Raw genomic sequence first — 68,322 nt, forward strand, 5'->3', positions numbered from 1 at the left:
TCACCACCCCTCTTGTCCCCTGAGGCTGCTGCCTCTCCTTTGCCCTATCTCGGTCTCAGGTCTGCTTTACTGTGAACGTCCTGGGCCTCTGGAGCCAGGCCTCCCAGGTGAGGCGATCCAGGTGGCCAAAGGTCACAGTGCTCAGCAGTCACATGCCCTGAAGGAGACGGCTCTCCCTCCCGCAAGACCACAGCCCTGCACCTGGCCAGGGAACGCTCCTGGCGGTCCCGCTTCTGCGGGCTTCACCTGCAACCAGCAAGTCAAGTCCCAGCCCCAGAAAGCCAGAAGCAGCTCTACAGTAACCCAGGGCCACGGAAAATGACGAAAGCATTCAGGAGTGACCTTCCCCGTCCACCCCAGGCGTCTCTGCCCACCTGCCTTGGGGCACCTGTCCATTGGCCCTCCTACCCCGTACTCAAGATCTGCTTCTTCAAACCCACCTGCCAATACAAAGTCATTTGCCCCAAATGACCTGAAATCGAAGGTCACACATTAGGCCCTAATCAGGGAGCTAGAACTCAATGCTCTGTTTTGTTTTATAATTTCACAAGAACATTTCATTTATTAAAATAATTCCTGTAAACTCTTTTGGAATAATAAAATCATTTTCCTTGCTTGAGGAGCATGGCAAGTGGAAGTACTTTTATTTCAAGGCACCATAAAATGAGTCTCTCTAAGAACACCTCGGCCTCCACATGTGAAAATCCTAAAAAAAAAAAAAGAAAAGGAGAGAGAAAGAAAGAAAAATGCCTTACAGTGATCGTGACCATCCACAAACTTTTGTTAATGTGACTGTCAACAGGATGTGGGTTACAGGGGACCTGCCACCACGATTCTCACTGATGACCCTTGGAACAGATCCCCCAGCTCCGCCTCCGCCCTGGAAGGGCAGAGGGATGAACTGAACCCAAGTGGGGTTGGGGGAGCCTTCAAAACCCCAAATCCCTGTAAACACAGCAGCTCTGGCTGCCTCCTCCTCCTCACTTCTCCTCCTCCTCGCTCAGGTTGGCATTCCCTGGGCGCATGGACATCAGCTTGGTTTGCAAAAGAGCCGCTAGTTTTTTGGACGTCTTTTTGAGAAAGGCGCTGCCTGGGTGGGCACTGTTCACGTGCAGGTACAGGTCCTCCTGGGTGGGGCCCGTGTAGCCACAATCCTCGCAGACGTAGAGCTTGTCCCGGCGTTGCTTGTAGGCATACTGCTGCTGCACCCCGTGGATCTTCTTCAGGTGGGACTCCAAGGAGCAGCGCTGGGTGAAGGCTTTGTTGCAGATGTCACATTTGTAGGGGCGAATGCCTGCAAGGTCGATGGGCAGACATATTACCAGTGGGTCACAGTCAAGCCAGAGCCTCCCAACCATGAAGCCATTTACAAACATGATGCACAGCCCAATAGCAGAAAACCAAACCTCCTGATTCAAAACCGGGCAGAGGAACCGAACAGATCTTTTTTCCAAAGAAGGCAAGCAAAGAGCCAACAGGTACGTGACAAAGTGCTCCACACAGCTGGTCGTCAGGAGAACATGAATCACGGCTGCAATGAAATATCACCTCCTACCTGTTAGGATGATTATCATCAAAGACAAGAGATAGCAAGGGTCCTTGAAGATGTGGAGAAAAGGGAGCCCTTGTGCACTGCTGGTGCAAATGTAAACTGATGCGGCCATTATGGAAACCAGTATGGAGGTTTCCCCAAAAAACAAAAATTAGCACTACCATGTGACCCAGAAATCTCTCATCTAGGATCTGTTTCCAAAGGAAATGAAAAGAGGATCTCAAAGACACATCGGGACATCCACGTTCACTGCAGCATTATTAATAACAGCCAAGACATCCAAATAACCTTAAGTGTCCATCAGCGAATGCATGAATAAAAAAGATGTGGTATATTTATACAAGAGAGTATTATTCAGCCACGAGAAAGAAGGAACTCCTGCTATGTGCAATATTGTGGATGAACTGTGAGGGCATTATGTGAAATAAACCAGAGAAAGGCAAATACTGCGTGGTACCACTTGTGTGTGTATAAAAGTCAAACCCATAGGAACAGAGTGCATAAATGGTTGCCAGGAGCTGAGGGCTGGGAACAAAAAATCAGCCTGACCAGGGACTCAACATGAGGAAAACGATTCCCAAGGGTTCCCAACATCCACATGAGCAAAGATAAAAAGAGATGCCAACTTAGCAAAGAAACACCACCTGGCTTTGGGAGTAAAGGTTTTTGGTTTTCCCACTTGTACGCCTCAATGTTTTGATTTTATAGTGGGCAAAGTAAACCTTGTTTTGTTTTTGTTTGTTTGTTTGCTTTTTAAAGATTTTATTTATTCATTTGACAGAGAGATCACAAGTAGACAGAGAGGCAGGCAGAGAGAGAGGAGGAAGCAGGCTCCCTGCTGAGCAGAGAGCCTGATGTGGGGCTCGATCCCAGGACCCCAAGATCACGACCTGAGCCGAAAGCAGCGGCTTAACCCACTAAACCACCCAGGCGCCCCAAACTTTGTTTTTATTTTACGTGGTTTTCCTGGAAATAGACCCTGTAAAAAGGATTCCAGTCCGGAGTGAAGAAAGAAGTGCGGCAGCGAGAGGAAGGAGCCCTACAAGGTGGGGACAGCAAGGCAGTCACTGCTGTGAGCGACCAGAGTCCAGTTCCACTGGACAAGGTGAAGGGACAAGGTAGAGCACTCAACTCTGAGTCATCTCGCCCCACACAGCTATGGTCTCCACCCCCCCACCCCCATTCCCACCCCCTCCAACAGCCTGTCAGGGGCTGTCCCTGGGGGGTGCCGATTCTCCCTCCCTGTCTGGTGCCAGCAAGAACGCTCTCAGACAGAGTAGCAGGTGTGGGCAGTTGCAACAGGGATGGGTGTGCCCAGAAATGGCAGGAGCCAGGGGCGTGGGCTGGACACGGGTAGCATCTGCCACAGTTATGAAAGCATTTCCAAACCAGATCTCTCACTGGCCTTCAAATTGGGCTAATATCGGTGGGGCTTGCCTTCTAGATGGAGAGTTCCCATGTGCCATCTCCACTGGGGATCATCTTAGAGCCCAGAGGCCAGCAGAGCCATCCCCTACAGGAATCCCCAAAGCCTCCGATGCAGAATTTAAGGGCCTGCCAAAAACTCATCAATCCAGTGAGATAATATTTCAAAAATTGAAACACATTAAAAAAAAATCCGTAGGAACGAGTTATCAAAAATCTTAAACAAGGACAAGACCCAACAACACCATCCTCCAGCTTGAGGCGAAAGGAAAAACACGCACTCTATGTAGATGTTTTCATGTATTTCTAAAATGGTTATTATTTTCCCCCATAAAGTTCTAGCTGTTGAAAAAACACACTGCACAATTGAAAAGTAGCTGAATTAAAACTCACACTTAAAAATGTTTCAATATATATATTTTTAAACACGAAAATGGAATTTATGATGATTTTACTATCCTGGCTTTAATGGAAGCAAACTTATCCAAAGATATTTTCAAAATCTACTTTTTTAGCTTCACAATGCTCTGAAGGATTTCTCCATGTTGGTGCCTACAGCTCAGTTTCATTCCTTTTCAACAGAACCGTGGTGTTTTGTCATCTCTCACAAGCCAGAGATAGGCTGACTGCCTTGTAACAACCGGGTCCTCGCCTTTGCTCCTGGGGCCAACAGTCACACTGCACCCGCTGGGAGCTTCTGGCCATGCAGAGTCGCAGCCCCCCACCCCCCAGACTGAATGGAATGTGGAGCCATGGTCCTCAAACCCAAGGGGCTCACCAGAACAGACTCCTCGCCCCAGCCCTGGTGTTTCTCTTTCTGGGGTAGGGCTGAGACTCCCGTGTTTCTAGCGAGTTCCCAGGGGATGGGAAGGCTGCGTGTCCGGGGATCTTTGGGAGTCACATGTCTAACTCCACGCCAAATGAGGCATGACCAAAACTGAAGCAGGAAGAAACGAACATTCGAAGAGACCCATGACCAGCAAGGAGATTGAATCAGTAACCAAAAAACTGCCAACGAACAAAGTCTAGGACCAGGTGGCTTCGTGGACAAATTCTACCCAACGAGGCATGAGGATGGTACTTCGGGGTCTGAAAGCAGCCCTGGCCTCAGTATTTTCTCTCCCAGGTCACATGCCCCCATTTTCTTAAAGGCAGATGATAAGGGAAGTTGAAATGGAAAAAAACTACTTCCCCCCAGCTCCATCCAACCACCCGAAGGGTTTGGAAACCAAACCCTTCCACTTTTCATGCAGTCCATGTCCAGAAGCACACATGGGAAGCATATCCTGTAACATGCATGTGAAAAAGGTGTATTGGGTCAATGCAATTCAATTCAGGCAGAGTGCAGGTCAATCTTACATTCCGCACACTCTAGAACAACTGCCAGAAGTTAAGAAACTCCTTTCTAAGCCTTGGCACCGGGAAGGCACATAATAGGTGCTCAGTAAATAATTTTTCAATGAAGGAATTAATGAACCCCTACGGGCCCAGAGAAAGACATTTAAGAAACAAAGAGATTGAAGAAACTGGCAAATGTAAGTGGGGTGCCTGGGTGGCTCAGTCAGTTAAGCATCTGCCTTTGCCTCAGGTCATGATCCCAGGGTCCTGGGACGGAGTCCCACATCAGGATCCCTGCTCAGTGGGGAGCCTGCTTCTTCCTCTCCCTGCTGCTCCCCCCGCTTATACTCTCTGTCAAATAAATGAATAAAGTCTTTTTTTTTTTTTTTAAGATTTTATTTATTGGAGAGAGCGAGACAGAGATAGTGAGAGAGGGCGGGAGCAGGGAGGAGAGGGAGAAGCAGGCTACCTGCTGCGCCCGGAGTCCTGTGTGGGTGGGACTGGACCCCTGGACTCCGGGATCATGACCGGAACCGAAGGCAGACACTTAACCAACTGAGCCACCCAGGTGCCCCAATAAAATCTTTTTTTTTTTTTTTTTTTTTAAAGAAATTCACCCAGAGGCCAGTTACTCCTTTCAATAGTTATTGGAAATAACCCACTACTGTTTTAAAACATCCAAACTAAACACGTGGAGAGGACAGTACACTTACCCCCCGGCGAGCTCCTAGGCCCCCCAGGAAAGGATGTTTCCAATCCTGCTCTAGGAAGCCCCACCCCATCGGTGACCCAGAAAGGTGATCTGAAGTGGCTGCTGACCAGGGCTTTGCCAGATCCCTATCCCCTGGCAGAGGTAAGCGTGCTGGGAGCACATTTCCTTCTGCAGCCAGCAGATCGGCCGAGCCCCTTCCACAGAAAGAACCCCCAACAAGGCCCAGGGCAGCAAAGGCTAGAGATTCCAGAGCCCTGCATCATCCAGACGATAGAGAGAATAGGGATGACTGCTGCGGGTGGGCTTTTCCCAGGGACGGTGCATTATGGGATGTGAGCCGGGCTCAGAGGACCAGGGACTCACAGACACCAAGATGGATGTTAGACTGCCAGCACCAAAAACTGCAGTTAGGGCAATTCTGACTTTTGCACACCTGCTTCAACTCCCCTCTCTGGAAATACCACATTCATCCATCACTCACTGATGCAAGCAGACACGGTCATGCAGCAGCCCCCAGGTGACCCTTCTTCCCGGAATCCCCAGCCCGCCATGAACTCAGGGGTGGATGGGAGATGAAGGTGAGCAGAGAGGACACCTGGGCAAAGAGGACTGATGCCAAGGCCTCCCCAACTCTGGGGACTCACCCACCTTAGTGCTCTGGAGCCAAGGCCAACCTTGCCCCTGTCTGGAGTGGGATACTGGAACTCGAAACCACAGCTGCACCAGACATCATTAGCCTACTGACACCACCCAGCGAGAGTCCCAGGCCTCTGAAAACCCACGCATCACACATCTGTCACTCGTCACGTGAGCCCATGATGGATGGCTGAGCCCCTCCAGACCTCAGTTTCTTCACCCACAAAATGGGGATAACATTCATACCCCCTTGTCAGGCCGGTCAGAGGATTAATGGCGACGTCACCTGCAAAGGGCCCAGCACATATTACGTACTCAGTGGGATACAGCCCTGAGAGTTTACGGTCCAGCTCAACAGTATGCTCTCCTCCTAAACTGGCTGGCGGGTACATATGTAGTATGTCTTTCCATTGGCTCAATATAGACACTTCACACGCACTTTGGGATGTGTTGTTTATTTCCCGGTGCAGAGAGAAAAAGGGTAATTGTTTTCAATATGGTCATGAGGGTCTGGTGGAGAGAAGAGTGGAGAGCCCTCTATTTTGTTGGTGACCCTCTGGAATGTTGTGCCAAACGGCCTCTCTGACCTTATTCAAAAAAACACTGCATTGGGTCATCCAAAAGGGTTTCTTCTCTTCAAATTTTATATTCCTATTACCAAAATCAAGCTTTGTATCACACATCTCCAAAGAAAATTCTTGGCTACGGGTACTTTCTGCTTGCTCTCCTTGCCACAGCCTGGTGGTCCCTTGCTGAACTTGTACAATCATGAACTTCGGCAAGAAGCTTTTTACAGTCCTCCTTGTGGGAGTGGGTCTTCAGGGCAGCCTCCCTGGTGGCCGTGGCCACCAAAGGCTGCTATGTGTATTGGTGGCCGTGCCTACCAAAGACTGCCATGTGTTGACCTCAGGCCCATCTTAAGGAAATTATCTACAGAAAGATGGACACAGGTAGACAAAGGAGGTGTAAGAATATTCACGGCAGTCTTACATTTAAGGAAAGAAGGAAGGAAGAAAAGAAGGGAGGGGAAGACAACTCTGAGAATGGAAACAAGTTCATCATTTGGGACAAGGGGAAATCATGGTGCCTCCACACTGGAACTGTCATAATCTCATATTAAGAAATGCCCTGACAACTATTAAAAAGAGGCGTGTCTGCCTGTATAGATATGAAAGAGGATCCAAGGCACATATGACATGAAAAAAGCAATGTGTATTAACAACTTTGGGGGATAAATATTAATTGGTGGTTTGCTTTCGGGCATGGAACTTTAAGGACTTGGGAGGGGAAGAAGGCTTTACTTTTCTTCCTTATCATTTCCACCCCCCCACCCCCGCTTTCCTATTATTTCTTTAGCTGAAAAGTAAGTCAAAATGAAATAGAGCAGGGACAGCCTGATGAGCCCAGGAGGCGATCCCACCGGACATCCTTGAACTCCCTAGCCCTGGAGTTTCCTTTCTTCTTTTTCTGCCATCTGCCCCACTCCAAACTTCTCCCAATCTGCATTTTTCCTGGAGGAGTCAATCCTTCCCTGTAGGTTCCAAACAAAGACACTATTGTTTCCTCTTCTTCAATCAAGATGGGATTTGTTTGCCTTCCAGTCCCTCTCAATGTGGCCCGATGGAAGATAAGGCCAGAGGGCGTCCCAAGGGGTGGGGCAGATACTGCGGTGGGCCCATGCCCCCTCCTCACCTCCCCGGCCTCCTCGAGTCTACATTCCTCAGCTTCTCTCTCTGGAACTCCAGAAACTTCCTCAGGAATGGCCGGCAATGGGAATGGCCTCCTTTATTCCAGAGTCAGAAAGTTATCACCAAGGTGGGTTATTCCTCACAGCACGAGACCCCTGAAGTCTGCGCTGGGGACCCCGCAGTTGCGTGTGGCCTTCTTGGCTGTTTATAGAGTGGCTTACAAGTTCTCGTCTTCACTGGCTGGAGTCTCTTACAGACTCAGTAGCCCTTTTCCAAACCAGAAGAAAATAAAAGACTTTCAGTAAATGCTGAACTTGTCTGAGAGACCTTGGCACATCTGGCCATACCAGTCAACAATGCCCAGGCCACACTGTGGCCCTGGATGAACGTAGTTCTGCCTGACAGGCGCCCACATGCCGCTGGTGGTGTTGGGTCCTGAGCAGTGAAGTGGGGTACTCAGTGCTGAGTGCGACACATGCAAATGCTGAAAAACAGGCCCGTGATATGATGTTTTTCACAGGAGGAGAACGGAATATACATTAGTTTCTTTCTTCTTCTTCTTTTCTTTTTTTTTTTTTAGGATTTTATTTATTTGAGGGAGAGTACTTGAGCAGAGGGGGAGGGGCAGAGGGAGATGCAGACACCCCGCTGAGCAGGGAGCCCAATGCAGGACTCAGTCCCAGGACCCAGAGATCATGACCTGAGTTGAAGGCGTATCTGGAACCGACTGAGCCACCCAGTCATTCCACATTCACTTCTTTCAAGCTCATGGCCCCTTCTCTCTATTTTGACCAGAATCTCCCACACTGGCCTCAGTGGTCCCGTCAACTCCAAAATAGAGCAGTTTCCTCTACTATGTGTGTCAGGGAAGCTGCTGGTCCATCTGCAGACCCCCCTTGGCTAGCTAGTGCTTCATGCTGCATATATCCTGTGTGGCCCACTAATGGCTCCCGACTGCCCCCTTCTCCAAGGAATGGGCACTGGGCAACTGACCTCCCAGCCCAGGGGAGAGGCGGCTGTCTGACTGACATCCAAGTGTCCCCCACTTGTCTATAGTGTTTTCACACCCCAGAGCCCCCGTGGGACCAGGCTGAGGCCACATCTCTGCTCACCCCCTAACCCTGCCCTGTTCCACTACCCTCCCCGCTCCCTCCAGGTTTCCTCTGACCCCTCCCTCAAGAAATCATTTTACAAGAAGCACATCTCAGAATCTGCTCCTAGGGAACCTGACCCAAGACAGTCTGGATTGAAAACAGCCCTTGTTTGCTGATCTGTTTTCACAAAATGTTAGTTTTTGTGCATCAGTTTCTGTCTTCCAACCTTGAATCAGATGCCATTTGACTAACATCCCCTCTCCCCATCACACACACACACCCTCTGAGTTACTTTTTTCTTGGTGAAGTCAACCAAAACAAACCAAACCAAACCAAACAAAACAAAACACCCTTAATCTTTTCTTTCACCCACTTGGATATTAAGGTCAGACATTTACAGGCTCTGGTTTCCCTGGGACTCTTTCAAGATGTCTCTTTGTGTTCTGAGTCTTCCCTTAGAGGCCCTGTCCCTCCCAGCACAGGACAGGAAGAAACCTGGGGGAAGGAGAGATTAATCGTGGCTCTCTCCACCACTCTCTTTGCCCACCTCATTGATGCTGTAGCCACAGTTCTCAATAGAAGGGTCCTGGGATCCCAGCTAAGTCTTTAAATGAGTCATGACTGGTCCAGTCAGAATCTAAGCAAATACAGACTTAACTCAACTACTGTCTCCCATATCTGCATTCACACATCTTTGCTTCTGGTCAAAATACATTTACTTGTAACCGTCAATAGCAAAATCTGACCTTCACATCTTCATCAAACCCAGCATTCTGGTAAGGTCTTTTGGAACCAGGGAGGTTATGTACACGAACTTTGAAAATGATGATGATGAGATGAGAATCCTAGATTTTTGCTCTTTTTACTGACTAACCCTTTTATGTACAGCTCGAGGGAAGGCAGGGCAGGCCCTCCCACCAGGATGCTATGGCTGCTCCTTCCGCTGGCGTGGCTGCATCCCCAAGCCAGAAATCCTTTTTTTCGTAAGCCCTTTGCTCCCCATTCTGGTCCCTTATTACCTGGAGGCACATCTCCAGCAGCAAATAAACCAGGGCAGGAAAAACAGGTTCAAGACATTTCTGTAATTCTATTTGTTGATCACTTAAGGAAGCAAAATTATGTTTGAAAAAATTTTAAATTACCTGTAGATTTGATCTTATAGTCAATGCTGTCCAGCAGACATTAAAGTGCAAGCCACTCTGTAATCTTAAGATGTCCAGTAGCCTTATTAAAATAAGTAAAAAGAGGGGCATCTGGGTGGCTCAGCCAGTTGAGCATCCAACTCTTGATCTCGGCTCAGGTCATGATCTCAGGGTCATGAGATCGAGCCCCACACAGGCCCCATGCTGGGTGTGGAGCCTGCTTAAGGTTCTCTCTCCCCTCTTCCTTTGCCCCCTCCCCCACAAACGTACTTTCTCTAACAAACAAACAAATAAATAAATAAGTAAAAAGAAAACAGGTGAAATTAATTTCAATGATATATTTTAACCCAATGTATTCAAAATATTACCATTCCAACATGGAATCAACATCAAAAACTGAGATGGTTTACATTCTCATTTTGCATTAAGTCTTCCAAATCTAGTGTTTTCCACTTAACACCACATCTCAGTCGGACCAGCCACACACTGGGGGCTCGGTGGCTACCCGTGGCCAGGACGGCTGCAGCTCTTCCCCTCCTAGATGCCTTCCCTTCATGGAGTAAACTGTGAAGCTCTTCAGGAAAAGCATGAGGTGGAAGGCATTATGATTCACCAACTTTAGTAATTTTCAGCCCCTCTGAGTCACTAAAAATGTCACCTTCGAGGAGCAAGAGAGGGAGGAGCTCAGGAGTCTGAGATGCCGGCCATCTTCCTCCTTGCTCACTCTGCCGGTATCCTGGTGCCGCAGAACATGCACGCTCAGACTCCCATGCTGAGGAAGGCACTGGGAGGCAAAGGGAACAGAGAAGGAACTGACAAAATGGAAGCCCATGAACTCCAGCATGAGCTGGTCTGGTTCCCTGCTCCACCGCTTCTGGTTGTCTGACCTTGGTGAGCCCCATCTGATCATCCGTTAAGTGGGGCTCGCTGACTCCTTGGGGATGAGACAGCAGCGTTAAGTGCTGAGGGCCTGGCATGGAGGAAAGTGACTACTGGGGGCTTGCTGCTGTCTGAAGAAGATGTGGGACCTTCTACAGGGATTCCCAGCCTCTGCCAAGCCACCCCCCTCGCTTGCTAACCCTTCTTGTCCTGAGAGGACACTGTCAACACCCCCCACCCCCGAGCCTTCCACTGGGTCACCTCAGTTCCAGGAAAGTCAGTTGCCTTTCTGCATCTCTCTCCCCAGAGACCTGCAACAGGCTGGGGGGGAGGAGCTGCCTAGGAAATGAGGGTCCCAGGTCCCTCCCCATCAGGGAGGAATGGGAGTTACTGGATAAATAGCCCAGCTTCCTCACCCCTGGAGCAATTCTATGGAGCATTCTACATGGTTCCTCAAAGGGTCCCCAGTGGGGTTGAGCCCCAGCTGTCCACAGTGATAACCTGCTCATTAGCTGGTTCTTATCGGTTGTCTTCCCCTCCCCATCTCCCCTCATAGCCCCTCATTATGCTTCCTGAGATCACCTCCCCAACCCAGCTTACCCAAATCCACAGGACCCCTGCCAGCCCACTGATCCCTCAGCAGTCTCCTTGCTCCAGCCTAAGGGGCCTGCCTGGCCACACAGAGATCAAACTTTTGCTGATTCACTGGTTGCTAGGGACTAAAAAAGAAGCCTTACTGCCAGACCCAGGAGAGGACACACTACATGATTCCATCTCTACTATGCTCAAAACCAGGCACCGTAATTCATGCTGTTACAAGTCACACAAGTGGTGCCTCTTGGAGGGAAGGGGATAGTGACACAGAGAGGAGTGGGGCCTTCTGTGGGCTAGACAAATGTTAGGCCCCTTGTCTGTGGGTTTGCTTTCAGTGATTTCAGTTACCCATGGTCAACCGCAGTCCAGAAACAGATGACCTTCCTCCTGACCCATCAGCAGAAGGTCAACAGAAGCCTAACACTATGTCACAGTGCCAATGTCATTCGCCTCGCTTCCTCTCATGGCATACTCATTTTATCATCTCACATCATCACAAGAAGGGTAGGTCTAGTACGACAAGGTACTTCCAGATACAGAGATAACATTCACTTAACATCTATTACAGTATATCACTCTAATTGTTCTATTTTATTAGCAGTTATTGTTATTAATCTCTTACTGTGCCCAGTACATAAATTAAACTTTATCATAGGTTATGTACATATAGGATATATAGTGTTTGGAGCAACCTGTGGTTTCAGACGTCCACTGAGGTCTTGGAATGAATCCCCGTGAATAAGGGGGACTCCTGGAGTCTGTTTCGAGGTCTCAGTGCTAGTTATCTGGGTGTGTTCACTTTGTAAAAATTCCTCAACTCGTCAAACTACACACTTATGATTTGCTAGCACTTCTCCAGCGTGCTCCATTTAAATGAAAAATCCACTTCAGAAAAGGTTTTTTTAAAAGGAAAAAAAGGGGGGCGCCTGGGTGGCTCAGTGGGTTAAGCCTCTGCCTTCGGCTCAGGTCATGATCCCAGGGTCTTGGGATTGAGCCCCGCATAGGGCTCTCTGCTCAGCGGGGAGCCTGCTTCCTCCTCTCTCTCTGCCTACCTCTGCCTACTTGTGATCTCTCTCTGTCAAATAAACAAATAAATCTTTAAAAAAAATTTAAAAATAAAAAAATAAAAGGAAAAAAGGAAGTTTTGAGTAGGCTAGCCTACTCTCTCAGACGGAGGACACTCTTCCCAGGCCGGGGAAAGAGCTCCTGGCCAGCACTCTCAGAACCAAACAGTGTGATGAAGGTTATAAAAGAAATCTGAATAGACAGGATCAGAGAAGGGCGCTGGGTGAGGACGGAAGTGCTGGGATCTCCCTCTGGAGGGAGCAATAGACATCTTCCTATCCCACCAAGATGCCAGAGGGAACCCCGAACTCTGAAAGGGCTGGAGGATCGGGAGACTATCTACAGTAAATTCTATGAGGCTGTAGGGAGAACAGGTCATAACCAGGACGGGTCTGAATGGTCAGGACAGGATGGGTTTACATGAGATGAAATGGGGCAGGATGAGACGGGGTGGGGATCTGAAGGTGGGACCCAGAGTGTAAGGAGCTTACATGAAGTCCACCAAGATGAGAAGTCTGGATTTCATCTCATCTAGAGTTGGAGAATTTTCAGAAGGGAAATGTCATCCTCAGAATTATCCTCAAAAGATCCCTCTTTGGAGGTGTGGAACTGTGGGCCTCAAGGGGAATTATAGGGGCCAGATGTTTCTAAATTAAAACTAATGAGGCCTTAACCAGAAGGGCTCAGAAGGGCTGGGAAAGAGGCCAATGGGCACCCCCAGGATTCTCTGTGAACTGAGCTGGTAAGGACCCAGGTCCACGCTTCATTGGTCAGGAAACTGAGGAAGGACCAAGGGGAGGAAGACACTTGGCAGCCTCACACAGGAGACCAACATCTCCTTCTCTTCCGGAGCTCCATCTGAGACAGGCTTACATCCCCACAAAGAAGCAAAGGACACCACCCGTGAGACCACAAGAATCCATTCTAACAGTCAGCCCAGTGACAGCTGAACTCTGCCCCTGGGGAGTCTTGTGTCGGCGATCACAACTCCGAAAACACTTCCAGCCCGTGACCCATCTTTAGGCCCTAGAATGGCCCTAGAACTTGGGCCATTACCACACCAGACAGAGGCGAAAACAGCGTCTGAAAAGAGGCTTTGCTGGGCTCAAGGTGACTCAGCTGCCTGGTGTCACAGCCAAGAGCTGAGCCTAGATGCCCCAGAAATGCCACCCTGCTCCACACTCCCAATGTGGTCTTCTGGTGGCCGAGGAGCAGGAGCTCCGCCAACAAAAGCAACCGCGAGGGGCACGCCCCCGTCCTCACCTGTGTGCGTGCGGACGTGCCTCTTCAGGTCAAAGGTGTCATTGAAGCCCTTGCCACAGAAGGTGCACAGGTGCCTCTTCACTTGGTTGTGGCACTTGAGGTGCCGGTTGAGCATGCGCTGCAGGCGGAAGGCCTTGCCGCACAGCTCGCAGCTGTGGGCCGCGGGGTCGCTGCACGTGCCTGTGGTGAACTGGGGAGAGAGAGAAGGAGGGGGTGAGGGCTTCAGTGCAGACGGGCACATGAGCTCAGCCTGGGAGCACACCTCCCCCGTGTTTCGCCAGGCTGGGGCTCCTGACCCCTAACCCTAAAACTTCCAAAGGGGTTTGGGGAAAAAAGAACCAAAAGCCCTGTCCCACATTCATTCACCCCAGCTGCCTCAGAACAGACTTGTGATTTCTGGGCACAATGGCTCCCCCCGAACGTCTACGCTTGCGGGCCTGACAGCAAGTCAGTGGAAGCTGGACGAGGGGACTGATGATGGGTACTCCTGCTGTGGGAGAAGGTGGTGCCCTCCTCCTCCTTTGCTCCTTCCCGCTGGCCGGAGCTCCAGCAGCCACTCTGGACCATCGAGGGGGAAGCCTGTGCTGGAAGGGCAGAAAGGAAGGAGTCCAGGGGCGCCTGGGTGGCTCAGTCATTAAGTGTCTGCCTTCGGCTCAGATCATGATCCCAGGGTCCTGGGTTCAAGTCCTGCTATGGGATCCCTGCTCAGAGGGAAGCCTGTTTCTCCCTCTCTCACTCACCTTGCTAGTGTTCCCTCTCTGGCTGTGTCTCTCTGTCAAATAAATAAATAAAATCTTTTAAAAAACATTAAAAAAGGACTCCAGGTCCTGATGAGGGCATGGAGCCTGTTGTACAGAGTCCCCCAAGACAGACATGGTCAATTCCTTCTTCCCTGTGCCTACTGCTCCCATCAGCAGATGGAGACTCTTTCCTCTCCCCGGGGAGCTGGGCAGGGCCTAGGTAATTTCTAGGTCTTAAGACACTCTGCAGCTGGGGGCACCTGGGTGGCTCAGTCAGTTGAGCGTCTGACTCTTATTTTGTCTCTGGTCATGATCTAAGGTTGTGATATCGAGACCCACTCATTGGGGCTCCATGCTGAGCGAGGATGGAGCCTCCTTGGGATTCTACTCCTCTCCCTCTGACCCTGGCCACCCCCCCCCCACCACCGTGGGCCCTTTCTCTCTCTTAAAAAAAAGAGAAAGACTACGCAGCTTCCACATGTTCCCTCTTGGAAGCCAGCTGCCTTGTAAGACTATTATGCTACAAGGAAGCTCAAGCATCCATGGGGAGGACAAGACCACTGGCAGAGCCACTGAGATGCCAGATAAAGCCTCACTGGGCCTCCCAGCCCAGCCCATGTCTGCCATCAACTAAGGGACTCTGGCCGATGCCACCCAGGGTAGAGCTGCCTTGCCGGGCCACACCCCAGCTCCTGACCCACAAAAGTAGGAACACCTAACATGATCACTTTGGGAAGTGACTTGGTCAGGACCCCACAGCTTCATTCTCACAAAATAAACAAAAAACCCAGGCCCTGGGCTTCTAGTCCCACATGCCCTCAACGATGCTGGCCACTTCAAAGGCAGAAACTTAAATCTATAATTAAGTGGTGAAATACACCAGAGCCAATATATTCATCAAAGGTTTCCTAGTTACCAAATGAAATCCTTTAGAAGCTTGAGCCGACTGCTCCACTATTTACAAAGGGGGCTCATAACCTGATTTTCATACAAACATCATTAAAAGGAAGAGTCGGTCCTTGCTGGCTGAACACCTCCATAACCTCCAATACCTTTCAGCTTCCCTCCACTCTTGGTATCACCCTCCTCGAAGACCCAACTCAGCTGCTCCCCGCTCCCTGATGCAGCTTCTCCAATTACTGCAGCTTCCTCTGCCCCAGCAGTTTTCTGTGCCAGTGAGACCAGGGCCATCAAACCCCAATGTGCACACAAACCCCCTGGGGCTCTTGTCAAAATTTAGGTTCTGATTTAGCAGGTGTGGCAGAGTCTAGACTCTCCTGGGAGATGCCACTATGGCATAGACTGTACTGGGGACATGAGCCCTTTATCCCACTCGTTCCAGAGGGTTCCGAACTGCACAGATGTTTCCTCAGCATTCATCTCATCTCCTCAAGTAAAGGCCTTTGCAGAAGTCAGCAAGGGTTTGTGCGGCTTGCTGCCCCCCCATCCTCTAAGCTCTGACTCGGGGCACAGGGCAGTGGCTCACAAGTGGCAAAATACAAAGGGACTTGGGGAAGGCACAAGACCCCGGAACACAGTTTTTCGGTCGGCCTCCTCGTCTGCATGGGGTTTCATTTGTCTCATTGAACATTGAACATATGGAGTGCCGGGTCAGCAGCAGGCCCTGTGGTCAGAGCTGCAGGCAGCGCAGTCACCAGGACAGCTTGTCCACAAGAAGCTGCCAGTCTAGTGGGGAAGCAGACCCAACAGAAGGCCACTGATATCGGGGATGCTCCAGGCGCAACGCACACCTCGGAGAGGCACCTACGCCAGGAGTAGTGAGCTCACTCCTCAGCCAGGCAAAGATGACTAGGAAAAGAAGGGCAACAGCAAAGAATATTCCAGAAGAGGGCACTAGGCAACAGGGAGACTGTGTGTGGTTCTGCACGACAAGCCTGAACCCAAGAGAGCAGTTAATGAAAGAGAGCTGGGGTAGCAGGGAATGGTAGCTAGCGTCCTCCTTGGGGCTCTACCCTGGGGCCCCCCAAAAATTCAGCTCTATTCAAAAGACAGAGGGGCCACTGGAGGGCACAGAGGAGGATGGCCTCAGGGGTGGGGTTGTTGACCCAATGGGTAGCCACCCTGGGCCTTCCAGCTGCTCACAGCCTAGCTCTGCCCTGTATCCCCCAAAAGGGTACAGCCTGGCCCTCATCCTGAGGGAGACCCAGTTGAGCCCAAGACTTTATTTCTGTCACTAGGATGGGGCAGGTCTTCTTGCTTGGAAGTCCCCATTCTGGGCATTGCAGCCCTTGAAGGGCTGTGAAAGACTAAATATGACCCAGAGTGCCTGGGTGGTCCTGGGATCAAGTCCCCAGGGAAGCTGCTGCTTCTTCTCCCTCTGCTCCTCCCCACTGTTGGTGCTCTCTCTCTCATATAGATAAATAAAATCAAAACAAACAAACAAACAAAAAACAAACAACAACAACAAAAAAGACAAAGATGACCCGAGTCTTGGCAAACTGAGTATCTGGAGCTTCTGAAGGCCGAGTCTACACAGGAGAAAGGTCACTGAGAGCTGGTGACAGAACACAGACAACTGACCCAGGCAGTTTGATTAAGAACGTGCAGAAAGCTAGAACTGTTCCTGCAGAATGTTCTTAAAGCCTTGCCAACTTACACTCCAAACCCGAACTCCCGTTTACTTTCAGCCTTTTGGTAAATTCCTATTTTTAAAATGCTCTGCATGTAATATGGATACCTTCTATTAGAGTCCAGGATGAAAACTTTAAATCACTGGCATTATTTTGCTTGAACAGAATAAAATCTTGAAGGATAGAGAGAAAAGAGGTTAGTGACAGTTTAAGGGAGTGCAGGCCCAGGGGATCATCTGACCAAGCTACAGGAAGCCTTTGAACACAGGGGAGAACTTGAGAAGGGGGGAGGAGACTGGGGACTAAGCTCCCCCACCCCCCAACTGCAGTCACAGGAAGAGTTTTCCTCTGGTTTTCAAAACCAGAAAAACAAAAAACAAAAAAAAAATAAATAGAAATTCTTCAGGTGTGCCTCCACAAAGGCAAATTTTCCATTTCTCTGTCTTCCTATACATCCCCATTCCACAGGACGGCAAACTGAGCCCGCACCAAGGGGCTCATTTAGGGAATCCATGAAGCACTGTTTGCCACCTCTCTATGACCAATCCAGCACCTGGACATTAACAAATTATATCTGAAGCCTTAAAGGGGCCTTGTTGAAAGAAGTGTAGTTAATTAAATGGCAAAAGACCATGGCTGATGAAGCCAGCTTCTGCCAGACTATTTCAATTCTCAGAAAGGAAGGACTATTTGTAGGATAAATTCCTAAATGTGAAATTTATCCCAGAGTATATTTCACATATCAGGTGCCCTGAAATTCTGTCTGTAATGGCAAAAGACCAGGAACTACCTATATGTCCATCCATAAAGGCTTTGAAAAGACGGTAGAACCATGTAACTAAAGCAGCTAGAAAAAGGAAACAGTGTCAGCTGTCAGATACCTGATCCAGCCAGTCAAGCCCCCAGAAGATTCTAGTTCACCACCATCTGATCATAAACATGAGAGAAACCTCAGGCAAGAATGGCCCAACTAAGCCCAGTCATTCTGCAGAACTAGAATACAGAATAAGTTAGGCAGCTAGGGGTGCCTGGGTGGCTCAGTTGGTTGGGCGTCTGCCTTTGGCTCAGGTCATGATCCCAGGGTTCTGGGATAGAGCCCAGCTTCGGGCTCCCTGCTCAGCTGGGATCCTGCTTCTCCCTCTTTTCCTCTGTCTCTCCCCTCCCCCTGACTCTGTGCTCAGGTGTGTACTCTCTCTCTCTCTCTCAAATAAATAAAGTCTTTGGAAAAAATACACTTAGGCTGCTGAATGTGGGGTTATTCGTGAAAGCGCAACAGGGAACTGTAATAGTAAGAAATGGGTCACATTCTCTCCAGGGTACCAGATCTGCCACATTTCCTAATGTTCTCCCCCAGAACGGGCTGCAGGATACAGACAACATATCCGATTCCCAGAATGACATCCCAGGGGCCTGAGTACCAGCAATCCCTCCCCAGGTCACTGGTCCATCTTTACAATGTTTACAGAGGTTTACACCTAATACCTGACCTCCTAAGGGTTCAAAATAAGGTTAACCAAATCTGACCTCATTACCCTACTTTGCAGGGTAGACCCGAACTAGTTATGTTTTGGCCATCTTGGTTACAGAATGAGAGGGGAACAAACAGACAAGGAGTGTTAGGGATCAAATGAAAACCTACTCCTGCCATCACCCACTTGTGGGATGTCATTTAATATCCCTGAGCTACAACTTCCCCTGTGTAAGGATGACAAAATGGCAGGGTGCCTGGTGGGCTTGGTCGGTGGAGCATGTGACTCTCGATCTCAGGGTTGTGAGGTCAAGCCTCACGTTGGATGTAGAGATGACTTAAAAAAAAAAAAAAAAGATAAAATGGTATTAGATGAGCCATCTTCAGCAGCACGAGGATCTAAGAGCAGAGTCTGTTTTCCTTTTCCTTAAGTTCAAGCCCTGCTCTGCCACTTACAGTCTGTGGGGTACAGTCTGAGAGAGATTACTCCCTCTCTCTAAGCCTGTAATACGTGCACAGTAACTGTTATCTGCCTCTCAGAATTGTTAAGGAATTAAATAAGGAAAGCTATGTAAAAAGGACCTGGAGGGGGCGCCTGAGTGGCACAGTAAGTCAAGCAATGAACTCAGTTTTGGCTTTAAGCTCCACTCAGGATCTCAGGGTCCTGAGGTCACCCTGAGTGGAGCTCCACCCTAAGTGTGGAGTCTGCTTAAGACTCTCTCTGCCCCTCCTGACTGTGCTCTCTCTCTCAAATAAAATAAATAAATCTTAAAAACAAAAACAAAGGACCTGGAGGTCAGTAACACGTAACTCATAAGACAGGTTCCAAAGTTCTGTGACTCTGAATAAAAGGTAATTGGTCCAAATCTCTCGTTTCTCTGTTGCCCATTTGAATTTTCTCTCTGATGGAAAAAAAATAAAAAAGGGAACTAACCTTCAGTATGAGCAGGCAAGGCCCAGTCCTTCATCCACAACTCTGAAAACCAACGTTCTTACCTATCTCCCTTCTGCCATAAAAGTGGGCCCAAGCTACAAGGCAGACTTCATCCCCTTTGGTGTCAATATTCCTGTGGTTTTTTTTTTTTTTTTTTTAAGATTTTATTTATTTATTTGACAGAGAGAGATCACAAGCAGGCAAGAGGCAGGCAGAGAGGAAGGGAAGCAGGCTCCCTGCTGAGCAGAGATCCAGATGAGGGACTTGACCCTAGGACCCTGAGATCATGACCCGAGCAGAAGGCAGTGGCTTAACCCACTGAGCCACCCAGGCGCCCCAATATTCCTGTGTTTTGATATGGAACCCACTAAGGTGTTTAATTATATAGGGCACTGCTCCAGACCTGCCGTGGGGGGGGGGGGCAAGGGGGTGGGACGCGGGGTATATACACCATGCTACCTTCTGGAAAAGCTCAACAGTCTCACCCTTTATCCAAAATTAATCCTTCGCAAAAGGCTTCTTAAGGAAATGTGGGAGCTACCATGGACGGTGGGAGGTGACATCGGTCTGGAGATTGATTTAGGGCAAGAAAGACGTCTTGAGAGACTGAGTGATTCTCCAGCCCCATGGTTGGGGGGCGCTTTCTTGCTTGCTGTCCTGTTTCCTGCAGGATCTCTACTTTCATTTTAAAAAACACACAGGTTTCCCTCTAGGTCTTCTAAAAGAACAGGTCTTTGCAGCAAAAACAAACCAATCATTGTATCAGGGCTGCTGAAAACTGCAGGAGTGTCTGGGAGGTAGGGACTTTGGCTGGCTCTCTGACCAACTTCAAAGCTGGCTAAGGTCACTTACCTGTCAAACTTCTAAAGCAAAAAAAAATCCTTTACTTTCTGTTGATGCTTCCAACAGAAAAGTTTATTAAATTATTAATGGTCCTATTTCCTGTGGGAGAGTACTGTGAAGGTGGTGGCCATCTGGATAAGATTTTCACACTAAGCAAGGGGCACCTGGTTGGCTCAGTTGGCAGAGCATGGGACTCCTGATCTTAGGGTCGTGAGCTGGAGTCGCATGTTGGGCAAAGAGATTACTTTAAAAACAACAACAACAACAACAAAACAAACAGGGCCACCTGGGTGGCTCAGTCAGTTAAGTTTCTGCCTTTGGCTCAGGTCATGATCTTAGAGTCCTGGGATCGAGCCCCACATAGGCTCCCTGCTCAGAAGGAAGTCTGCTTCTCCCTCTGCCTCTGCCCCACACCCTGCTCGTGCTCTCTCTCTCAAATAAATAAATAAATAACATTAAAAAAATTAAACAAACAAAAAAACATGCTAAGCATATTACCCAATTCCCTTGGGATAAAAAATTCCCTCCTGGTCCCTGTATCACTTCTTTAGGGTTCACAACTCCACTATATGGTAGAATAGAGAACCTTTTCAAACGCAGGGATAATGAAGAGCATACATCCTTATAATCCAGGAAAAAACTGTGGCTCCAAGAGAACTAACCTGCCCTTGGTCGCATAACTTGTAGGTGCCCATATTGAGATTTTAGGTGTGCTCTGTTACCTACAAAACTTGTACCTATACTTCCCCTGGACATGCCCAAGGATCTGGGCATGGTGTGGGGGAGACAGAGAGGATGAATCCTATTGTTTGTCTCATATCATGGTGAGAAATAGCTTCATGTCAGACTGTCAACCCTAATGGCTACAGTGTCAAAGATACCTCCCACAATGCAACACAACAACCGTAAAAGAACAAGGATCCTTGGGTTGGACTTGGCTACTAAAAACTGTGTCAAATTCAAGGAAACCCCTTTGGGCTTTTCCCTTCTTTCCTTGAAAATAAGGGGATTGGACCACACAAACTGTAAGGGTCTCTGTAGTGGTTCCTATGGATGGATACTCTTCTCAGCATCTATTCCTACTTTTCCTGGTGGGCCGTCCCATACTGTGGAGGCTAAAAAGCTATAAACCACATTTCCCAGGCTCCCTTGCAGTTTTAGATGTGACTTGGGTTCCACCAGTTTACATACACTACTAGGAGATTTGAATTTGGGCCTGAGTTCGTTGGGCAGAGGCATCACGATGCAGGAGCAGGCAGCCATAGAGGCCACTGGGTGTAGCTCCCTTAGTGGCCAGTTCTGCAGTGTGTCTCTGGGATTATATCCTGGTCTTTCTTTTGGTCCATTTATTATTCTATCATTAACCATGCTCAGCTGAAGCTAACGACAATGGATTCTGTTGTCTGCAACTAAACCCACTTCACCCATGTTCAAATGAAAACCCAGTGCAATGAACACTTACATGGTTCTCTTATTCCTTTTCCCCCTCTTCATTAATTTAGCCTTTTTTTGAGCATGTCTTCCAGATATTTTCCCAGATCTGTGTTTCTTCTTGCTCCCTATCTCCTTCCAAATGTTGTCATTTACATCCTGCCTGTACTTCTATTCTATGTTGACTTCTGTCCTCCTATGAGTCAGGCATTACTGTACCAGGTGCTGGGGATATGAGCCTCGTAGGAATGTTCCCTGCAGTCGGTAGGTCTAGAGTCAAGAAGAGGAGTCTGGTCAGCCAAATATCAGACACATGGTCAGTGAGTTACAATGGGGGTGGGGGCAAGGGGAAGCCAATTCTCCCTCAGGAGATAAAAGACAATAGGCAAGGAGTTAGGGACAGAACTTATGCTCTCTTACAAAAATCAAATGGATGGGTTTTTAAAAACCGCTTAAATCCATGATTCACAACAATATTTTAAAAATAAACAAGTTGGCCATCGCTGTAGAATTCTGGTGAACCAGCAGATTAGCTGGAAAACTGTTACACGAAGGGAATCTTTTTTGGCCTTTCCTAAAGGAACTGTCTCACTGGGATCCAAACAGCAGGGGAGGGGAAATAAATCTCTATACAAGAATATCGGCTAAGAAATGAAGGACTATCACAACCATTGATAACCTAAATCCCTTAGACTCTGAGTATTGACAGCTGCTAACATCACAGAGAGGCAACCAAATACCGTGTGCTTCTTGATGTTAATAGATGACCCTCTCCCCTGACATATTTTTTTAGCTAAAATAAATACACTTGAGCAAGCATCTAAAGCAAGTGTTGTCCAACAGAACTTTCTACAATGACAGAAATGTTCTAGTCTATATTGTCCACTACAGTAACCACTGGTCTCACGTGGTTACTGAGCACCTGAAATGTGGCTCATGCAACTGAGGGACTTAATTTTTAATTTTACTTAGTTTAAATTTAAACAGTCACGTGTGACTTTGGCTACCAGGGTGGGCAGTGCAGCTACAGAACCAACTACCCATTTAGAGAAAACACAGAAGACCAAGGAGTGTTAGACTCCGTGGTGATGCATTCCTCAAAATCCAGATTGTTAGCAACACTCCAAGCAAATTACTCATCTCTTTAATAATTAACTTATAAGGACATGAAAAAGAGATGGAGGGAACGTGAACAAATTATAGAAGAAATGAAAAACACAGTGTAGACATTGTGTGGTCCTGATTCAGCAAACTGAAAAAAATACAAATTTATAAGACAATCAGCAATGTGGGGCACCTTGGTGGCTCAGTGGGTTAATCCTCTGCCTTCGGCTCAGGTCATGATCCCAGGGTCCTGGGATGGAGCCCCACATCGGGCTCTCTGCTCAGCGGGGACCCTGCTTCCCCCTCTCTCTCTCTCTGCCTGCCTCTCTGCCTACTTGTGACCTCTCTCTCTCTGTGTCCAATAAACAGATAAAATCTTAAAAAAAAAAAAAAAGACAATCAGCAATGTGAATACTGCTGTTAATGTGGGTGTGATCATGTATTTTGGCCTTTATCTATCAGAGGCACATTCTGAGGTATTACAGTTGAAATAATATGATAAATGAGATTTGCTTCAAAATCATGGGTCAGGAATGGGTGGGGGGTTGGATGGGCAGGAATGGCCATAGATTACTGGTTGTTGGGGCTGGGTGACAAATGATGGGAAGAAAGGAAAAAGACAACCACACGTTCCCACCTCTGGCACAACTTGAAGACTTGGACTATAGAGCCAGGTAAAAGACCAAAAATACTTTAGAAGGAATTCTACACTCAATTCCTTTTAAAGTACCCTTGGGAGAGGCCAAAGGAAGAGAACCAGAAGGGGAAAATGGGAGAAGACAGATTCACTTGCTACTCTACACTTGCACCTGGGTCCCACCAGCTACTGAGTCAGGAAGAAAAAATGTCTGTCAACTAACTGATTTAAATTCAGAGTTACTTAGCTCCTGATAAACCTTCAAAGAAAGGGCAATGGTGGTCTCTGCCCTGCAGCTGAAGTCCTGCGAATGGCACCAACACAGAAGAGACTTAAAGCCACCTGGACCTGTCACTACCTCCTTCTTGGATACACATGATCTCTCCACCTCAATCTGTTTGGAAAATTACTGAATCCTTGGTAGTAAAGAGACAATTTTGCAAACTGCCCCGAGGCACACAGTCATAAGGCAGATAGGCTGGAAAATGCCAGTTTCCTAACCAGCACCTGCAACTCCTTTCTAGATCCACTTACCAGCACAGCCGGATTGGCAAATCCCTTGTTCCCACTGTAGGCAACAAAACGTTGCACCTTATGGAAACCTGCCATACATCACTGTTTGCTAACTCCCTCGAGTTAGAGAATATGCTTGAAAGTGCTAGACACTCTGCACCCTCATTTCATCTAACCAACCCTTGTGAGAGGCCGATTCTATTGCTTTTCCATTTTACAGGTCAGGAAAATGAAGACTCAGGCCAGATAATGTGTTCCTAACACAGCTAGTGAGATGGACCCAACTGATGTCTTCCTCCTCAGGACCCTTCCAGAACCCCTCCTGTGCAGGAACATCTACCCCTCTCAGCTTGGCCCCTTCAGCATCTCGCCCTGGCCCAGCTCCTCACCTTCTCCCACTCTTCTCTCTGACCCTACCAGGTCCATTTTCCATCTTCAGGGACCAGAACTTTGAGTACTTTACCTACTCAAGCTTCAGGCTCAGACCATGACCCTGCTCTATCTAAAGCCTGCCTCTCCCTTCCCCGCTGCCCTCAAATCCACACCAAGAAACCTTCCCTGGCTCAGAATTTATTACCTCTTTGCTTGTGCTTTAGCATTCCTTTTGCTGGAACAGAATTATTAATTAATTGTGTCTTCCCACCAACTCAGAGAATTCTAGCTGGAGCTAATGGGCACCTACCATGTTCCCCTCTTCACTCACTTATTATGTTTACCACTCTTTATGGTAGGTATCATTATTATTCCCATTTCACAGACAAGGAAACTGAGGCCAAGAGGGATTAGCCACTTAGCCAAGGTCAGGCAGCTAAAAAGTGACAAAGCCAGAGCCTAGGTGCTTAACCATTACTGTTCGATGATTCTAGAATACGAGGCAGGGAACATTTTTATCTCCTGGCTGCCCGGCACAGAGCAGGCACCCCATAATGTTAAATGGGACTTTGCCTCTCTGCGGGGCACTGGCTCAAACCTGCCCCTCCCCTAGTCCTGTGAGCGAGCCAACTGCTAGGTGAGTGCCTTTAAGTCATACAAACTCAGTCATTATGCATCACCTATGGGCCTCATCCTGGAGAAGCATTCCTTTTCTTCGGGTTAAGAAACTAATTTTTAAGAGAGCAGCGGGGTTTGTGTGGAACTCTAGAATTATGCAATATGCTAAGTCACAAGTAATTTGGACAATCCTCTGGACAATCCTCTGAAACCGGCCAATACTACAGAGGATAATTCTGGAGGCTTGGAGCATCTTAATACCAACATGTCTCCTATTTTCAGATGGAGGCTGAGAGGGGAAAGGAATCTAAACATCCTTAGTAAACAAATGGAACTTCTCCGGAAGTTGTGCGAAGGTTGCGGAGCTAACACTCTACCCCAGCCCTCAACCCCCAGCCCTGGGGGCAGCATGTAGGCAAGATCATAGAAATAATATTGTGGTTTATTTATTCCTTTAATCCAGGGCTCCATTGGCGATGTATGCCTGGGACAAAAGAGAGCTCCTAAAATACTGGTTAAGGGACTGGATCTTTCCCCCCCTGCCACTTTCTCCCCAGGGTAATCTGGGAAATTGGGGGACCGAGGGGCAAACAGACTACAAGCAATCCCAAAACAACGTTGCAATTGTCCTTCCAGGCCGGTGATAAATATGCAAGTGGGACACTTTGTAGAATTTCCTGGAGGGCAGAGTTACCAGCCTCAGGCAAACTGTCCCCTCCCACTTAACCCCATCGTGCCTACAAAGCCTCAGGCCGGCTGACTTTGAACCTCAGCAGCCCACTTAACACCAAGCAGCTTGAGCCGTAGCAACCTTTAAAGACGTCTTTCCAGAGGATTTTGGCTCCAGCCACTAGCCTCAATTCATAACCAAATGCACCCTAGGCAGCCCCCAAGCCAAACCCCAGGAACCAGTAATATTCATAGGGAGGGATGGCCTCGCCCAGGAAAAGTAACCTAGTCTTACCCAATCCACAGCAAACACTAGAGTACCTCCTCCCCATTCCCCCATCCCCCTCCTGGGCAGCAGGGCTGCAGGACCCCTCTGGCGTGCGCAGGAATTATCGCCCACCACCCAGGGCCTGGAGCCCGCAGAGTCCCACTAGGCTAGGAAATGGGGTCATGTGATTCCTAAAACACCACTGAGGCTCCAGCTAACTAAATCAGTGGAATGGGATTCCTTAATCTTGAGGGTAGCGGATACATTTGAGTAGGGGATCATGTAAGTTCTACCCAGAAAAGCCAGATGAATGTCTCGATAAGATGTCGCCTACCATTCTAGAAGACTTGAGGTGGGAGGGAATGAAGAATGATAATGCGGGGTAACGAAAACTCCAAACCACTGGGGGCGGGGCACTGAGGCAATTTGCAGTTGAACCTCTTTATCCATCAATTTAATTCAGGAAGATTTGAGAGAGATGACAAATTTAAAGTGCCCAGCACAGACCTCCGGTCTAACCGGCACTCCATAATTGTCGATGGGAATAGCTGTTACCGTGAGAGGTTCGCTGTGTGCCAAACAGCCGCCACTGCCTCCAGAACGCAAGGAAGTGTGTGAAACTCAGAATTATAGCGCTAGGAATGCGCCGCAGAGAATGGAATTCCTGAGAGCCTGGATCCTTCCTTTCCGAACCCGGGAACCCCGACGGCCTGGTGATTCTTCAGGCTCTGCACACAGAATGGGGTACTAGAGGGCCGAAACTGGGCCTGGTTCTTTTAGGCAGTTCCAGAGGCCACCCCCGCGGACCCTGCCGGCTCAGGAGCCAGCCTCCAGGGCTTAGCGGCGCGGGCCGTTGGCTACCCAGCAGACAGGAGGACGCGCAGAGCCGCCCTGGCCGAGACCCAGAGGCAGGTGCAGGATCCGCGCAGAGGGCGCGCTCGGTGCCCGGGTGCACCGGTGCCCGGGTGCGCGGGCGGGCGCGGCAGGGAGGGGCGCCGGCTCCGGGAGCCCGACGCCAGGGCGTGGTGCAGGTGGCGGCGGGGACAGAGTCGACACCGTACCTTGATTTTCGACCTGGCGACCGGGCGCTGCATCGCCGCCAGGTGTCCGCCCGGGCCCTCGGCGTCGCCGGGCTCGGAGATTTCGCGTTCGGGGGCGCGCGGGGACGAGCTGCTCTCGGCGCCTCCAGGCTCCCCCGCGCTGCTGCTGCCGCCGCTGCTGCTGCTGCTGCCGCCGTCGCTGCGGCAGTCCTCGGGGGGGTCGTGGAGCAGACGGCCCAGGCCCACTGCGGAGGGAGGGGCGGTGCCCCGACACACAGACACGCGGCGTCAGGCCCGGGCGTCCGCGGCAGTTTGACCTGCGGGCGGTGCCGCCGCCGCCGCCCCGCCCTGGACCTGGGCACCTGGCCAAGTGGGCAACACGCGGGGGTGGACGAGCGAGTCCCCTGCTGGGCCTCCGGAGCGAGCACGGAATTTGGGGGGCGGCTCCTCGGTCCCAATCTCCGCGCCTACAAGGAACCGAGGGCCTTGGGTGGCTGCGGACCCCGCGCGCCAACTTCCCTGTCTCTGGGATAGGGGGGTTAGGGGTCTGACCTCAACCCACCCAGCCCGAGGGGCTGACGGATCCTGGTGCAATCCCATGAGGACGTGGGACTAAGAGTAGCCCCTACTGGCCTTCGGTCTCCCCTCCTTCGGTTCACCTCGGCCCGCGCGGCAGCCAACGGTCCCGCCGCCGGGCAATTACTGGCGCCCACTAGGGGGAAGGGGGCGCAGGGCGTCCCGGGTTCCCAGCCTCTCTCCGTCTTCCCGCTCCTCAAGAAGCACCCCTCCCTCCCCGCCGCCCCGAAAGAGGCGGCAAGGGGTGGGGAGTCCAGGCCCGGCGGAGGAGCCGAGGGGACCCGACCACCCCTGCCCCCACTCCGGGAGTCCCGCGCCCAGGCCCGGCCCCCGCGCGGCGCTCACCTGGGATGTAGGTGTCTGCCCTTTCCTCATCCGGGAGCTCATCCCAGCTGCGGACGGAGACCCCCGGGCTCCTCCTCTTCACCAGGAAGACTTTGGGCATGGCGTGGCCCCCTCCCCGGCCGGCGGCCCCCTCCTCCCGGCTGCTCCCCGCTAGAAACTGCGGCAGGGACTCGATCCCCAGCTCCCGGCGGCCAGAGCCCACCTTCCCGCCTAGCCTGCCCTCTCCCTCCGCCCCCCGCCGCGGCGCGGCCCAGGCCTCTCCCCCGCACGCCCGGCGACTCCCAGCCTCCAGGCTCCGCGACACCTATGCCTTAAATCGCGGGTGAGACCACGCCGAGGGAAAAGTTTCATAAGGTGGAATAGAAAAGGCACCAGGAAACTTGGGAGTGAGCATGCGCCCTGCAACATAACGGTGTCAACAAGCTCGCTACCTGTCCGACCGGTTCCGGCGGCCGGGGCTGCCTGTTCCAGCCCTTCCTTAGGCATGAATGTTTGCAAAAGAATTTAACGTCTGATTCTTCCCCCCTCCCCTTTTTAAAAAGGGAAGAACATTTTTTAATCAACCTCTCGCCCCAGTCCCCATCACATGCATCTCAGGGCAAACTCTTAGAGGTAAGCCCCCAGGTCCGCTTCCCCGGGCATCCATCCTAAGAGTTGGAGCTTCCTGCGAGTTGCACCCCCTTTCCCCGCCCCCAGGTGAATTGTCTCCGACAGGCAAGCAAGAAAATGGCTCAGTTCCTCCGGTCTTGGTGGATGGTTGCCGCGGCTCGTTGAAATCTCGGCGGGCGGAAGGTGGAGGCGGCGGGGAGATTGCAGGGCTCATCTCGTAAGGGGGGGGGCGACTTGGGGACTTAGGCTCCCCGTCATTTACAACAGCCCCCCAAATAAACACGGTAATAATATGATTTAAAGTTCGGTAGCTTTAGAACACGTCATTATTGATTTGTGCCGTACAATCTAGGAAAAACAAGTCGGCTAGCTCTGCTAAAGCAGCTTCCACCCCAAGACCTACCGCTCCAAGAGCCCCATCAACCCAGATAAACACACAATGGAAACAAAAGCCAAGCGCATGTTATGCAAACGCGGCTTCGTAGCAAATTTCTTATCCTTGCCCACTCCCATTATGGTCTCCCCCCAACCGCCCGCTCCCCAAATTCTGAGGTTGGGAAACACGTTTCCCAGCAAAGTGAAGTCGGCTGCTACTGGGGAGTTGGCTGGAGAGCTTTATATTTATTTTTGGTTTTGGCTTTTTCTCTCTGCCTTTATACCTGGAGGGGGAGTTGGGAGAGAAGGAAGAGGAGTTGGTAAGAGAAAGATGCCAAGTTTCTAAGAGCAGCAGTGCCGGCATTTGCGGAGCGCGCGCTGTCCCTCTCACGGCCGCTGCTCGGGTGCCCCCGGGGACGCGCAGCAGTGCCTCCACGGCTGCCGTGCGAGCACTCCTGTGGGCGATCAGACTTGCGCAGGCTCCCGGGGCTGTGCAGGGGCGCGTCTAGCCAGAAGCTCCCTGGCGCCCGCAGCTCGCCCATCCGCCAGACTCACCTGTCTGTAACCTGACCCGCTGCGCGCCCAGCCCACAGGGCTGAGGAATCAACACAGCGGTTTTTCCCGTCCTCTTCCGCCCTGGAATGGCCCTTGGGGACACAGCAGCCTGGTAACGGATTTCTCGGCTCGGTTGGAGTACTCTCCCCGCGCACGGAGAGGGGGCGCAGCTCTCCTGGGTCTGAGAAGCGAGGAGACGCGCCATGCCTCGGGGTCTGCCCTCAAGAGGTCACCCTCTCCTGGCTCAAGCCTGTCTGGACTCCAGATTTTCTGAGAACAATCAACTAAGGACGAAAGAGACTTTGATCCGGCTAAGCCCGGAGTGGAGTAGGAAGACATTTCTATAGCGGCACGAGGAAACGAGGCTTCTTTTTAGTCCGTGAAGCTGATGGCGCCGCTGCTGGGAGAATCTGAGAATGTATTTTTATCTACCAACAAACGGAAGATTTTCTAGAAAGGAGCTTGGTTGAATGAAAGTAAAATAAAGTAAAACTATGAAATCACAGAATGACCTCTATCTCATAAAAATCTTTAAAACTTCCCTTAGTTCAAAATTCCTTCTATTGCGAAAAAGGCGGCCAACCCCATTAACAGATTTTTTTCTTTTATTGAATTTCAAATCAATAAGTGCCTGAACCACTTTGTCCTTTATCTGAAAAGAATATAAAATGACAGATTATAAGACTAAAAACCTCAAGAAGCATTGCATCGTTCAGCAGATTCGGGATGAAAATTAACAGGAATAACTACACTTTTTTTCAAGGATTGCTGGATGCACACTTACTATGATATTTGAGGACTGTTTCTTCCGGGGGAAAGGAATTCTAATGTGCTATCTTCCTCTCTCTTTTCTTGATCGGACTTGAGAGGGATTTATCAATATTATTAACATTTTCAATGTTTTGCTTTTGTTGACTCTATTTTATGATTAGTTTTCTAAGTATTATGAGGAGCTGATAGAGCATCCCCTAAAAGTAGGATAAGAAATAAGCTCAATTTTTAAAAAAATCTCAAAGCTGGTATTTGAGAGAGGCAGAAGTCTTGATCTGACCCACACCCTGCCCCCCACCTCTCCCCTGGGAGGACAGGGTGACCCTCCATAGAGTCCTTAGTAGGTGTGTGTGTCCTGCCCTGCTTGAATGCCTAAGTGCTGGGAGCTCGCTTTTTCAAAAAGCAGTCTATTCTGGTTAGGTGACAATACTGTTAGAAAGCTTTTCCTTCTGCTTAATGGAAGTCTGTTTCCCTGCAATTCCATGTCTCCTCTGCATTCTGCCCTCTCCGGCAGCTGAGACAATGCCTGTGCCTCCCCTCCACCCCCAATCCCCCTCCCTAGTTCTTCAAATGCATGGAAACAGGCATGGGGGTTCTCACTTAAGACCTCTTTTCTCCAGTAATATGTAGTCAGGTTGAAAATAGACAGGTACGAACCTGCTCAGTGGGATCCTTAGAGGATAAAGAGAGGTTAGGATGATGGGGAAATGGATGATGGGGGGAAATTTTTTTTTTTTTTTTACTTTTTACCAAAGTATAACATAGCGTTTTTTAAAAAATGCACAAATCATAAGTTACATGGCTTGATCCATTTTTACAAAAAAAAATTCTAGCAGACAGCACCCTAGAATGAGACCAAGCTGCCTACTCTCACCACTCCACTTCACGTGAGATCAGCTTTTTGTGGGTACAGTAAGGCAGAGAAGAAGAAATAAAGGTATAAGGATCATAAAGAAAAAAAGCAAAACTATCATTATTTGTAATCAGTATGATTAGCTATGTGGAGAAGAATCTACAGATAAATGGCTAGAATTAATAAAAGTTTAGTAAAGTTTTATAGAAAAATCTCGATGTGTGTCAACTGCAATTCTAAACATCAATAACATTTAGAAATCTATCCAGAGTCATCTATGGATTTAATACTTGAAGAAAAGATCTTTTTGTGAGAATAACAAACTTGTTCTAAGCTTGGAACCAAAACATTCCTGAAGAACAAGGCATATAGATTCATTCTATCAGATATTAGTGCAGAGCAGAGAGCCCATGTGGACTTTTGATTTATGAGAGAGGGCATTTCAGAAAGATGGGAAATGGGACTGACTGGTAATGCATTTGGAGAAAAAAAATAAAGGAAATTGAATAATGCACACACATATGGTCAATTTCCAGTGGATTAAACATTTAAATGTGTATGTGCATACATATGCATAGATGAATAGATAATGGAGAATATCTTTATGACCATAAGATAGAGTAGAATCTTATTTATTTATTTATTTTTCTTATTGAAGTATAGTTGACACACAACGGAGCAGAATTTCTTTTTTCTTTTTTTAAAATTTATTTTATTTTATTTAAATTCAATTGCTGTTAGCTTCAGAGTTAGAGTTCTGTGATTCATCAGTTGTATATAGCACCCAGTGCTCATTACATCACATGCCCTCCTTAATGCCCATCACCGAGTTACCCCATCCCCCCAACCCTGGAGCAGAATTTCTTAAGACACAAAGAACAAACCATTAAAGAAAATATCTGATAAATACGACTACAGAAAATTTAAGAATGACTATTAATTAATCAAAAGACACAGTAAAGAGAATGAGAAACTAAATCAAAAGTTGAGAGAAATTTTGCAATACATTTACCTTATAAATCATCAGAATTCTGATGACAAAGAATTCAAATGTTAGAAAAAGAAACATAATTTTAGGGGCGGGTGGCTCAGCAGGTTAAGCCTTGGCCTTCTGCTCAGGACATGATCTCCAAATCCTGGGACTGAATTGGGCTCTTTGCTCAGCAGGGAACTTGCTTCCCCCTCCCTCTCAGCTTACTTGTGATCTCTCTCTCAGTGTCAAATAAATAAAGAAAATCTTTTTTTAAAATACGTAATTTTTTAAAATGGCAAAAGACATGAACAGGCGGGACGCCTGGGTGGCTCAGTTGGTTAAGCAGCTGCCTTCCGCCCAGGGTCCTGGAATCGAGTCCCACATCAGGATCCTTGCTCGGCAGGGAGCCTGCTTCTCCCTCTGCCTCTGCCTGCCTCTCTGTCTGCTGGTGCTCGCTCACTCTCTCTCCCTCTGTCTCAGACAAATAAATAAATAAAATCTTAAAAAAAAAAAAAAAAGACATGAACAGGCATTTTCCAGAAGAGAAAACATGAATGACCCATCAACATATAAAAAGATACTCAATCTCATTAGTAAACAGGAAAATGCAAATTAAAATGACAATGAAATACTATTTCATGTTTGCCAGACTGGCAAAATTAAAACGTTTGACAATACTGCTAAGTGTTGCTTTGGATGTAAGAACAATAAGTTCATGCATTGCTAATAGGTATATAGACTGATTCAACCATTTTGGGCAAGAGTTGGATTTTATCTGGTAAAATTAAACATGCACATATTGAATGAGCCAGAAATTCCACTCCAAGTTTTTAAATTTAGAAAAAGTCTTGCACTTTTGCACCTAGAATTACAGGCAAGAATATTCACAGTAACATTATTCATCCTATTCAAAAACATAAAAACCTGAACACAACTGGAATGCCCATCATTAACTAATTGGATTATATTGTGATAAATGCATCTAGTGGAAATGAATGGCCCACAACCACACCCATTAACTAAAGTAAATCTCAAATACATCTTATTGAATAAAAAAAAGCAAGTGACAGAAGAATTGTACTGTAAGATTCAAATAATTATTTAAAATGAATCAAAATAAATTAGGAATTCAACGGCTTAAGAATTCAAACCCACATGTTAAAACCATTAAGCACCAACCAACCATCTAGAAGAATCTGGAGAGCTATGCTGAATAAAAAAAGCAATCCCAAGGTTATGTATTATCTGATTCCATTTATATAATATTCTCAAAATGAAAAAAAAAACATAAAAATGGAAAAAAGATTAATGTTTGATTGTCAGGAGTTAAGCATTTAGAAAAGGGCAACATGAAGGAAACTTGTGGTAATGGAAGTGTTCAGGGTCTCTGGTAGTTGATACCCAAGCTTACCCATGTGATAAAGTTGTATAGAACGACACATACACACGCACAAATGAGTACAAGTCAAACTATATCAATCTGAGTAAGACCTGCAGATTGTCCCTGTCAATATCCTGTAGGTGATACTGTCCTCTAATTCTATAAAATTTACCACTGGGGGAAATTGAATGAAAGGTACACAGTTGCATGTAAGTAAATCTACATGATCTTCAAATAAAAAGTTTAATTTTTAAAAATGTCAAAAGTTGCTGATACAGTAGATCTTAAAAACCATCATAAGAAAAAAAATATATAATTAGGTGTGCTGATAACTAAATTTATCATGGTGATCATTTTGTAATATATATATGTATCAAATCATTACATTATACATCTAAAACTAATAAACTGCCATATGTCAATTATATCTGAATTTCAAAAATACTAGGCAAAACAAGAAAATGATACAAAAGTCAGTATAATGGTGATGATCACTGGAGAGAGAAACAAGTATAAAATTAGGGAAGGACAAATAAGGGCAGGCATTCCAAAGTACTAGTAATGCTGTATTTTTTAACCTGGAGGATAAGAATAATTATTCATATTATTTAACCATGTATGCATATTATAATCAAGCTTGTCTGTGTGATATATTTCACAATAATTGCTTAAAGATTTTATTTATTTATTTGAAAGGGAGAGAGAGAGAGCACAAGAGCAGGAAGAGGGGCAGAAGCAGACTACCTGCTGAACAGGGAGCCCCAAAATAGGGTAGGAGGGGGGCTCAATCCTAGGTCCCTGGGATCATGACCTCTTAGCCCAATATGGGGTAGAGGGGGGCTCAATCCTAGGACCCTGGGATCATGACCTGAGCTGAAGGCAGACACTTAACCAACTGAGTCACCCAGGCATACCTATTTCACAATAATTTTTCTAAAGATTTTATTTATTTATTTGACAGAGATCACAATTAGGTAGAGAGGTAGGCAGAGAGAGAGGAAAGGAAGCAGGCTCCCTGCTAAGCAGAGAACCTGATGTGGGGCTTGATCCCAAGACCCCGGGATCATGACCTGAGCTGAAGGCAGAGGCTTTAACCCACTGAGCCACCCAGGTGCCCCTCACAATAATTTTTAAAAGAAAACCAGGGGCTCCTGCCTGGCTCAGAAAGTAAAGCATGCAACTTTCAATTTCAGGGTCATAACTTCAAGCCCCATATAATGAAGCCCAAATAAATAAATGAATGAATGAAGAAACAAACAAGTAAATAAACGAATGAACAAGTAAACAAATAAGAGAAAACCAACTGGCATAGTGGACATGTATCATGTTTGAGGAAGCTTAGTACTGCTTGTTCACTTTTACTTTGGGGTAGTTTTCTGTTACGAGTCTCATTTCCTCACAAGGAACAGAAAACAGCTTTTACAGACTCCCTGGCTATGGGTACAAGGATGTGACCCAGGTTCTGCAACTGGAATACAGACACACACTTCATTTAAGAAGGAAGCCTTGGTCAGGTCTTGGTGGCCATGTGCTGTGGTCACGGAGGGTGATAGGAATTCAGGCGCTCTGAGCTAGAGATGGCCGAGACAGAGCCCCTACTGGAGAAGCCAGGAACTGCAGTCTAAGGCACGTTACAGGCTTGTCCCTTCTAAAACTGATTCTATGGTCCCCTGGAGATTCCACAAGCCACCTAACATCCTTTAATGAACTGCTTTTCCGATTCACCTAGCTACAGTGCGTTCTGTTGCCGCATCTTGGCCCATTGATTCTGTAACTGGCATTGTCCCCTGGACAGCAGTAAGATGTTCAGTTAGCTATCTTCTAACCCAGAACAAGATTATGGTGTCTCATCTTCCCCCCTTTACTGGAATTCAGAATAAAAACACCACCAACCCACATGTTTTGTGTGCTTATTTTAAATCTCTTCTTTCTATAATAATTTGCAAGGTTCTAGCTAAACGCATTAAAGCAAAATCCTCATCTTTCTTCCCCTAGTCCCCTGACTTTCACAGTCCTGCTTTTCTGGAGTCCTAAATGCATGCCTCATTTGCCTCCAGTCCTACACTGTCCAAAACAAGAATCACTGGTTAGTCACATGCTGCTCTTTTTTTTTTTCCTGTTTTAAATTTTATTTATTTATTTGACAGATAGAGAGCACACAGGTAGGCAGAGTGGCAGGCAGAGGGAGAGGGAGAAGCAGGCAGGGAGCCAGATGTGGGACTCGATCCTGGCACCCCAGGATTACGTTTGAGCCAAAGGCAGCCGCTTAACTGACTGAGCCACCCAGGTGCCCCACATACTGCTCTTGAGCACTTGAAAGGTGGCTGGTCTGAACTAAGATGTGCTATCAGTGTAAAATACATACCAGATTTTGAAAACTTACTATGAAAAAAAAAAGAAAGACTCTAAAATATTTTGTTAATAGTTTTATATACTGATTTACATGTTGAAATGATAATATTATGGATATATTGGGAAAATATAGTAATAAAATTAACTTCCATTTGTATTTTTTTTGGTTTGTTTGTTATTTTGGTTTGTTTTTTTGTTTTTTTTTTTAGATCTTATTTATTTATTTGTCAGAGAGAGAGCACAAGCAGAGAAAGCTGCAGGCAGAGGGAGAAGCAGGCTCTCCCCTGAGCAAGGAGTCCAACATGGGACTCAATCCCAGGACCTCAGGATCATGACCTGAGCTGAAGGCAGCCACTAAACCAACTGAGCCAACAGGTGTCCCTATTTTGGGTTTTTCTTTTACTTTGTTTTGACTTTTTTATGTGGCTACTAGAAAATTTAACATTTAAAATTTAACATTACATTTGTGGTTTTCATCATATTTCTGTTGGGCAGAGGGGGTCTTAGACTGTGATGACTGGCATGAATAGCCTGTATTGTTCTGGAAGGCTGTCCTCAGGCATCCCCACATTTTCTTGGTCAGCATTGTGATTTGTGATTTGGGGGTAACAGGGAGGTAGCACTGAGAAGCCAACAGCTTGGCTTTGAAATCTAGCTCTGCCACTGAGAAGCTCTAAGGATATGGCAAAATCATTTAAATTTTTGAGCCTCAGTGTCTTCATCCCTAAAATGGGACAATAATGTGTCTCTCACCTACCTCACAGGGTTACTACGAGAATAAATGGAATCATAGCTGTGAACGTGCTCGTAGGAAGTATTTGTCTATTGTACAAATAACAACGGTCAATGTCAATTGAATGTCTTCTCTGATCGAGACACTGGGTAATATACCCTAGTCACATACTGTTTCACTAAGAGATCTTTTGTGATAGAGAAATGCTCATTTTATATCCATTTCACAAGAGAGGTTAGAAAGGTCAAGAACCCCTGCTCTGAAGCCGCTCATTAGGGGTGCACCGTGATGCAAAGAATATGCTTTCTGAGGTCAGCAGAAACAAGAGCGAGTCTATCGGGGCCCTCAGTCGGTCTGAGATGTGCCGGTGGAGGACCTCCTTGCCCACGGGGTCCTCTGTTTATAAACACACTGATTTTTCTAAGAACCAGGTCTCAGTGTGTCTTCCACACCAATGAGCTCTCACTGCTCCTGGGCACATCTGTGAGTGCGGGGAAAGGAAGAGTCTAGCTGCAGAGGACACCTGGCATTTTCATCTGCCCTCTGGCATCTGATCTGCCTTTTTCTGGTGCCTGAATGTGCAGTTTTGGGCAGGCTGACTCCATCCCTCCTGGGGGAGGCTTCCCCTTGACCACAATGATTGCATCAAGGGCAGACATGAGATCCAAACTGAGATTCCCTTTCCCTAAGGCTGAGAGAGAAGGGGATGCAAGCCTGGGGTAGCCAGCCACCTTCGCCCCCAGCAGCTGCCCAAGGTTAAAGAACACGCAGAGAAAGAAAAGCAATGAGATGGGAGAGCACGACTTGAGTCCTCAGGTTCTACATGGTCAAAATACTCTTCTATCTCTTGGTCTCTCTTTTTTGCTTGAGCCAGTTGGAATTGTGCTTTCTCCCTTGCTGCCAAGAGTTTCAACTAAACACCCATTAAAATGACACTGCCTTACTTCTCTTCTCTCCTGTGACTCATGGAAAAAGCAATGTGTCCTGAAGTGTCTGGGTGGCTCAGTCAGTTAAGCAGCTGCCTTTGGCTCATGTCATGATCCCACAGTCCTGGGATCAAGTCTGCATCAGGTTCCCTGCTCAGTGGAGAGCCTGCTTCTTCCTCTGCCTGCCACTCTGCCTACTTGTGCTCTCTCTCACTATTATTGCTCTGTCAAATAAATAAATAAAATCTTAAAAAAAAAAGAAAGAAAGAAAAGGCAATGTGTCCTTTTGCGATGAACTGAAAGCTGGTTTTCCAAAAGTCACCAGACCACAGTTACTTTTCAGCTTATTCCTGTGAGACAGAGGACATGTAAACTAAGGGCATACATGTGAAACAACAAATCTCTATTATTTTTGGTACCACAAAAATATAAATGTACAAAGATGACTTGGGAGTGAGTTGACTATCACCATAAAAGTCACTGATGTAATATTCTTAAGATGCTCTTAGGTATATATAAATCCAGATCCTCAAACCAGGGTGGGAGACAATGTCACATGATTTTATTATCTTTATTTTGACTCAAGGGTCCATTCCAGTGTGGTGGGGTTGATGTTTCTTGCAACCAAAGGAGTACTTAGCACATAATATTTTGAGAAATTCTGATTGAGAAAATGTTGAAGGGTAGGAAGAAAGAGTGGGAAAGACGGAGAAAGAGAGTGCTTTTACTATAGACAGTAGCGTTGGTTTCTGAAGACTCTGAGATTTTCTCCCTGGCACTTCACTAAGGCCCTCCTTTGGAATCCTGGCAGGCTCTGTGACAGCTTTGACCAACAGAATATGGTGAAGGGATGGGCCAGGTTCCTGGCTATAAGGGACACAAGTTTCCACTTCCTATCTTCTTGAATGCTCACTCTGGGAGAAGCCATCTGTTTCATTTTTGTTTTTATTGTTTTTTAAAGATTTTTATTTATTTTTGAGAGAGGGAACACAAGCAGGGGGAGGGATAGAGGGAGAAACAGGCTCCTGCTGAGCCAGACACGGGGCTCAATCCGAGGACCCCGAGATAATGACCTGAGCCCAAAACAGACACTCAAATGAATGAGCCACCCAGGTGCCCCAGGAAGCCAGCCATCATGTACAATGTCTGAGTATCCTGAGAAGAAACCCAAGCTAACTATAGGGTAAGTCATATGGAGAGAGAGAAATAACTGACCAGCTTCAGCTCCTCCGGCTACCCCAGTCTAAGCCCAGGCATGTAGGTGAAGACAAACCAAGCCTTGGGTACCATCTAACTGCAGCCACTTAAGGGACCCCAAGAACAGCCACTCAGCTGAGACCATCAACCTTCAGACCACAGAAATAATAAACAGTGCTTCAAATTCCTCAAATCATGGGTGGGGGGGCAGTAGGAGGGGCAGGGATTGTTACATGGCAATAAGTAGCGAGGAAGGAATACCTTACTGTCATCATCATTTTCTCCAACAGATGGAGAATAAAAAGGGTTCCCCAGTAAAATCAAGCCAAGATGTGGTCAGCCCGGATGTGAGCCCCTGTTGTCTGACTCCAGACATCCTGGTTTGGAGAGAGTTTAAAAAGGTAGATGTGGCAAACAGTGTCAAGGGAGTGCAGATCCTGGGAACACTGGCCTGAGCAGGTCTGGGGAAGGGACACGGGCAGATGGAGGACTGCATGGCTGGAGGCATGAGCAGAAGGAAGGATGTGAGAAAACCAGCAGAAATAATGCCTTCAAGATGCTTGGCTATGGGGGTGCCTGGGTGGCTCAGTGGGTTGGGCCGCTGCCTTCGGCTCAGGTCATGATCTCAGGGTCCTGGGATCAAGTCCCACATCCGGCTCTCTGCTCGGCAGGGGGCCTGCTTCCCTTCCTCTCTCTCTGTGATCTCTTCCCTTCCTCTCTCCTACTGTGATCTTTCTCTGTCAAATAAATAAATAAAATCTTAAAAAAAAAAAAAGATGCTTGGCTATGAAAGGAAAGAGAGATGCAGGCGTATATCTAGAATGAGTATCCAGTACAGGAAGTTATTTTTTTTTTTAAAGATTTTATTTATTTATTTGACAGAGAGAGATCACAAGTAGGCAGAGAGGCAGGCAGAGAGAGAGAGAGGAGGAAGCAGGCTCCCTGCTGAGCAGAGAGCCGGATGTGGGACTCGATCCCAGGACCCTGAGATCATGACCTGAGCCGAAGGCAGTGGCTTAACCCACTGAGCCACCCAGGCGCCCCCAGGAAGTTATTTTTATTTAATGTTTTTATTATGGAAAATTTCAAATACTCATAAAGCAGAAAGAATAGTATAATGAAGCCTCAGGTACCCATCACTAATCATCAAATGGCCCCTTTTTCCTTTCTTTCTTCCTTCCTTCCTTCCTTTCTTTCTCTTTCCTCCTTTTTTTTTTTTTTTTAGAATATGTATTATAGAGAGAAAAATTGAGAGCACATACACACATGTGTGAGCACTGAAGGGAGGGGCAAGAGAGCGAAGGAGAGAGTCTTAAGCAGACTCTAAGCTGAGCATGGAACCCAGCACAGGTCCAGATCTCACAACCCTGATATCATGACCTGAGCCAAAACCAAGAGTCAGACGCTTGACCCACAGCACCACCTAGGGCTCACCCCTTCCTTCCTTCCTTCCTTGAGATTTTTTTTTTTTTTTAAGTAAGTTCTACACCAAACATGGGGCTTGACCTCAGAATCCTGAGATCAAGAGTCACACGCTCCATTGACTGACCCAGCCAGGTGCCCTGCACTCTTCCTTCATTTATGCCCACTGCTGAGATTATTTTGAAACACATCCCAGATATATAATTTCATATCTTCCTGGTACTAACATGTTCTGTAGATTGGACCTAGAAGCTTGATCAGACTCTCGGTTGATTTTTTACCAAGGATACTTCAAGTGGTATTGAGTTCTTCCAACAAGAGACACAAAATATCCTTTCCTTTTTGGTGGTTTTAACAGCCACTAATGAGCATTGCTTATATGAGCTTTATTTCATTAGTAACTTAAAGATCGCGGATGTTCTAAATCTATCACTCTTTTCTTTATTAGCTGGAGTGTTGTACAAACTTCCGCTTGTCAACAATTGATCTCTGAGATGGAGTTTATAGAAAAGCTAAGATAAGTGTTTTATTCTGTTAGGGTCCTTTTTACATTTTTACATTCAAGGGCACATCTGAGAGACCTTTAAGCTTCATGGCTTTTCTCGTCTGGGGTCCTGCAGCAGACATTTCACAGTCCTGCGTTATGGTCACTCCATCCCCAACGCCCTTGATGCTTTGGTCCTCTCTCCCTCAGACCCACCTTTCTGGAAAAAACTCACCCGAAAAGGCCTGTCTCACCCACCTTCTCTGGGCCTGTTGCTGAGCTGGTGAATGTTCCTGGAGAAAAATCACAAACCAGGGTCACTGGTTTCACAAATCTCACCTTCCATGCAGCTCCACAGCGCCACTACATCTCTCTAAGAATGCACCATGGGTCCTTAAGATGTGACTATGAGTCTGGGGAACTACATTTCTATTTTTTATTTAATTCTAATTAACTTAAATATCCATTATATCACGTGGCTAGCAGCTACTCTATTGGACAGCACAGATGATTCAATAATACCTGATTACAGAAAGTTCTGTTAGGCCAGTCTGGGAAAGTTGACTTCCTGGCCCCAAGATGATCAGTTCATACCTTCACCCTTTGCCTCAAATCTCCAGCATTTACAGTACTCTCCCTTCAGTCTTCCTTGAGAATACAGAGAACAGAAGCTTGCAGATCAAGTCTCCATCTTTGTCAACACTACAAGCAAGCTTTCTCAATCTCCCACTGCTAATCTCCAAAATCTGTGCACACCTGCTGCCTTGGGGTAAATGTCTGTTCTCCTATTAGAGGCCAAAGTCCCCATGATGCTCTAAATCCAGCCCCCTTTTGAGTTGCCAAGAACTGTTCCTTCATTTGTCCCCTCTTTTCTGCCACATCCATCTCCCCCACTCTATCGGGTCGCGCCCACCCGCAAGCCAATATGCTGTTATCTTCAATCTTTAGAGGTCCTCCTTTCTCCCCCTTCCCACCGGTTCTCTCACGCCCAGTCATACCCAAGCATAGTTCATTCTGACAGTGGTTCCCAAAGTGTCCTCAGGCTGGTGGCATCAACCTCACCCAGGAATTTGTTAGAAATGCAGATTCCTAGGTACCATTCTAGACCTCCTGACTCAGAAACTCTGGGCCCAGACGGGTGGGTTTCATAACCCCTGCAGGTGTTTGCTTGACTTCAAGAACCACGACCCGTGTTCTACAGTAAGTGCCCACGCTTTTTTGTTTTGTGTTCACTTTCCCTCCCATGGAACCCCCTGCAACCTGGCTTCTGTTCTCAGCTCTTCCTGAGGGGATGGTCCTGCCCCTTTTCATCTTCCCTGTTCTTCCCCCAAGAAAATCTTGCCCACTCCTTGATGTTACATCCCATGACCTTCAAAGTCATCAGAGCACTCCCTGCCCTCCTGAGAGCTTCACGTTTCCCCAGATCCAGTCGCCTATTTGCTGACTCCAAAATATCCCAGAAAGTCAGAAAAAAGGTTGATGTTTCCCCCTCAATCTCTCCTTCCCCATGTCCCTACCCTCGGCAGCCCCAACTCCATAATTGGCATTTGTTCAGCAGCCTCAGCCAGACACCTCCAAGTCATCCTTGATTCTTCCTTTCCTTCCCCACCCTGCACATCTTTATTTGCTCTGCGCTGTGTAACACACTGACAAGTTCTGAGGAAGAGGATGCGGGACTCTTGGGGGGTGGGGTGAGGGCTAGCCTGCCTTCTACGCCATTTTCTAGGAGGTGAGGCATCCCTCCCCACTCCTCAGGTGTGACTTCGTTCCACTGAGGACAGTATAGAAAAGAGAAACTTTATAGTGGAGAAACCTGACAAACACTGTCTCAACCAGGTGGTCAAGATCAATGTCAGTGGTGGTAAGTCATGCAGGTAATATGCACCGCTGAAAAAATGTGGAGAGAATGACTCTTTACCTCCATTATCTTTTCTCCGCAAACCCATAACCCTGGTCTAATCTTCAGGTAAAGTCCAATGAGGAGGGGCGCCTGAGTGGCTCAGTGGGTTAAAGCCTCTGCCTTCAGCTCACGTCATGATCCTGGGGTCCTAGGATCGAGCTCCGCATCAGGCTCTCTGCTCATCAGGGAGTCTGTTTCTCCTTCTCTCTCTGCCTGCCTCTCTGCCTACTTGTGATCTCTCTCTCTCTCTCTCTCTCTCTGTGTCAAATAAATAAATAAAATCTTAAAAAAGAAAAGTCCAATGAGGAACAGTCTATAAAATACATATTTGTACCCCTCAAAACTGACAATGTCATCAAAAACAAGGAAAGTCTGAGAAACTGTCACAGTCAAGAGGAGCTTAAGGAGGGGGTACCTGGGGGGCTTAGTTGGTTGAATGTCTGCCTACAGCCCAGGTGATGAGCTCAGAGTTCGGGGATCAAAGATGCAGTCAGGCTCCCTGCTCAGCAGGGAGTCTGCTTCTCCCTCTGTAACACGACCCCCCCACCCCGCCTAGCTCATGCTCTGTCTCTCATGCTTTTCTCTCTTTCAAATAAATAAGGAAAATCTTTAAAAAGTGGGAGAGAGAGAGAGAGAGAAGCTTAAGGAGTCATAATGACTAGAGGTAATGTGGTATCCTGGATAGATCCTGGCACAGAAAAAAGGGCATGAAGTAAAAACTAAGGAGATCGAATAAAGCATGGGTTTCAGTTAATAATAACTTATCAATACTGATTAATTATAACAATTGTACTACACATTTAAGATGGTAGTAATAAAGAATATGGGTGTGGAGTGTATGGGAAGTTTCTGTACTATCTCTATAATGTAATTTTATTTTTTAAGATTTTATTTATTTATTTGAGAGAGAGACAGTGAGAGAGAGCATGAACAAGGAGAAGGTCAGAGAGAGAAGCAGACTCCCCATGGAGCTGGGAGCCTGATGCGGGACTCGATCCCGGGACTCCAGGATCATGACCTGAGCCGAAGGCAGTCGTCCAGCCAACTGAGCCACCCAGGCGTCCCTATAATGTAATTTTTATGTAATCCAAAAATTGCTCTAAAAAATTTGGGGGGCCTTTGGGTGGCTCGGTCAGTTAAGCCTCTGGCTCTTGATTTGGGTTGAGGCCATGATCTCAGGTTTTGAGGTTGCGGCCCATGCCAAGTTCTGAGCTCAGCAGGGAGTCTGCTTGAACTTCTCTCCCTCTGTCCTTTCCCTGCTGTGTGCACACGGGCTTGCTCACTCTCTCTCTACAATAAATGAATAAATCTTTAAAAATAAATAAATAAAGATTATCTTAGAAAATAAGAATTAAAATGTAAGCCCCCATTTTAAAGATAAATACTTCCAACTCAACTATAAACTCCTTGCAAAAAAGACACACCTAAAATAAAAATTTCTTAAGTTTAAAATACCTCTTAGATATGAGTTAGAGCTAAACAATTTACCAGTGAGATTCTTTAAGTGTTCGAGTTATAAGGATTAACTAATTCCCAGGTCAAACAAATTGCCGTATTAAAATTTAAAAAAGGAAAGAAAAATTTAAAAAAGATATTTTTCTAATGTCTCCCTGTTCCCAAAAAGATCAGAAGAGCCAGACACCATGAAGATCATAGTAAAATATTTTTAAAAAATAAGAAAAAACCCACCATAGTTAGGAAATCAAGGTAAAGAAGCATAAGTCCTTTTTAAAGTTACCAAAGAGGGGTGCCTGGGTAGCTCAATCGTTAAGTGTCTGCCTTCAGTTGAGGTCATGATCCCAGGATCCTGGGATCGAGCCCCACATCGGGCTCCCTGCCCACCAGGAAGCCTGCTTCTCCCTCTCCCACTCCCCCTGCTTGTGTTCCCTTTCTCACTATGTCTCTCTCTGTCAAATAAATAAATAAATAAACTTTGAAAAAAGATTTTGTTTAATTGAGAGAGTAAATGAGCACAAGCAGGGAGAGTAACAGGCAGAGGGAAAAGCAGTTCCCCGCTGAGCAAGAAGCCTGATGCAGGACTTGACCCTAGGACCCTGGGATCATGATCTGAGCTGAAGGCAGGAGCTTAATCAACGGAGTCACCCAGGCATCCCAATAAATAAAATCTTAAAAAAAAAAAAAAAAAGTTGCTAAAGGAACTCATGGAAAGATTTAAAGATAAGATCATGAAAGAAGGGAGCAAAGTAGGAAATGTAAAGATGCTCAATTGTCCTGTTCATGTTGTGGAAATTACAGTAGTTGGCCATTTTGATACATTAACCAATTGAAGGGTTAGGATTGTGGCCAACATCTGTGGGAGGTTTCTGGGGGTCCAGCATTCATCCACTAAATTCCAGGAGCAGTTCTGAGTTCTGCTGGGATGTCCACACTTCCCAATCCAGGTCCATGAGCTTTAGGTGGAGATGTCTTGAACTCAGCTCATCTGTTCCTATCAACTGAGCCAACTATGCCATTTTGAGAGCTTTCGCTTGTGGCCCAGAACACTGTGTCTGCCTGCAAACCTTCTCTTCCTTTGATGAGGTAATACCTATGAAATAGGGTTTGCTTGATGTTTGCTCTGGGTACTCACTGATTTCTGTGGTTTGGATGGGTTTGATGTTTTCTTTCATTTGTCAGAATGAAGAATGTGCCTTGCCCAGGGGCTCCCGAGAAGGACCCAACACCTGCTCTGGGTAAGGATCCCTAGCATGAGATGGGGGAGGATTAGAGGGTATTCGTTGTCCTGGTATCCTGTGGCAGACATTGCTAGTACATCACACACGTCTACTCGGCATTCACCGCTACACATTATGGCTGCTTGCAGCAAACACCTCCAAATTCTCTTGCCTGAGGACTTTTTGCGGGGGAGGTGGGGTGCATAAGAGCTGGCTTAGTCGGTGTGCAGGGCCAGCTGCTGTTAGTAGAATTAATGCCCTAGAAGAAGCTCTATATCCAAAAGGGAAGAGCTGGGTAACTACTCCAGTGTCCTTGCTCCTCTGTTGGGATAACTTTGAGGCAGGCTCTGTACTGTATCCCTGAGTTCCCCAGTGGGACTGGGCTTCAGCCGCCCACAGAAAAAACTTCCTTGATAGCACACCCTTTCTTTATTGACTCTCTTCTCTTTCTTATCTTGCTTCCCTATTGCCCTGGGATCTAAACTACTTCAATCTGAATACTCGGCTCATGGTCAGATTCTGGGGGAACCCAAACTGAGATATACCCCAGTCCTACCATCTCAGGAATAGTGCCTGGGTTTTGATTTCCTTAAAACACGCCACCTCTTCATTCTCTCTCTCTCTCTCCCTCAGTTTCCCTAGTGGCCTCACTCCAGCTCTAGCATAGAACAGATGGATCAGAACAGCTAATCAGCAATGATCTTTCACCAGTCACAGAGGGTAGTGTGTTACCCATTCAGAGCCAATGAGATGCAGTGAGACTTTCATGTCACTGACTTAGAGCCTGGGAGGATTCTGAAGTCCAGTGTAATGTGTCAGGTTGGCCGAAGCTGGTAAAACATTATTTCTGGGTGTGGCTGCGAGGGGGTTTCTGGAAGAGATTAGGATTTGAGTCAGGAGACTGAAAGATCTGTCCTCACCACTCTGGGCAGGATCATCCAACCCATGGAGCGGGGGAGCACTGAGTAGAGCAGGGAGAGGAGGTACTTGCCTACCTTGGCTTGATGGCATTAGTACCTGCACGCACAAGGACATGGTGGGGATTGTTCTCTGCTTACACAGTGGGGAGAACTGGTATAGGCTGTTCTGGTTCCTAAGGGGCAAGGCATCCCCAGCCCAGGGGGGCAGCCTAGGGGAAGAGGGATGTCAGCTCCTCCCTCCAGACGCTCTAACCCAGAATAAAACAAGCTACCCACAGCTCCCAACAAATACCACAATAAACACAGGTTTATTCCAGGAATATCTGAGTCCAAACGGACAGATCAGAATTTACATGAGATCAGTCTGTCCCCTGAAGGTGTAACTCCAGGGAAACCAAAAGCCTCTCCCTACTTCAAAAACATCCATCCACCCATGGGTTGACGTGGATATTGGGACACAATATATCTTCCCACCACCAAATAGCGTCCCACACCGAAATGCAGATGCCCCCAGGACGGGTGGCTCTATTGGCTACTATGAGACTTTAATATAGAAAGGAAATTTATTACAGAGTTTCACAGATTTTTAAGACAGCCTCTAGGAGTTAAGATGAGGAACCTGGAGAGAAGGGCTCGGCCCCAGAGAATAAAGAATCAAGTCACGCCCCCTCATTTACAGATGGCCTGTGACTGCTTGAGTGCTACAAGGGCACACCGAATCATTGCCACGGAGACTGCAGGAGCTGTGGAACCTAATATATTTACGATCTGGCCTTTCATGGAGCAAGTTTGCTGGCCCTTCCAAGCCGGCGGTTCTTTTTTTTAAAGATTTTATTTATTTATTTGACAGAGAGAGATGACAAGCAGGCAGAGAGGCAGGCAGAGAGAGAGGAGGAAGCAGGCTCCCTGCTGAGCAGAGAGCCCAATGCGAGGCTCAATCCCAGGACCCTGGGATCATGACCTGAGCCGAAGGCAGCGGCTTAACCACTGAGCCACCCAGGTGCCCCTAAGCCGGTGGTTCTTAAACTCAAGAGTGTGTCGGGATCCCCCAGACGGTTTGCCCGCCAAGCGAGGCAAGTCCATGCCAGAGTCTCTGAGTCATTCCTAACAAGGTCCCGGTGCTGCTGTTCTGCAGCCCACTTTGGAGAACCATTCTCTAACCTGGCTACCTCGTTGCTTGACATAATGCTGTTCCTTCCAGAGCTCCATTCTACAGTTCACTGCTGTGGAGGCCCAGACTCCACGGCCATTCTGAGTGACTGCAGCCCACCAGGTACTTCCACAGCTGTGGCCCCGTGGCTCTTCGGTGAATGACGACAGCTACACAAGTTAACACCTGGGAAAGGGCAGAGGCTCAGCTGTGATAACTAAGAGACCCTAAAATATAGAAGCTTCCATAAGAAAGATGACTGCTTGTTTTTTTGTTTGTTTTATTAAAGATTACTATTTACTTATTTGACAGAGAGAGACACAGTGAGAGAGGGAGCACAAGCATGGGGAGTGGGAGAGGTAGAAGCAGGCTTCCCACCGAGCAGGGCGCCCAATTCAGGGCTCAATCCAAGGACCCTGAGATCAGGACCTGAGCTTAATGACTGAGCCACTCAGGTGCCCCCAAGAGGTCTGTTTCCACCATGTCAACATTCTAGCGGATTGAGGATGACGCTCTTTTTCCCTTTCTAGGGAGGTGGAAGACAGATCCGAGAGAAGGACCGGCAAGCGGCCCCAGAGCACTGCCCTATTCTCTACAGACTTAAGAAATCAAAGGTTTAGTGCTCGCTCATGCTCCCCGTCCAAGCCCAGCACCCAGAGGCTCAATCCAGGTTGATGCTGTCCTCCCTTCCAGACCCAGGTAGAAGAAGTATTCCATTTTTTCCAATTTTGCTTTTTAAAAAATAATTTTTGTTACAATTTTATTGTTAAGGGATCTCACCACCCCACACGGGTGTCAAACTCACAATCCCAAGGTCAAGAGTCGCATGCTCCACCTACTGAGCCAGCCAGGCGCTCCTCCGCCCCCAATAATATTTTGAAACATGCATTAAGAAAAGTGCACAAATAAAAAAAGTGTACTGGGGGGCCCCTGGGTGGCTTAAACGGTAGAGTATCTAGCTCTTAATTTTGGTTCAGAGTTGTGGGATAGAGCCCGGCATGGGGTTCTGCACTCAGTGGGGAGTCTGCTTCTCCCTCTGCCCCGTCCATTCATGCTCCTGCCCCCGTCCATTCATGCTCTCACTTGCTCTCTCTGTCTGAAATAAGTAAATAAAATGTTTTTAAAAAATTTTTTTATTTATGAGATCTACTGAGTTATTGCATGTAACAAGCAAGCAATAAGTGTTTACTTTGTGGGTGTTCATTTTTTTTTGGTACCTTTTTTATCATCGTATTCCAGTCTTTGACTATTCCTAATAACGCTCCTATGCACGTTCTAAGGCATGTCTCTTAGTCAATATCCACTGCCTTTCTTTTGAATATTTACCTTGAGTGGCATTGCTGGGTCATAGGGACAAGAGAGTTGTATGCTCAGTCTTGGTACTTATTGCCAGAGAGTTCTCCACATGCTTGAATCGGTTCACACACCCATGAGCAGCGTATGGGAACCCCCGTTGCTCCACATACCCGCCGACACTTACAGCTTTAAACACTGAGTCTGATCCCGTTGGACTTGGCTGGAAAGTATAAAGAGAGTGGAATTGGCTGCAGTTGAAGGATGGTGGCTCCCAACCCAACGTTCCCCCTTTCCCTACACCTGCTTTGACTGACCCATTTCATTCATTGACCTTAGCTTCCCAACCACAGCAAGTAATTAAGTTTCAATAGATGCAGTGAACCCCCAGCTTCCCTCCTAACTGTGATCCAACCTGACAACCAAGGCATGCTGTACCTTCCATAGGATGTTAGGAATGTGTCAGAAATATCTTCTCTGCCCCCATATATCAACCTATTACAGCTTTTACTTTTTAAAATAATGTTCTAGGGGTGCCTAGGTGGCTCAGTCAGTCAAACGACTGACTCTTGGTTTCTGTTCAGTGTCCTGAGACCCAGACTTAGGTCAGGATCTGTGCTCAGTTTGGAGTCTGCTTGTTTCTCTTCCTCTGATTCTCCCCTTGTTCTCTCTCTCTCACTCATAAAGAATCTTTTTAAAAAAAGTTCTCTTCCTGTAGGCATTTCTTAAATAGAATAAAAATTACTGGGAATAATGAAACTGTAAATTGCCCTTTTGATGGTGAATACTTCCTGTTTCAGGTGTCTTTTGCTGGGTAACCAACCATCCCAAAACTTAGTAGTTCAAGGGGTGCCTGCCTGGGTGGTGCAGTTGGTTAAGTATCCAACCATTGGTTTTGACTCAGGGTTGTGACCTCAGGATCATGATCTCAGGGTCATGAGATCAAGCCTTGCATCTCGCTCCAAGCACAGCATGGAGTTTGCTTGAGATTCTCTCTCCCTCTCCCTCTGCCTCTCCCACTCATTCCTCACCTCAAATAAATTTAAAAATCTTTAAAAAGAAAAAAAAAAACCTTAATAGCTCAAAACAGCTTTTTATTTGAACACGATTTCAGGCGTTAGTATTTGATCAGAGCACAGTGGGAATAGCTCATCTCTGTTCTGTGATATCTGGGACGTCAGCTAGAAGAACTCCAATAGCTGAGATCTGGTTAGAGTAATCCAACTGGGCTTATATGTCTAGGCTTCAGTCCTTGCCATTGTCTGGGTTCCTCCATTCTCCTCTAAATGTCCTCTCCATGAGGCTATCTTGGGCTTCTTTACACCTTAGTAGTCTCAGATAGCAGGATAGCCCCTTCCAGGGACTGGTTTTCCCTAGGGAGCAAGAGCAGAGGCTGCCAGACCTTCTTAAAGCTTAGACCTGAAACGGCATCATGTCTGCCACATTCTATTAGCCAAAGCAAGTCACAAGATCAACCCAAGTTCAAGGGGAGTGACAGAAATAGACTCTGACCCTCAGTGGGGAAAATTGTCAAGAACTAGGGGCCATCTTTAATCTACCCTACCTCTCTTACTTGCCTCTCTTTCTCTGTCCTCCATCAGCCCTCTCTGCCACTCTGCTTTCCACACACATGTATGGAATCTTCTAGTCACCATGCTAATTATAGGAGTACAGAGATAACAAATGGTCCTTGACCTCAAGAAGCTTACAATCTGATAAAGAAACCACAAACCGATAATTACAATAAAGTGAAAAATGCAATGATTTGTGTACATATGTATATGGTCTTTATTTTTTTAATTTTATGTATTAAAGTAATCTGTACACCTAACATGGGCTTTGAACTCACAACCCCCATATCGAGTCGTATGTTCTTCTGACTGAGCCAGCCAGGCACCCCTGTATATGGTCTTTTAAAATCTTCTTTATTTTTTAAGATTTTATTTATTAGACAGAGAGACACAGCAAGAGAGGGAACACAAGCAGTGGGAGTGGAAGAGGGAGAAGCAGACTTCCCCACCTAGCAGGGAGCCCAATGCCGGGCTGGATCCCAGGACCCTGGGATCATGACCTGAGCCAAAGACAGCCGCTTAACTTGATGAGCTACCCAGGTGCCCCTGTATATGATCTTTAAAAAAGAGGCCAAGGGGTGCTTGGGTGGCTCAGTGGGTTAAACATCTGCCTTTGGCTCAGGTCATGATCTTGGAGTCCTGGGATCGAGCCCCACACAGGACTCCCTGCTCAGTAAGGAGCCTGCTTCCCCTTCTCTCTCTGCCTTCCTCTCTGCCTACTTGTGATCTCTCTCTCTCTGTGTCAAATGAATAAATAAAGTCTTTAAAAAAAATAAGAGAGACCAATATATTATTCATATTTGTAACCCATCTAATTAAGGAGCCTGGATCCTCAGAAACTCTATATAAACCTCTATAAACACTAACTGAACCAAAGAATGAATGAATGTCATTAACATCTGAGCAGGAAACGAGCTTATTTGATCACTTTTTATGAAAAAAAAAAAAAATAACAGGAGGGATGTCTTGAAATCAGCTTAATGAAATTAACTGCCCAGTTATTAATTCACCAAGTGATAAAAATCTCAAGATTTTAAAATTTCTATTGTGAGGCATAAAATATTAACCTATGCGTGCAGAATTGCTGAACCACCCCAGCACCCAGAAAATTCCCATGGGATACTCTTTGGAAAAGACTGGAGTGAGCATTCCAGGATCACTGGGACACACTGTGGGGAAAGCAAGTAGAAGGAAGGACCAACACAGGCAGAAGGGTCCTGAAGAGCAAGTGGGATGGTCAAGGGTAATTTCGCTTAGCTCATAGTTCTGCCTGCATTCCTACAACTTAACTGTCGCTTGTCACATTGAGGCTCACACTGTTTGAGAAAACAAACAAACATTTGTTTGTTTAAGATACTGCTTATTGGTTTATTTTGTTGGTCTTGGTCAAATGTCAAGTTTTCTTTTAATCAACGTATACACAGACAGTGGAGCCTTTGGGCAGGGAGGATAGAGACCCAGGTGCTGCAAAGCTATCTTGGGGCAAGTTCCCTAGGAGGAGAGCTGAAAACGGCAGTTCTTGTCTTGGGGGCTGCTCACAGGAAAACCTTGTAAAGAAGTAAGGAGAACAGGACCTAGCAGGAGGAAAAGCCAAACACGGATGTGGTTTCAGGCGAAGCTGGCCTCAGCTCCATCCCACCTGGAACGCTGAAGTATAAATAGCAACATTGTCACTCTGTTTGTTTGCCTTGAGGCACAGGAACTGGGTTTTTGCACCCCATTATAGCCAGCCACTGGCTGGGACCACCCTGGTTTGAGGTTGAGGGTTAAAATCCACGTGGCAGCTCTAATGGCCCACTGGCAAGTGCTGGATAAAGTTGCAGGTGGGAGCGGTTAGCAACAGCACCTGCAGCAGCTCTGGGACAGTAAAAGGGATCCTAGGGGATCCGAGAAAGACACTGACAGCACCTGCTACAGAAGATGACTAATTTTTCCCATGAATTATGATGAACCTTAAAATCTAACACATATACACCTATAAGAATGGCTAAAAGGTGACATACATGCTGACCAGAGTGTTTCCCAAAAACTGGTGAAAATGGAAGAACAGGAGCTCTCTTTACATTGCTGGTTCAGTCGATTTGGGAAAATACTTGGCTCTACTTAAACAAACAAAGAAACTGTGATTGAGCAATTATTTTATTTTTTAATTTTTAAAAATTTTTAATTTATGCTTTTCTTTTCCTTTTTTTCTTTTCAAGATTTATTAATTTATTTTGAAAGAGAGAGCAGAGGGAGAGAGAGAGAACACAAGAGGGGTGGGGGGCAGAGGGAGAAGCAGGCTCCCCACTGAGCAGGGAGCCTGATGTGGGGCTCCATCCCAGGACCCTGAGATCACAACCTGAGCCAAAGGCAGATGCTTAACCACTGAGCCATCCAGGCGCCCCAAGAAGGTCACGTTTTTAAATGGAGCAATTTATAAGACACAGGTGAACAACAGCTGACATAATCAAGCATCAAGCCATTTGTACGGTAATAGAGGTATGAAGGGATCAGATTCAACAGAAGTAGCCCAAATCTGTCTGGCTAGATGGAGCTTTTCCACAAAGCAAAGGGTTCTGGGAAGGGCTGACTCATTTAAACCTAAGGTACGAACATATACAGTAGAATTGGTGCCCTTCCCCCTAAAAAAAAAAAAAAAGTTTAAAAAATCTCACTCAAATGATAGGATATGGCACAATATTTGACAGTATTGCTTTTATAAATAGCAAAAGCACCATCCTGTTCCTGCAAGTTACCCTAGAACTTGAGTTTAAAGACTGATAAATAAAAAGCATAATGCTATCTGCAGCCAAGAGCTTGAGACATGTCAGAAACTCCCCAACCTACCTCAAGTCAATTTATTTGCCAGTCCCAAGGGCACTGACATAATGTTAACAGACACAAGAGAGAACACATTGTACGGTCCCATTTATATAATGCTCACAAACAGGCAAAATCAATCTAAGATGATGTAAGTCCGGAACGTCCCTGGAAGGGGATATATGGGAGTAGTCTGGGATGCTAGCACTGTGTTCCATCTTGACTGGGCAGCGGCTTCACGAACTCATTCATTCTACAAGGTCATGAAGCTGTATAGCTAACGTATAGTTGTCCTTGTATACATGTTTTCAATCGATTAAAAGATTCAGATTTTAATCTGATTTGTCCAGGTCTAGGTGGTGTTATACAAAGTACTCAACTAAACTTCTCTGTTGGCAGTTGGTTCTTCAAGGGGAGGCATCTTTTTTTTCTTTTTAAGAAAACTCTATGCCCTACACGGGGCTTAAACTCATGACTCCGAATTCCAAGAGTTACATCATCTACCATCTGAGCCAGCCAGACCCTCCTGAGAGTGGGCTTCTTATCGCCACTTAACAAACATGAACAGGCACTGTGCTAGGCTCTGGGGACACAGCAGAGCAAAAATGCCATCCCTGCCTTGGTCAATATTTGCAAAGGGGGGGATGCTGATATTTGGAATCCCCAAAATTCAGGATTACACTTTGCTCCTGCTTGGTGAAAACACAGCTGCATGAGAAGAACAAATGACCATTTTCCTCAAGAAAAAAGGTTTATAAAAGTACCTATAATACCCCCCTGGGGAGGGGAGGGAGTTAGACCGTACTTACTACAGACCACTTAAAAGGAAAAACTTGCCATGGACTGTAATAAAGCACAGATCAGAATTCATACCAGAATGATCAGAGGAGTGGGGGGTTTTGTGCACCGGTTAGCTTCTCATAGAGCTTCCTGGAAAGACAGGGTTCTATCTCTTTGTCCCCATTTTTATTTGATTTATGCTTTCTTTGTCTTATGCCTTTCATGTTCCTAATGAAATGTTCCCAAATAAAAATATAAGAAAATGACTAAACTTCAATTCCTTTATTTGAGAAGGTTATTTACATATGTTAATTTGAATGATATTATGATATAATTTTTACACTCATTTTTTCCAGTGCCCCAATACTTCCAAATACAGCTTATCCTTAAAATGCAAAAAGTCATTCCAAACAGAAAGAACACAAGACAACTAAATTTTTTGACAACCATGTTTTTTTTAACATTTTAAAAAAGATTTTATTTATTCGACAGAGAGAGAAAGAAGGATCACAAGTTGGCAGAGAGGCAGGCAGAGGGAGAGGGAGAAGCAGGCTCCCCGCTCAGCATAGAGCCCCATGCGGGCCTTGATCCCGGGACCCTGAAATCATGACCTGGGCCAAAGGCAGAGGCTTAACCCACTGAACCACTGAGGCACCCCTACAACTCCATTTTAAAATGGTTTAAAAAGCATAACATTGATGAAATCAGTTACTATTAGAAAAGGATAGATGTTGCATGTATTTTCCTAATATTAATTCATTTATTCCACAAGGATCTGTTCATCATCTTTTTAAATTTCATTTCCTTTTCCTTTCATGTGGGAAGCACTGTAATAAATGATACACCGTCAAAGATAAGTAAGACCCAGCTTTTATCTCCAGGGATTTAAAATGTGACAGCAGTGAAGAAATCTACAGGTGTGACAAATTAAATAGTAATAATAATACAAGAATTACGTAAACTAGGGGCGCCTGGGTGGCTCAGTGGGTTAAAGCCTCTGCCTTAGGCTCAGGTCATGATCCCAGAGTCCTGGGATCAAGCTCCGCATCGGGTTCTCTGCTCCGCAGGGAGCCTGCTTCCTCCCCTTTCTCTCTGCCTGCCTCTCTGCCTACTTGTGATCTCTGTCAAATAAATAAATAAAATCTTAAAAAAAAAAAAAAAGAATTACGCAAACTACACAGGAGTAAGTAAGAATTTTTTAAGACTCCTACAAGAGCATCAAAAATACAAGTGACACTGGTAGATACAAGATGATTAAAAGCAATAGCAGTAGGTGTATTTTATTGTCTTTTTGGTAAAAAGGAGGGAAAATATTTGTATTTGCTTATATATATTGACTCTGAAAGATACATGAAAAACTAAGAGGTTATCCTGCGGCAGGGAGAGAACCGAGCAAATGGGAAGAAATGTTATAAGATGTACACAGAGTTTGGGGTTTTGGTTTTTTAATTTATTATTATTATAATTATCATTATTTTAACATAGAATTTGTTTTAATCAGATATGATAGTACACACAGATGTGGCAATGACTCTCACAGAGGAAGAAATTTTACCCTAGAAACAGGAAGTATAGCACACAGGGGAAGCACCCAGGGAAACACCAGAGTGGTGAAGAGGCAGAGGGAGACAAGAGGAAAATGTGGGCAAACATCTTTACTGTGGTTTCAAAGGAAAGGGTGAAGTAGAGTGAATGGGCTTGATATTGGCTAGTTTGATCATTTCAGTGGGCTCTGGGGGATAGGGGCTATCTTTACTTTCCTATTGTTTGGCTGGAGTGTAAAAGCCTGACAAAGATGTGGTTGGGGTATGGTAGACTCTGAATTGGTGGTTCGCATGTGAAAGACACACTTGCTGGTTAAGTACTTCACCATTTCTAGGAATGGCTAGCCCTGGGAGTGGAAGTATCTCTGGGTTCAGCAAGATGTCACATCATCAGAAAATATACAAAATAAAAAACACTTAATCTTTTCACATATTGTGGGAAACATATTGATGTGAATATATTTGCTCCTTCTTGTGATAGCTGTCTGACATACAGCTCCACCTTCTCTGATACCCAAGATGGCGGCCTCCAGTGGTCAGATCTTCAATAGTTCATGGTGGTGCATGATCATGGCTGACTGGTCCAGAGTAAGCTCAAGATGGACCAATGAGATTCTTTCTTTTGAAAGCTGATGCTTCAAATATAGAGAGATAGGCAAAAAAAATTTCTGGAGCTGAGTTTTTTCAAGGATAATAACAATTATTTTCCATACCTGACTGTCCAATATGGTAGCCACTAGCCACATGTGCCTCTTAAGTACTTAAAATGTGGCTAATCTGAGTTGAGGTGTATTGTAAGTGCATCAGATTTTGAAGACTTAGCACAAAAATAAAATGCAAAATATCTCATTCATATGTTTTTAATGTTTTTTTTTTAAGATTTTATTTATTTATTTATCAGAGAGAGAGAGAGGGAGAAAGCGAGCACAGGCAGACAGAATGGCAGGCAGAGGCAGAGGGAGAAGCAGGCTCCCTGCTGAGCAAGGAGCCCCATGTGGGACTCGATCCCAGGACGCTGGGACCATGACCTGAGCCAAAGGCAGCTGCCTAACCAACTGAGCCACCCAGGCATCCCTCATTCATATGTTTTTATATTATTATTGTTCAAAGGATAATATTTTGGATATACTGGGTCAGATAATATATATAAAAATTAATTTCACCTGTTTATTTTAAATATAGATAGTCCTAGAAAATGTGAAATGACATCTGTGAGTCATGATCTGTCTCCCGAGTAGATAGCATTACTCTGGACAAAGAGAAATCTGTGAACATACAGTGAAATTTTTCTTTTTCTTTTTCTTTTTTTCTTTTATTTATCCAGTGAAAATTTTCTTTCATCTTCCCTTTCCCTGTCTTGGTTATTCAACTCTTCAATTATCTGAAAAACTCATTGCTTCATATATGTATGTGTATGATCTAGCTGGAGTTCATTTCTATTTCTTGCCACAAAATTAAATCATATGATGTTGTGAATGTTCAGAAAAGGATTAACCCAATATGAGAGGGTGATAAATTAAACCAAGCAAACCCTGTTAGGACACAGAACAGAAATGACAACATGCAGACAAGAGATGTCAACACAGTTTTGAAAGATGGAAAGTAGATGGACAAGTAAAGTCCAGGATAAATTCCAAGCCACAGAGCATTACTTCTGCTGTATTCTGTTGTTGGTCAAGTGAGCTACAAAGATCCATCCAGATTCAAGAGTAGGGAGCATAGACTCCCATGTCCCATGCTCTCCACCATCTTGTTTTGCCCAGCCCCGGGAATGAAGAACCTAAACCACTCAGGGACACCAGGCACAGATGAGGCCCTACTGAATACAGCAGAATTGAATAAAAGTCTACCCTACTAATGGGGGATTCCTGGAATCCTTCTCCTGCTGGTCTCCTAGGATGGTGACTGCCAGACCTATATCTCCCAATCAGAACATTAGAAGATTCTTTTCTGGAGAAATTCTCAGCATAAGAGAAAAGACATAAAGATACAAACATTCAGGGTTCCCCAGTGAAGTGAAAAATGAGATAGCCTTTAAAAAAAAAAAAAAAAAAGATGAAATAGAGTCAACATTTCTTCTTTCTAGTGTGAAATATCCCAAATCAACAAGGAGACCGAGAACAAAAATGCAAACTCATTGTTAGGACTGCTCTGAAACCTTAAACCAAAATACGGTGTTGGAACAGTCAAAGTACAGGAAATATAGAGAGAAAAGATACTTGCAACTGCAGAGATTAGAACATAATTAGCCTAGAACACTTTTCCAAAGTAAGTGTTACGCCTGAGACTCTAAAACCAACAACCTCCTGTTGCAACAGCAGAACAGTGTTCTATAGGCTGTTGGTGGCATCTTCCCTGGACCCTTCAGGTCGGAGACTTAAGACACACTCCTCCTCATTTCTTTTATTGCCATCATTGGCATCAAGAGAGAACCTAGCGTTCTCAGCTTTCCTTTCCTCCAGGATGAAGATCAGAAGAGATCCCCAAACCCCCATTTCTGTCTATGCACAACACTCATCCTTGCTTTTACAATATGCCTTGAATCCAGGACTTACATCATTAGGTCCTTCACTCATGTTTGAGAAGCCCCAGAGGCCCAGCTCACCCCTCATCACCCACACTCCCATCCCAGAAAAGCTCTGCACATTCTTCGTTCTGTCCTTTTCCCCACCACTTCCTACTCATCAAACCTCTCTTCTACTGTGCAACAACAAAATCCCCGGCATTCTTAATATCTCTCAACAGCTCCCCCAGCTTCCTGCTCTAGTGGAAGTCTGACTTACCCCTCAGGACACTGTATTCCCTGCATCCCTCTCAAGAGGGGCTATTTTTTTCTCCCACACTGGGTGGGAGGTGAGATAGGTGTCTTCCTTCCTCCTCTGTGCTACTTCCAGATTATTCTCCCTCTTTCCTCTGCAAATCTCAGCTTTCAATATCCTCTATCACCTTGTATCACCTACTGCCCCCCATGGCTATCACCTATTCCCCTGGGGATAACCTCCACCCCTTATTTCTTGGCAGTCTTAGCCCTTGGCTCAAAATCACTCTAAAACTTTTAACTCAGGGTGACTTCAATATACCGGTAGGTGACCTTTCCAACCTCTCGCCTTTCACTTTCCTGAACTTCAAGTTTGGCCTTCATCTTATCTCAGCCCCTCATTTCTATGGTCAAACACTATAGTAGTCTGGGCCATGGGCAAGTGCTAGCCAATGAACTCTTGTTAGCAGTCCTCATAAGGTGAGCACAGAAATTCTAGAGGAAGCTTTTAGATACTTACAAAGCAATTTGACATTGCTGTAACATCCAACCATGTGATTAATGCTTTTTGGGTCAGTGTATTTTATAAAATGTCTTTTTAAAGAAACTCCATTTGTTCCAGCTCTGTGTGTATGTGAGGTTGTGTGTGGGGGTAGGGGGTTGTGATGGATTGCATGGGGAAGAAAGAAAAGCACTTGTTCTATCATCACAGCTGCCTAGCTGGCTGCCTAGACCTTGTTACTACCAGTAATCACTTCTACGACATAATCTCACTCTATTAAAAAAAAAAAAAAAGATTTTATTTGAGAGAGAGAAAGAGAGAACAGGAGAAGGAGGGGCAGAAGGGGTGAGATAGACAGTCCCAAGCAGACATCCCGTTGAGCAGAGAGCTGTCCTCAGGGCTCAATCCTAAGATTTTGAGATCATGACCTGAGCTGAAGTCAGATGCTTAACTGAGCCACCCAGACCTCTTTGTTTGTTTGTTTGTTTGTTTGTTTTTTAAGTGTGAAATAATCTCTCTTCATGCATTCTACTTCTGACTACCATCACTTTATGGTATCTCCAACAATCGTTTGACCCACCAGAACCCCCAACCCATTAATCTGGTCATTTGTTCACCACCACTCTTGCCTTTTATTCCATCCCCACCCAGCTTACTTTCCATGACCAGTAATTATCATCACATCCTTCCCTTGCTTAAGGGAAAGAGGGCTTTCACTTCAACATATTCACTTGGCAAAACTTCATAACTGATTAAATTCATCTCTCCACTTATTCTGGTTTTGTGCCTGTGGAGCAGAACAAGCCGGGGAAAAACACTTGAAATGCACATCAACAGCTTCAGTTGGATCCCTGATACTGCTCAGGATTCATGTTATACTTCCCTTGTCCATTCACTCCCCTATTCTCCTAGATGGCTGCTGCACAGATGCTCCTTTGTCCTCAGAGAGATGACACCTCCTTCTCTGTCTTCACTCTCAATTGATGGCCTTGCTTCCTACTGCAAGGATCTTAGAATCTTTAGCACGTAGCTTCTACACCTCCCACTGCCCCATCTACCCACCTTTACCACTGGCACTCATATACTCTGTTACCATAGAATCTGCAATCATTATTCCTGCTCTTATCTAAAGCCAATCCCTCCCCTTGAACATTAGATCCCATCCTCTTTTGTTCATTTAAAGAAATCACTCCAGGGATTCTTCTCTTCCTTCCCCACACCATCCATGTTTTCCTCTCTACTGGATCATTCTCATCTGGACACAAGAAGGCTTAAAAAAACAACACAAAACAAAAAAATTATCTTAATTTTACTTTAATGATCATCTACCACTCTATGCCTTTACTTTGCAGCAAAACTCTTCTGTCTTCTTCTGTTTGTGTTACTATCTTTGTTTTTTTCTGCATTCTTTCTTAAATCCACTCCACTTTTGCTTTCATGCTCACAGAGAAAACTCCTGAAGCAATTCTTTTCATAATCACCAGTAACCTTCATGTGGACAAATCCAGTCATGGTCCTCCTATTCCTTAAACTATTAGCATTTCACATAGTTGATCACTCTTCTACTTCACCAGATCATAGGACATCTGGTCTCTTGGTTTTCTTCTACTCATTGGCCATTCTCTCTCAGTCACTTTTGCTGGCTCTTCACCTTCAACCACCCCATGCTAGAGTGTCCAAGGACTCTTTATTTATTTATTTATTTATTTATTTAAAAAATTTTGATTTATTTATTTGACAGAGAAATCACAAGTAGGCAGAGAGGTAGGCAGAGAGAGGTGGGAAGTAGGCTCCCCGCTGAGCAGAAAGCCTGATTTGGGGTTCAATCCCAGGATGCTGAGATCATGACCCTAGCAGAGGCTTAACCCACTGAGCCACCCAGGTGCCCCCAAGGACTCTTTCTTTAGACTCTCTATTTATACTTATTTCCTTGGTGATATCATCCAGTCATAAAACCTCAAATTCCAGGTATATAAAACTCCCAAGTTTATATATCCATATAGACTTCAATCTCAAGTTCCAGACCTGTGTATTCAAATGCTTATTCACATCTCCATTTAGATGTCTAGTAAACACCTCACACTAATGCACAAACTGAACCATTGATCTTTCCCCACAGGTCCTGTATCCACAGCCTTTCCAATGGTGAACTCATCCAATTGATCAAACCAAGAACTTTGGAGTCATCCTTGATGGTGTCCTTCTCTTAAACCCCACACCCAACCCATCAGCAAATCTAGTTGATTCCATCTTCAAAGCACATCCTGAATTCACCTACTTTTCGTCATCCCCACTGTTTCCATCTAAGTGCAAGCCACCACCACTTTTTGTCAAGATTATCAAAATAGACTTGTGAGTGACCTTTTGCTTCTACCTTTACTCTCTACAATCTATTATCTACCCAGCTAGTGGAATGATGCTTTTCAGTAATAAATGTGATTGTGCCAATTATCCTCTGAGAACCCTGCAATGGCACCCATCCCGTTCAGAGTAAAAGGCAAAATCCTTCCCATGCTCTACAGGGCACTAAATGATTTGCCCCACCATTACCTTTCTGATCCCCTCTTTTATCATTCTTGACCCTGACCATTCAACCCTAGCCACACTGCCCTCATTGTTATGCTGCAAAAATGTTAGTCATGGCCCCTTCTCAGAGCCTATGCACCTGCTATTCCCTGTGTCTGGAGCACTCTTCTCCCACAGGTCCACATGGTCCTCTATCAACTTCTTCCCATCTTTGCTCAATATCACATTGTCAGTGAGACCAACAGTGATCGTCATTTTGTAATTTTAATCAGACTTCTTCTCTCTGCTGGCCCTCTAGTCTTCTCACCCTGCTTGGCTTTTCTTATCACTTTCAACATACAATTCAAGCTATCAATGTATATTTGCATTATCTGTTTTCTCCACAAGAATTCCTTAAGGTTGGATATTTATCAGTTTTGTTTATATACGTATATTTCAAGTACCTAAAACACTACCTGACACTTAGTAGTCATCAAATAAATACTCACTGAATGAACTTAGACTCACAGATACAGGAAACAAATTGATTACAAAGTAGGGCAGCAAAGTAGGTCAAAGGGATTAAGAGGAGTAAACTTTCAGTTATAAAATAAATGTCTTGCAAATGTAGTATACAACATGGGAAATATAGACAATAATATTGTAATAACTTTGTAAGGTGACAGATGGAAACTAGACTTATCATGGGGATCATTTCATAGTATATAAAAATATCAATATACATCTGAAATAGAATATTGTATGCCAATTATACTTCAAATAAAAAATATTTATTGAATGAAGGAGTGAATGAATGAAGAGTGAAGACAGGGCTGAATAAGAAATCACCAGAGAATTCTTATTTGCAGACTCAGTCAGTGAGGCTGGGGAGGATGACAGGATGACATCCCTGATTGTGAGCAGAGTCAGTCTTGGTTGGTTGAGGAGAGGTAAAAGCTAAAATAATTCACTAACCATGAACCCTATGTCATGAGAAGAATTCTTGATGTCTTATGTCCTGATCCTTCCATACATTTCTCCTGCAAATAGCCCCACCGAGAATTCACTTCCTTCAAAGATTAAGTGATGATAATCATGATAATAATAACTATAGAAGCAGAAGAAGAAATGGTAAAGGATGTATACAAATACCAACAAGAAAACAAAAGAGAGGGTGCTTGAGTGACTCAGTTGTTGAGCGTCTGACTCTGGTTTCCATTCAAGTCATGATCTCATGGGTTGTAAGATTGAGCCCTAGGAGCCCTATGGGGGGGCTCCTCACTCAGCAGGGAGTCTGCTTGAAAGATTCTCTGCTTTTGCCCCGTCCCCTGTTTCTGCTCATGCTCTGTCCCTCTTTCTCAAAATAAATAAATAAATCTTAAGAGTTCTCGCCAGAATAATGTTGCCCAGGAGTAGACAAAAATTTGACTACATACATATTGCCATGACTTACAACATTCAACAAAGGAAACTCAAGAACACAAATTAGAGCTCCACAGGATTAAGTAAGCCATAATGAGACAACAAAAGGAAATGAAGGGAGTAACATGGGTAAAATGGTAAACTAGAAAGCCCTACCTCTGGAATTTCACTTCTTACTTTAGGAATCTCATTTACCCATAGAAACATGGGGAAAACAACGAAAAACTGTCTGAATAATATTGTAGGAGCTTTAGAAACCGACAAAAGTTTTTCAGCAACCAAGCAAAAACTCGGTCAAGAAAAACCCACCTTCTCAATGGTGAGAAAGTTTTGTGGTAAAGGTAAATACATGAATAAACATAAAAGCCATATCATATGACAATATTTCATATTTTAGTATTATATTAAACGTCAACATTTTGCATTTTATAATTGCAAAACTGTAACTCCACTTTTTATTTGCTGAAGGATTTAAAAGACAAATGCACAAAAATATGTTAGTGTGTACAAAATTACATAAAGGTGTAATTTCTGACAGCAAGACATAAGAACATAAAGAAGAGGGATAGAGGGGCGCCTGGGTGGCTCAGAGGGTTAAGCCTCTGCCTTCAGCTCAGGTCATGATCTCAGGGTCCTGGGATTGAGCTCCATATCGGGCTCTCTGCTCCACAGGGAACCTGCTTCCCCTCCTCTCTCTGCCTGTCTACTTGTGATCTCTCTTTCTGTCAAATAAATAAATAAAATCTTAAAAAAAAAAAAAAAAAAGAAGAGGGATAGAGCTTTATAGGAGTAGAATTTTTGTGTGTAATTGGGTTAAGTGATATCACCTCAAATTAGATTTAATAACTATGAGATGTTATATGTAATCTCCAGGGTACCACAAAAAATATCTACAGAATATACATCAAAGTAAATGAGAAAGACATAAAAATACGTCATTGCCAAAAAATCAACTAAACACAAAAGAAGGTAGTAATGGAAGAAATTAAGGACAAAAAAGTTATAAGACCTATGGAAAATTAATAGCTAAATGGCAGAAGTAAGTCCTTTTTACCAGTAATTACTTCACTTTTTTAAAAAAGATTTTATTTTTAAGTAATCTCCATACCCAACATGGGGCTTGAGTTTACAATCCTGAGATCAAGAGCCACATGTTCGGGCGCCTGGGTGGCTCAGTGGGTTAAGCCGCTGCCTTCGGCTCAGGTCATGATCTCAGGGTCCCAGGATCGAGTCCCGCATCGGGCTCTCTGCTCAGCAGGGAGCCTGCTTCCCTTCCTCTCTCTCTGCCTGCCTCTGTGCCTACTTGTGATCTCTCTCTGTCAAATAAATAAATACATAAATCTTAAAAAAAAAAAAAGAGTCACATGTTCTAAGCCAGCCAGGTATCCCCCTCAGTAATTACTTTAAATGAAACAGACTGAAGTCTCCAATCAAAGGCATAGACTGGAAGAATGAATTAAAAAACATGATCAAACTGTGTGCTGTTTACAACAGACTCATTTTAGATCTCAAGAGGCAGAATAAATTGAAAGTGAAACAATGGGAAAAAATATGCCATGCAAACAGTAACCAAAGAGAGCAGGGGTGGCTATATTAATATCAGACAAGACAAAAGTGTTATAAGAGATAAAGAGGCATATAATATATTGATAATAAGGTCAATTCCCCCAAGAAGATATAACATTTATAAATATATATACACTAAACATTAGAAAGTCAAAATATAAGAAGGAAACATTGGCAGAATTGCAGGGAGAAATAGACATTTCTTTCTTTCTTTTTTTTTTTTTTAAGATTTTATTTATTTATTTGACAGAGAGAGAGAGCACAAGCAGAGGGGCAGCAGGCAGAGGGAGAAGCAGACTCCCCACTGAACAGGAAGCCTGATGCGGGATTCCATCCCAGGACCCCGGGATCCTGACCTAAGCAGTAAGCAGATGCTTAATGACTGAATTACCCAGGCTCCCTGAAATAGACATTGCTATAATAGTAGAGGACTTCCCCATACTCCTTTCAATAAGGATAGACAATCAATAAGGAAATAGAGGACTTTTTTTTTTTTTTAAGATTTTACTTATTTATTTGACAGACAGAGATCACAAGTAGGCAGAGAGAGGAGGAAGCAGGCTCCCTGCTGAGCAGAAAGCCCTGATGCGGGGCTCTGGATCATGACCAGAGCCGAAGGCAGAGGCTTAACCTGCTGAGCCACCCAGGCGCCCCGGAAATAGAGGACTTTAACAACACCATAAACCAGACATACGTAGAACACTCTTCCCAACAGCGGCATATACGTTTTTCTCAACTGACTTCCTGAACACTTTCCAGAGAGACCATATGTTAGGCTAAAAAACAAGTCTTAATGAATTTTAAAAGATTAAAATCAAAGTATCTTTTCTGATCATGATGGAATGAAGCAAGAAATCAATTACAGAAGGAAAACTGGAAAAGTCACAAATACATGTAAATTAATCAGCATGCTTTTACATTAAATTCCACATGTGGAACTAATTATTACACTGCATGTTAATTAACTGGAATTTAAATAAAAACTTGAAAAAAGAAAAAAGAAACAGCATGCTTTTTTTAAAAAAATATTTTATGTATTTATTTGAGAGAAAGAGAGAGCATGAGCAGTAGGGAGGAACAGAGGGAGAGAGAGAGAAGCAGACTCCCCGCCCAGCAGGGAGCCTGATACCGGGCTCCATCCCAGGACCCTGAGGTCATTACCTGAGCCAAAGGAAGAAGCTTAACCAACTGAACCACCCAGGTGTCCAAAAGCATGCTTTTAAGTAAACAGTGGGTCAAAGGAAAAATCACAAGGGAAATTAGAAAATACCTTGAGACAAATGAAAACAAAGATACAAAATACCAAAATGTTTGGGATTCAGTGAAAACAGTGCTAAGAGGAAAATTTATAGCAGTAAATGCACACACTGAAAAAGAAGACATATCTCAGATCAATAACCTAAGCCTACACTGGAAAGGAGAGCAAACTAAACCCAAATCTAGCAGAAAGAAGGAAATAATCGAGATTAAAGCAGAGGTAGGAATGAAATAGAGAATAGAAAAACAGTAGGGAATGGGGCGCCTGGGTGGCTCAGTGGGTTGGGCCGCTGCCTTTGGCTCGGGTCATGATCTCAGGGTCCTGGGATTGAGCCCCGCATCGGGCTCTCTGCTCCGCAGGGAGCCTGCTTCCCTCTCTCTCTCTCTCTCTGCCTGCCTCTCTGCCTACTTGTGATCTCTGTCTGTCAAATAAATAAATAAAATCTTAAAAAAAAGAAAAGAAAAGTAAAACATTAAAAAATAAAATTAAAAAAAAAAGAAAAAAGAAAAACAGTAGGGAAAAAAACAGAAAAAAACAATAAAACTAAAAGATAATTCTTCAAAAAGTCAATGAAATAAACAAACTTTAAAAAAATATATTTTATTTTAAGTAATCTCTATGCCCAATGTGGGGCTTGAACTTACAACCCTGAGATAAGAGTTGCATTCTCCATCAACTGAGCCATCCAGGTGGCCCTAAATGAGGTTTTAGTTCAACTGACCAGGGAAAAAAAGATATAAAAGACTCAAATCATCAAAATCAGAAATGGAAGTGTGGACAGTATTATAAATTTTATGGAAATAAGAATGATTTTAGGAGACTACTATGAATGCTGCATGCCAATAGACAGGGTAACCTAGATGAAATGGACAATTTCTAGAAACAATCTAACAAAACTGAATCATAAAGAAACAGAAAATCCGAATATACCTATATTATTGAGATTGAATCAGTAACCAAAAACCTCCCAACAAAGTTAATGTCCTGGGTCAGATGACTTCAGTAGTGAATTCTACCAGATATTTAAAGAATGAACATCAGTCCTTCCCCAAATCTTTTAAAAACTGAAGAAGAGGGGATGCTTGGGTGGCTCAGTCAGTTAAGCATCTGCCTTGGGCTCAGGTCATGATCCCAGGGTCCTGGGATCGAGTCCCATACCAGGCTTCTTGTTTGGCAGGTAGCCCGCTTCTCCCTCTGCCTACTGCTCTTGCCACTTGCTCTCTCTCTCTCTCTCTCTCTAACAAATAAAAAAAAAAAAATCTTAAAAAAAAAAATGAAGAGGAGGGAACACTACCTAACTCATTCTATGAGACCAGCACTACCCGGATACCAAAACAAAGACACTATAAGAAATAAAAATTTACACACCAATATCCCTGATGGATACTGATGGAAAAATCCCCAATAAAATACTAGAAAACTGAGTACAAGTGCTAATTGGCCCTGCAAATAAAAAGGTGGATTTGTTTAAAAAAAAAAAAAACTAGCAAATCAAATTCAGCAAGATATTTTGTTTTAAGATTTTATTTATTTATTTGACAGAGAGAGAGACATTGAGAGAGGGAATACAAGCAGGGGAAGTGGGAAAGGGAGAAGCAGGCTTCCCGCTGACCAGAGAGCTCCACCCCAGGACCCTGGGATCATAACCTGAGCCAAAGGCAGATGCCCAATGACAGAGCCACCCAGGTGCCCCCAAATTCAGAAGCATATTAAAAAAGATCATGCAGGGTGCCTGGGTGGCTCAGTGGGTTAAAGCCTCTGCCTTCGGCTCAGGTCATGATCCTGGGGTCTTGGGATCGAGCTCCGCATCGGGCTCTCTGCTCAGTGGGGAGCCTGCTTCCTCCTCTCTCTCTGCCTGTCTCTCTGCCTACTTGTGATCTCTGTCAAATAAATAAATAAAATCTTAAAAAAAAAAAAATCATCCATCTTGACCAAGTAGGATTCATTCCTGGAATGCAAGCCTGGTTCAGCATATGAAAATTAGTGTTGTAACACATCACATTAACTGAATGAAGGAGAAACCCACACAATCAGAAAAAGCATTTGACAAAATTCAATACCTTTTTTAATATAAAAAACCCCGACACTTAATAAACTAGAAATGGAAGGACACTTCCTCAACAGGATAAAGGCCATATATGAAAAACCAGTAGATAATATTATCTCCAACGGTAAAAGACTGAAATCTTTTCCCCTAAGATCCAGGACAAGACAACGATGCCCATGCCCACTTTTGCCACTTCTGCTCCATATAGTACTAAAGTCCTAGCTAGGGAAACACAGCAAGAAAAAGAAAAGACACTTACATTGGAAAGGAAGGAGTGAAATTATCTCCATTCACAGATAACATACTTTTATACACAGACACCCCTAAAGAGTCTATACACGATAAATTCAGCAAAGTCGCAGGATATAAGATCAATGTACAAAAATCACCTGCATTTTAGAAAGGATTTATTTATTATATGTATATATAGAGAGACAGAGCATGAGTGAGGAGAAACAGGGGAGGGACAGAATCTCAAGCAGACTCCCCACTGAGTGCACAGCCCCATGTGGGGCTTTATCTCAAGACCCCAAGATCAGGGGGCACCTGGGTGGCTCAGTGGGTTAAGCCTCTGCCTTAGGCTCAGATTCTGATCTCAGGGTCCTGGGACTCAGCCCTGCATCAGGGCTCTCTGCTCAGCAGGGAGACTGCTTCCTTCCCCACCTCCCCCTCTGCCTACCCCTCTGCCTACTTGTGATCTCTCTCTCTGTGTCAAATAAATAATTTAAATCTTAAAAAAAAAAAGAACTGAAGATCATGACCTGAGCCAAAATCGAGAGTTGGGTGCTTAACTGAGTCACCCAGCTGCATTTCTATACATGAACAAAGAACAATCCAAGAAAGGAATTAAGAAAACAACTCTGTTTAAAATAGCATCAGGGGGCGCCTGGGTGGCTCAGTGGGTTAAGCCTCTGCCTTCGGCTCAGGTCATGATCTCAGGGTCCTGGGATCTCAGGGTCCTGAGATCGAGCCCCACTACTGGCTCTTTGCTCAGCAGGAAGCCTGCTTCCCCCTTGCTCTCTGCCTACTTGTGATCTCTCTCTTTGTCAAATATATTAATAAAATATTAAAAAAAAAAAGAAAAGAAAACAGCATCAGAAATAATAAAATTCTTGGGAGCGGATTTAACAAAGGAGGAGAAAGACTTGTACACTGGAAACCCCAAATATTGCCCCCCACAGTTAAAGAAAGATATAAATAAATGGAAAAACATTTCCCGATGAATTGGAAGACGCAGCATTGCTAAGGTGACAATATTCCCCTAAGTGCTCCTATGCATTCCCTATCAAAATCCAAGTGGTATTCCTTGCAGAACTAGAAACACCAGTCCTAACATTCATATACTATCTCATGGGACCCCAAATTGCCAAAGCATTCTGGAAAAATATCAGAGTTGGAGGACTCAGATTTGATTTCAAAACTTATTATAAACTTACAGTACTCAAAACAGTATTGTTCTGA

General features: G+C 45.4%; 1 protein-coding gene across 4 annotated transcripts; it reads right to left on the reverse strand.

Moving 5' to 3' along the window:
- Positions 1 to 627: 627 nt before the first annotated feature.
- Positions 628 to 29,525, reverse strand: OVOL2 (ovo like zinc finger 2). Of its 4 annotated transcripts, XM_004754176.3 has the most exons (6): positions 29,077 to 29,525; positions 27,538 to 28,805; positions 26,979 to 27,083; positions 26,638 to 26,861; positions 13,389 to 13,578; positions 628 to 1,294 (listed from the first exon to the last, which is right to left on the reverse strand). In XM_004754176.3, exons 2-6 carry the CDS (start codon positions 27,635 to 27,637, stop codon positions 981 to 983), a joined length of 933 nt encoding a protein of 310 aa, XP_004754233.1. In that variant the 5' UTR covers positions 27,638 to 28,805; positions 29,077 to 29,525; the 3' UTR covers positions 628 to 980. The 4 variants fall into 4 exon arrangements, with proteins under 4 accessions (XP_004754233.1, XP_044934376.1, XP_004754235.1 ...); XM_045078441.1 differs by having other exon boundaries at positions 27,538 to 29,525; XM_004754178.3 differs by lacking the exon at positions 26,979 to 27,083 and having other exon boundaries at positions 27,538 to 29,502.
- Between the last annotated feature and the right edge of the window lie 38,797 nt (positions 29,526 to 68,322).

The sequence above is a fragment of the Mustela putorius genome, unplaced genomic scaffold (assembly GCF_011764305.1).
Source record: "Mustela putorius furo isolate JIRA1106 unplaced genomic scaffold, ASM1176430v1.1 tig00000253_pilon_pilon_pilon, whole genome shotgun sequence".
NCBI classification, from domain to species: Eukaryota; Metazoa; Chordata; class Mammalia; order Carnivora; family Mustelidae; genus Mustela; species Mustela putorius.

Excerpts from the sequence above, each read along its gene's own strand:
- OVOL2 (XM_004754176.3), bottom strand. The coding sequence starts at position 27,637 with ATGCCCAAAGTCTTCCTGGTGAAGAGGAGGAGCCCGGGGGTCTCCGTC. Across the intron at positions 26,862-26,978 it reads CGTGTTGCCCACTTGGCCAG|TGGGCCTGGGCCGTCTGCTC; the intron begins GTGCCCAGGTCC and ends CTCCCTCCGCAG. Across the intron at positions 1,295-13,388 it reads GCACGTCCGCACGCACACAG|GCATTCGCCCCTACAAATGT; the intron begins GTGAGGACGGGG and ends TCGACCTTGCAG.